This window comes from Bubalus bubalis, chromosome 4 (assembly GCF_019923935.1).
Source record: "Bubalus bubalis isolate 160015118507 breed Murrah chromosome 4, NDDB_SH_1, whole genome shotgun sequence".
In the NCBI taxonomy this organism is placed as follows: Eukaryota; Metazoa; Chordata; class Mammalia; order Artiodactyla; family Bovidae; genus Bubalus; species Bubalus bubalis.
The window spans coordinates 38,009,183-38,081,271 of NC_059160.1; the positions used below are offsets into that span (position 1 = coordinate 38,009,183).

A 72,089-nucleotide genomic window follows, 5' to 3' on the forward strand; every position below is an offset into this window, starting at 1 on the left:
AAGATGTTTTGAAGCTTAATTAAAAAGCAGTTTGAAAACATGTCCCTTGTGCTTTGCCCTGGTAAATGTGCATGTATCAGGAACTTACACAGAGATGTGAATGTTTTCATCCTGATGCTGTGTAGCTCTAGTTGGGAACTGTGTCCATTAATCTTCTGACAACACAGCAGTGGGCCTCTTTGTGCACGACTGGGCCCTGTGGGTAACTTCTGTGCAGTGTATTCATGGGACAAATACCTGATATTTTAAATTCTCCTCCCTCCCTCTGGGAGGTTGCTGCATACTCAACACAAACCCTTGCTTCTTGTACTTTCAAGGCTGGAAATTTTCCTATTAAGGCAGAAGCTGAAAAACAAAGCACACTCTGGTGAATAGTTGATAACTTGGAGCAGTTAGTCATTCTCTGAGCTTCTTGCTATTGAAATGAGAGAATGGCATGGCACAGGAACCTGAAATACTCAAAACTTTGATTTATCTCCTGCCTCCAGCAGACTTTTTTGCTTAACTCTGCTTTTTAGTCTATTCATCCTAAAACTGAAAGAACTTTTACATTCTGTTCAAGGAGTGTTTCTTGAGCACCTGCTGTGTGCTAAGGCAGTGTACTAATGTAGTACATCAGTGTATATTGACTAAGACAGGGTTCCTGTCCTCAAGAAGTTCACAAAATAATAGTGAAGTAACACTGGCAACTTTGAAGGAATAGTGCTTCTCTTAAAGGATTGACACATAATAATATAATTCACAGAAGTAATATTTTCAGCCTTTGGAATCTTCATAGCTACCAATGTTTAATACCTCCTGTGAGTTGTTCAGTTGAGTCCTTAAAAGGAATTTAGCACGTGGTCATGTTTTGCTAACTGTATAATAGAATCTTTGATAGTAGTCTTACTCTTAACACCTTCTGGGTTATTAAATAAAAGGAAGTGGCCAACATTTGTGCTTGGAATGTCTTTTAACCTTTGTTTAAGGAAGAAATGATGGGTCTACTGGGAATATTTCCTGGGAACACTTAGATCTCTCAATAAAAGTGCATGCCACAGAAGATGAACCCTCCGAATTTCGACATATTTCTCTGTCCACAGCTGGTTCTGTTTTCCCATGGACTTTGTGGCCAATGGGAAAAATAGCAGTTAAACTGTAAGGTACTCTAGAATCAAGCTCTAAATTATCCTAAAGTTAATGCCCTGTGGTGGTCTAAGTATTTCAGAATTTCTTACAAAAGGCATTAGCTTTGTTCTTTAAGCACTTTGGGCATCTTTTTAAACTGTATTTCAGAACTTCCTTAAATGACTTGACTATGAGATAAAACTAAAGTAATAATTAACTTTGTGCTTCTGGTTGGGTCCACTATACATGGTATATTAAAGAACTTTTTGAATTTTAAAAAGATTCCTTCACTTTGTCCTTGTATGGTAGTTATAGAAAGTTAAATAGCTACTTTGCTCAATAGGTGCTAAGGTTAGGTAATGGGAAGTTAAAATTAAACTCTTAACCATCAAGGTATGTGATTATGCTTTCTCCTAAGAAAAGCTTCAATTTCTCTATATTTTACAGATTGATGCTGCCTCCATTCCCAACTAATTTTTGTAACAAGAAAGGGAGATACCAATAATGATTTTATAATGTTTTCAGAACCAATAATGTCCACACTGATTTGGGTTCATCCCTTAATATAGTTCTGCACCTGTTTTACAACAATGACTAAGAAAACAGAGAGGAAAGGAATAAGGTCTTCACACATAAGTTCCACTCTTGTCTTTTGTAATTGGACTCCCCAGTGTCCATAAATGTGTCACACATAAGTTCCACTCTTGTCTTTTGTAATTGGACTCCCCAGTGTCCATAAATGTGTATTAGGAGTCTAATTAAATATCAAATTTCTGTCTGAATAAAATTTTAGGAAGGCAGTAGCAAGTTAGTAAATTCGGTTTCATTTTTTAATTTCTGAATACTTAGTCCAACTAGCCTTCATTTAAAACATTACTTAGGTCAAGCGTGAACCATGTTCACTTAGACTATAATTTGCTAAGACTTTATTTACATTCAAACACTTATTATCCTAAATTATATATTTCAGTTTTTCTTTCATAGGAAATAACAATATCAAAAAATGACTTTTTTCCACCAAAGGAATTTTTTTGCTTCTTTCATCATCCAATTCCACCACTTATGCTGTGATTTTACTCCTTATCACTGCCTGAAGACCGAAGATATGACTGAAGGTAATAAATGCATTAATAATATTTTGGTCAGAACTGATAACTATCGATTCTGCCTGTATTTTTCAGGAATAGACTATTTGTGAAGAAAAGCTTAAATATGATTTGAATCTGATGTTTCCCTGCTGTAATGTCCAGGTATTTACCAAATTAGTGTTTAAAAAACACTTTTCATGTGAATAACATAAGGATTTGGTGCAGTCTTAAGATTTAGAGTTTCAGCTGGTGGTCAGTTGTCGCGGTTGGTGGGCAGTAACTGAGCCAAGATGCTACGGAATCTTCTGGCTCTCCATCAGATTGCTAAGAGGACCATAAGTACTGCTTCACGCAGGCAGTTTGAAAATAAGGTTCCAGAGAAACAAAAGCTGTTTCAGGAGGATAATGGAATTCCAGTGCATCTGAAGGGTGGGATAGCTGATGCCCTCCTGTATAGAGCCACCATGATTCTCACAGTTGGTGGAACGGCATGTGCCATGTATGAACTGGCTGTGGCTTCATTTCCCAAGAAGCAGGATTGACTTGAATTTATCCTCCCAGCAATCAGTTGGTTCAATTCCATTCGGCTCTCTGTGGGCCAGTAATCTGATACATAACCGGGTTCTTTGGGGATCAATATTTATTGACTTGTATTAGCTGCCACCAATAAAGCAGTCTTTACCATGAAAAAAAAAATTATTAGAGTTTCAGACAGAATTTTGAAAATGTTTAATTATATCTGGTTTTAAGACTTTCCAAGCTAGTTGCTTTAGACAGGTTTAGTGTATTGGTCTTAACATCTGCATATTCCTTACAAATATCCAACAAATTCATGATTGAAGATAAGCACAGACTCTCTTGTTTGCTTACTAACATGTGTTCAGCATTCTTCTTTTAATTTTCAAATAATTTTTAAAGATTTATTTTGAATGTGGACCATTTTTAAACTCTTTGTTGAATTTGTTACAATACTGCTTCTGTTTTATGTTTTGGTATTTTGGCCACGAGGAATGTGGGACTTTAGCTCACCAGTCAGGTATCGAACATGCATCCCTTGCATTGGAAGGCAAAGTCTTAACCACTGGACTACCAGGGAAGTCCTTGGTTCAACATTCTTACCCAAAATAGTAAGATGGGTCCTGTTTTGAAGGCTGTGAGCCTCAAGTGAAATTATGAATAAGTTCAGTGTTAGAATATTCCTCCCAGAAACATTATCCTACTCATATCCAGCTCAGACTAATCTCTCCCTATGTGGTTTCCCCCTGTTTTTAAAAGTTATTAGAATTTTGGATTATCTCAGTTTCTTGAATACAGCATTTTAGTTATCTCATGTACATGTATGTATTCTCTACCCACTGGAGAGAGTGTCTTTGGGGCATTTAGAACTTTCTGGGTATCCCCCAAACATCTAACAGATTCTTAACGTGATACTGAGCCTAAACAAATGACTTCCTATAGGCCTTCTGTTTTGCTGTGTTGTTTCTTCACTGATTAGTTCTCAGATGCAAAGAAAAAGATTCTATGGAAAGAATGTATTTGTGTTTTCATTTGAAAATAGAAGTAGAAACAACCAAGATGATATGCAAAATGGAAAGGGGATTGCATGTGGTATTACATATGTGCTGTTTGCAACCATGGTCCCTGGAAGTGGGATGTCCCAGGAAAGACATCTTCACCAGTGAAGGCTCTTTGAATTGCCACGTATCTATCTCCCAAACCTGAGTCTCTCTTCATTTACTGGTAGAAAGGTTAACCCAGGTAGAATTCTCAAGCAGCTCTTACTATTGACCAATAAGGGCAAGCTCTCTCAAATTAAACCTTACATTGGGTAAAATTACCCCTGGCCTTAAAGTTCTTGACTTCCTCTCTCCCTGTTTTTCAGCTCTGGCTAACTCTCTGGACTAAGTTTCTTTAATTTTTTTCTCCTGACTTTTCTCTGCCCTCTCCACTCTTCACTTTGAATTGGATGTACTTCATAAAATGATGCCTAGATAACTCAGCCATTCCACTGAATTGAACTTAAATATTGGACAAAATAATTAAAACCACATTTTAAGTGGTTTTAAACTAAAAGCTAATGTGAAAATGTTGGAATTTGTACCAATATAGACATATTAAACTTAAGACCATATTCAAATACAGTTAAAAATTACATCATGTTCCTTCTACTAGAAATCTTAAAGGATATATATACATATATATATAATTCACCTTCTGAGTCATGATGTAATTTAGATTATATTTTATTAGACATTCTTTACAAATTTAAAATACTGCTATTTTTACATGCACAGAGGAAAATCAGTTTGGATAATTATATTTAGGCATTCATTAAGATCAACCACAAAATAAAGACACTTTATTGTGTCATTTATCAACATACTTGATATGTATATCTAAAGTGCATTATGTTACAAAAAATATAGAAATTCAGCAGCACCAAGATACATTTACAAAATAAATACATCAGTTGACAAAATAAATTATGGTAAATGTGATAATAATAATTGGATTAGCCTTGGCAAAAAAAAAAATATTCACAATAACCAATGTGCAGTTTCATAGAGCAATGGGGGAGACAGTTTTATTCCAATGCATTTACAATATTTACAGACAATAAATATTTCTAATACTTTCCACATGTTCATTATTACAGAATCCTGCAATACGTCTTCTGAAGGTCTCTGCTGAAAAATTCAATACCTCCTGCAAAGAGAAAGAAGCAAAAAAAAAAAAAGAGGAGAAAACAGGTTAATTTTCCTTGTAAATGAAGAGACATAAAATAAAGATGTAAATTAAGGACCATAGAAACACAATGAAAACTGATTCAGGGGACTTCTTGTAAATATCTTTCCAAAAGGTGCCTGTGGGATCTACCCAACTCTCCAGAACCCTCTGCCAAAGGCAGGCTCTTTAATCTGATCTAATGATCAATGTAATACAGAAAGGAATATGGGTCTGCATTTCTAATTATACTCTGTCAGGAAAAGGAGACCCTTTGAGAATTTTCCAAAGCTGCTAACTGGCAAGTTTGGGAAGAGGAGGGATACATCTGAGAATTCAGAATAAGGCCAGGTTGTGTTATCCATCATTAAATACACCTTGCTTAGAAGTTTATTCCCCAGGGATGCCCGACAGAGGTGATGCAAAGGTTGCTTATTCTTTTCAGGTTCTCATTTGGCCAATCTCTTACTCAGATTAATGGGCTGTTGTGAGGGTTGAGTGTGTGATTTGGGGTAAATGTTAGAAGGATGAGTAATTAAAGTATGTTTGGCTGATGATTTGAGGATGAGGATATCGGTCCTTCTTCAGCTGTTCTTAAATACTAATGAATAAAATTATTTTTGGATTTTTGTTTTTGAAGCCAAAACTAAGATAGAATTGCTGCTAGTTTTTTGACTGGATCTTACGTTAGAAATTGGGAAAGCCTATTTTAAATTAGAGAATAGGAATCTATTAATTCAAAAGTACAAAATAGCAATATTTCACATCACTGTGTTTGTTTTATTACCCAGAATAAGTTTCCACTTGGGACTGACATGTTTTCTAACCCTTCTAAGCACTATAATGACAGTATTTTCAGATGTGTGTGCTTAGTTGTTCAGTTGTGTGCACTTCTTTGTGACCCCATGGACTGTAGCTTGCCAGGCTCCTCTGTCCATGGAATTCTCCAGGCAAGAACACTGGAGTGGAGAAGCCATCTCCTTCTCCAGGGGATCTTCCTGACCCAGGGATTGAACCCGGGTCTCCTACATTGCTGGCGGATTGTTTACTGTCTAAGGCACCAAGGAAGCCCATTTTAAGACTAGTGGCTTTTTCTCTGCTTCTCTCTCTGCTTTTTTCTTCTCTGTGTGTGGTCTATTTCAGGGAATACCTACTGGTGTCAAAGAAACCAACTATGGAACAACTAGGAACAACAGCTACGGAATGGAAGCAGTTGGCTGCATCACTGCATTAACAGCCAAAATTTTACATGTCAGACCTGCATGATTGTGTGACCCACCCACAAGCAAACTCTTGACAATTTAGGAATTGTATGTGCAGCTTGAAGAATGAAAAGCAAGTTTAGCATTTAGAGTGTTTTAACGTCTTAAGGAATTGACCTCTTCAAGAATTTTGTTTGGAATGAGAAAACAGTAACAGAGGAAAAAAATAGTTTACTATTAAAGTTTTTAAATGGTGGGCAGATATGGATGGATGTTATGAATAAAGTCTGAAAGGCAACTGTCAAACTCAATCATTTGGGTATTGTACTGATTGTAAAATGTTTTGGTACTAAATGGCATCTAGTGAATTGTATTTAAGAGTAACACAAGCAAGGAGGGAATGAATAGCCTCTTGAACAATTTATTCCTCAGAAAGAAAGAAAAAGGAAATACATTAAAGGACTAAGGAAAAGATCTTTTAATTATATTTCACCCTGCCGGCCAGTTTGTTTGTTATCCTTCCTTCTGATTTCCCTTGGACAAAGGCATGTAGTGGGATAGTCAGGTAAAATATATACCATGACCTAAAAGTGTATGTATAAGCGTATTACTCATATGAGCATGACAACACTTTAGAGCTCTTCTGAGTGCTTAAAAGCTTTCATTTTTTTTACATCAGTGTTTACCAAGGTAAATTATATGAGTCCCACTCTATCTGGACATCTCACGTGCAACATCAAAAATTCTAAAATATAATTTCCAAAATTTAAACCTGTATATTTGCCACTGAATGGTTCATGTAAGAGGATCCATACAGTGTAGGCTCAATAGTTTCTCTTAAGAAATACCACCACGATTACATATTGTAATAAAGTTCATGGTTGCCGTATCATTAGATCTCTGAGCTCATCGCATTAATGCAAGGAGACTGAAGAGAGGATGTTAATAAAAGGTGAGTTGCTTATAAAACTTTAAAATGGTTATTCTGAAAAGATTCTATTTGGACGACAAAATTTGCATGGTCCCACATGTTCTCATCAGTACACTCCTGAATTTCCCCACTCTTGCCTACACCTCTGTTGGACTGTGGTGAGAGAATGCCAACATTGGCTGCCAAACATAAAGTGCCTTCCACGAACATCTCTCAGAACCAGGGAACAGAAAGGAGAGGCAGAAGTATTCTATTTCTTTCAGTCATAGGTGTGGATTTGATTGGGCACTGCCTAGTTTTTAGTAAATCTACTTTAACTTAGAGACAGTTTGGGGATATGAACTGACAAGGGCTGACTTTCAATTCTCCAGATACTTAAGCGCATTGCAAATTTTAAATGAATAAAATTAATTAAAACATATTTCTACTTCTGTTTATGTATATATACAAAATGGATAAAAGTAGATTTTGGCAATAAAGCCCTTGAATTAGTTATAAATATGTACAATTAGGATCATATCTAAAAATACACTGAATGTGTGCATTAAGCCAAGATTTATAGTTTGTTATCCCTTATATATCCATTAGGTATTTGCAGAATAGATCACTCACTGGGCTAAAGACTCTTCTAGTGCCACTGTCCATTGATTACTAAAGCTGCACTACTTGGCCGATGTCATTATCATTTTATATGCTTTTGAAGGATGGGTTTTGGCAATTTAACTCATATCCCCTTTGAAACATCACGCTGTTATCCAGTCTTTACCAGTCAGAGGAAAGGACTGGAGAAGGGACAGGGGACTCCTTAAATAGCAAGATCGTTAGCTGCATAGAATGCATCCTTGTGTTGTTTCCCCCTTTCTTTTAAACCCCACAGAGGGCTGTACTGGAAAGTAAAAAACGAAAAGATCCCATCAGCAGAAATGCAGAGGTAAAGAGCAGCACCAGCACAGTGCTGGCCTAAGTGTCAAGAAAGGAAGTGAAGCCAGTTCTGAGTGTGGCGCTCAGACACTCCCCGTTGCCAGGTCTGCTCAGCTGCTTTTCCTGTGGAAGGCTTTGGTTTTCAAATCGTATTCTAAACCGAGATGAATACTTACCCCCTTTTTGCCTCACAGAAACACACATACTTAGATAGAGAGATGGATGAATGGATGATAGAGCCAGAATGAAATCTCAAAGCACGTAAACAATAATGAGCTGCGATTTACTGAGCATTTACTCTATGACAGGCATTTAACCCATGTAATCTCATTTAATCTTCACCTGACCCATTGAGGTTGGCACAAGTACCATCTTCATTTTACAGAAGAGGAAATCTGTCTTGAAAGACTAAGGTTGTGAATGTCAATAAATTCAGACCCAAGACTTGAACTTAAGGGTTTCTGGCTCCAAAGTTTGTGAATGTGAACAGCTGCGAGCTAAGGATAAACAAGCCTCATAGATGTGGTTTTATTATTCCTACTACAAAACCCTATAGAAAGTATCTCAACTTGTCAGTGGACAAATAGGTACCTGAGAAAAACTTATGTCCTTCCCAATCTTTACTTAGAAATTTTCAGAAATCATAATTTTTGTTTCATGAACTGGTAGAAAACAGAGTTAAATTCAATTAAGTAAATTCAAAGTCTGTGTGTAAAAATTTAAATTTAATCACATGAAAATAAATTTAATTTTTAATTAAATAAGTTTATTTGTTCATGGTAGGATATTTTTCTGTAGTGTTTGTAGATCATATCAAAGCCTTTCTTTTTTTTTCCCCCCCTTGAAGGGAAAAAAAAAGAAAGAAAAAAAGAAAAATAATCATAAAGTTCGACTTAGTATAAGAGTGGGGTAAATAAATACAGTTCTCTAACAAATGGTTAAAGTGCACAAGCTTCTAAAGCTTGAGGAAAAAGATAAAAGTTGTTAGTAGAGTATTAAAGGATTGGTATTGGGGTTTGCTGGTGGAGAAAGAAGCAAGTGATTAAACCCCTTGTGTGTTGAGGGGCTTAGAGGACATTGCCTTAAGGCAGGCAATATTCTGAGCCATCTTGGTTTTGTAAGCTTTTTAAAGCGCGTGATGGACCGAGGCACAGATAGGAGATTCTAGGTCTGTGCAAGTCAGGGTAGAATGGAGTCTCCACACTGTACTTGGGACACCGAGGAGGGGCTAGGGGCCGGGAAGCTGGTTACCGTGAGTTGAGCTCCAGCGATGTTGCGGAGATGTCAGATAGGTAGTCCTCTTCCAGCCCAGTCCCAGCCACGCCCGAGGTCAGCCAGGCCGACCGAGTTCGCCGTTTCTTCTTTTCCTGCTCCTTGCGTTTTCCAGGCTTGCTTTTCTTTTTCTTGCCAGGCGTCTTCAGTGGCTGCTCTTTGTATGTCTCCACCTTGTTAGTTTCCTGAGTCAGGTATTTGCCCTCATCATCAGACCCAAATCGGACGGGGTGGTTCTTGGTGTTGGGAGCAGGCTTGGAATTGGGGGACACCTCCGAGGTAGCTCTGATTTCGGCTGTGTGAATTTCCGCGATCAGATGGTGGAGGAAGAACCGACGCCTTAAGTCTTGGATGGACTTCCCCTTGTCATGGAGGAGCTGGTGCTCAGACACAGCCCTTTTGCTGTAAAGAGAAAAGAGCAGGAGAGGAAGAAGACAGTGACAGTTTAATATCTGACCGAGACCACAAAGACGTGGGGAAGGCCTTTGAATGGTCTAGTTGGTCCCACAAGCCAAGCTAGAGGGCTGCAAGCTGGCTGAGCAGGGAAGGGAGAGATGGGAAGAGAAGAGCCCGCCTTTAGGAGGCTTCAGCCTAAGTCCCAGCTGTGCTGCTCCCCAGGTCAGTCACCTTGCTGCGAACATGAACATTCTTGGGCCCCTGCGGCCCCATCTTTTTAAAAAGATCAGATTCTACAATGTCTATACTCTCTTCTCAATTTAAAATATTAAGCATCATTGTTTCAAAAATATGGACAGAAACCACTGAGCTTCTTTTCATGGTTTTTGGAGCTGTGTTGCTATGCTATGGTTTTTCCAGTGGTCATGTATGGATGTGAGAGTTGGACTGTGAAGAAGGCTGAGTACCGAAGAATTGATGTTTTTGAACTGTGGTGTTGGAGAAGACTCTTGAGAGTCCCTTGGACTGCAAGGAGATCCAACTCGTCCATTCTGAAGATCAGCCCTGGGATTTCTTTGGAAGGAATGATGCTAAAGCTGAAACTCTAGTACTTTGGCCACCTCATGCAAAGAGTTGACTCATTGGAAAAGACTCTGATGCTGGGAGGGATTGGGGGCAGGAGGAGAAGGGGACGACAGAGGATGAGATGGCTGGATGGCATCACCGACTCGATGGATGTGAGTCTGAGTGAACTCCGGGAGTTGGTGATGGACAGGGAGGCCTGGCGTGCTGCGATTCATGGGGTCGCAAAGAGTCGGACACGACTGAGCAACTGAACTGAACTGGGGAAATAAAGTGTCCTAGTCTGGGAAACAAAAAGGTGGCTGATTTCCCCGAAGTACTCATTCCAGGCATACGTGTGCATGAGCGAGTGTGCATACATGTGCACGAGCAGGCATACATGCACACACACTGATCCCCACTTAAGAAAATAATAATAATATTGAATCTCAAAGAACAGCAAGCTCTACTAGTAAAAGCAAACAAAGTCTGAAGGATGAAGTGAGCTGTGAAGTCTGTCTAGGAAACCACCTGACTAACACACTAAATTTGGACATGATTGATATTAGACTATAGGCTACCAAGAACCTATATATGAAGGCCAACCGTCAGAGCATGCATATTTTTCTGTAAAGTAGTGGGTGGTCTCTTTAAAATGGCTGTCTTTGTGTGTTTAAGTGAGATCATTCTATTTCCTCTGTGCATCATTTTTCTTTTTAATTTAGAATTTCAAATGTATTATCCTTAGGGCTTAATTAAGAAATTCCCTTTTCTATTTGTTCTTTGTCCTAGAAATATCTCTGGGCAAAAATATGAAGTGGTTTTTCTATTAAACAACACTCTAATGAAAATAGAGTGAAAAGAATAATTTTCTATCAGTCTTTTTAGATGACACCCTGACTCTTGCTTAAACGTCCATTCATGTATTCTTTTATTATTCTGTATGTATTAACCAAATTTAAGGATTACATACATGAAGCAGTCATATTATATCTGCTACAACCACACTTTATATAACTTGAATTTCTACCATTGAAATAGCCCTCCAAAGTGGCTCATTTTCAAAAGTTTCTGAAGGCATTTCACAGGGCTGGATCCTGTGTATTTTCCCTCCCCAACACAATGATAGATTTATCTGGTCTCTTATTACTTTCATTGATACAACTTATTTAACTCTTCAGAGAAATATGAGAATAAACAAAACTCTTCATTTTACATATGGGGAAAGTGAAGTTCAGAGATTAAAGGCTTCACACTTGCTACTTCCCTGGTGGCTCAGATGGTAAAGCATCTGTCTACAATGCGGGAGACCTGGGTTCGATCCCTGGGTCGGGAAGATTCCCTGGAGAAGGGAAATGGCAACCCACTCCAGTACTCTTGCCTAGGAAATCCCATGGACGGAGCCTGGTGTCCATGGGATTGCAAAGAATCAGACACGACTGAGCGACCTCACTTCACTTCACATGATAACAGGCAGAACCAGGGCACTCCAAAGATGATGTCTTCTGATTCTAAAACCAAGATTGTTTTCCAACTTCCCCAACCCTTTCTCTTACTGACGTGTATATTGAGGAAACTAGAAGGGAAGGGCATAGAATAAAGAGTCTGTGTTAGGAACCATGGCAATGGGCAAATAGACAGCAATTTATACACTTCCTAGAAGACTGAGCTTGTTGTCTTAAGTACATTTTCATCACCAAAATAAAGAACCAGGATTTCTAGAGTCTGGATTATCACTGAGGGAACAACAGACTGTCTAGTTATATTGTCAATCCAAGAAGAGGAAACCACGGAAGCTGTCATTATTTCTCAGACGTTATAGCCAGAATACCAGCTCTCTTTCAGCATTTTAGTTGTATGCACTGACTTTAAGCCATGTAGCTTGTGCAAAAAAGACATGACTTAATGGAAAGGAATTTAACAGGAACCTGGTTTAAATGAGGCATGAAGGAGTCTCTCTTCCTTTTGGAAGGTGCCACATGTGACCAGATTAAAATTCACTTACTTTGTGGCAATAGTTAGTATCCTGGAAACTTTTAGTGACCTACATGGAGGCTTTGCTACAATAGATTTATATAGTCTAATAATGGTTTTAAAGAACAGGACCAATACACTTACATGTTTCATAAGTATTACACTTTCATAAGTATCTCTTAGCAAAATGTCAAGTTAAAAAGAAGTTCTTACACGTGATCATTTTTACTATCTGGAGCTTTTATTACATTCTCAATTCCTGGCAGATAGCCACTCATCTGTATTGCTCTCCAAATGTATAACACAGCCCATTCTAGCTTACCTTGAAGCCAGACTTTTAATAGTTGGTCTGTTCTAATCAATTCTCCGTTGCTCATGCCTCCTCTGACTGGCACATATGCCTGTCATCCTGGCTAGCCTGTCGTGTGAGTCACAGTGCCTTCCTAGCTCGGGCACTTCACTTTCCCAGGATGGTTCTCATGGGAAATGGAGTGAGCATTCTATCCTTCTGTTTTACAAAAAGCCTACAATATGGTACAACTTTGTCTAGTTTAAAATAGTACATCTCTTGCTGAGGTACAAAGCTTCATTCTGCCTTTGGTGGGTAATTATTAATATAGTAGAAAATACAGATTTTCTTAAATGCCAAATCTGAAATGCTGTAGCATAATTTACTTACTAGTTCAAAGACTTCTGCATTCAAAATATTGTGAAGAATAACTTTCTGGTTGAGCAACTACATTAGAGGATCAGGAATAGCATAGTATCTATACTGTCAACAAGGAATCAGGTCCATGGAGTGTTCTATTTATTTTCCAAATAAGACATTAACTGAGCCAAAAGTAAATGACTAGCATGTACAAACTAGATGTACACAGGTGGTGGGCAATTCCTTCCAAGAGGGAGGCTTTCACTTTAGATAATTCTGAAGTACTTAAGTTGTAAATATGGCGTCAATAATAGTCTGTTACTTTGTATATCTGTACACATTATATAGCACAGTGGTCCACATGGTATTTATTACATCCCCAACATGGAAAAACAAGTGTCCTGCGTTCACAGTTTCCTTTGATTATTATTTTAAAAAATGAAAAAATGTGAAGGAAATGCTTAACCTCTAAATTCAGTCAAAATATAGCTTTTCTGTCTTTAAAAATCACTCTCTAGGGAGTTTTTGGGGAAGAAGATTAAATTTCTAAGGAGCTCTCAAGGAACACAGGGAATAGCTGGAGTGACGGGAATTCCTTTTTTCAGCACAGGAAGAGGCAGCATGCTCATGCTGATGCTAGGCTCCTAAGAGGAAGGAGTCTGGGTTTGAGAAGAAAAGTTCTGTGGTCCATGGAAGAGTCAGGGTCAGGGTGTTAGAGTTAAGATGACTCATCAGAAGTCCCTTCCAACCCAAATGACTCAGTCAGAAGTTATGCTTTTCATTAAGTGGAAGAGACCCAGTCTGGCTCCTAAGCACATCAGTCAGTATGTTTTAGGTTTCTGAATCTGCTGGGGTTCTCTAACTAAAACACAGAGACTGTCACCTGCCAAAAGCCCTGTTCATCTGGACAAGAATGTCCATAGGTCTCCAACTAGTGGCTCAGATGGTAAAGAATCCACCTGCAATCCAGGAGAACCAGGTTTGATCACTGGGTTGGGAAGATCCCCTGGAGATCTTCAACCTGGCAACCTACTCCAGTATTCATGCCTAGGAAATCCCATGGACAGAGGAGCCCGGTGGACTATAGTCCATGGGATCGCAAAGAGTCGGACACGACTGAGGAACTAACACAGCCTCACTGAGTAAAGTCCTTTTAGACTCACAGGTCCAGAAGATTCACAACTTATATTGCCATGGCCTGGGAATTGTTACTGTTGTAGTAGTTTCCTCTCCTTTAAAAGTTAGCCCTTTTTTAGCAAACGTCTAAAGCAGTTTTCCTAATACTTGGTGTGAAAAGTAATTGGGGGGTAATATGATTTGATTATATGTTAAAAATTTCTTTTAAGATACTATGCTGATTTATTGTAATAGCAGACTAATGTTTTGTCTAGCACACAAAAACGTACTGTTACTTGGCAATAATGCAAAAATAAATGACTTGTTTTTTTTTTAAAGAACTCCATTTGGCTGTAATAATTTGATGAAACATGTTTATCTGCTGATGATTTCAGCCTCCATGAAAAACCATGGCTGTAATGTGATGATCTATTAGCCATTAACTATAAGAATGTTTTGTGGTAGTTTTATAACCATGTGCTGAGTGTGAGTGTTTAACTGCAATATTATATTTCACCCACAAACAAAACTATAACAGAGACTCTGGCTGCTAAGTGGTTTCTGATGTGTATTTTGCAAGGTGCAACAAGGAAAGAGTTAAAAATAGCCTCTAGAACTAACTTAGCACCATTTTAATGCCATAACTGTAGATTTAATCATGGTCGATTTACTGTTTCTCAAAAGAGAAAACAGGTATTTCTTAAGCAACTGTAAAGAAAAAAAAAATTGGCTCTGTTCCAAGACAGTATTTCTTGGCCAAATAAATACAGTATTTAAGAGTGCTTTTAAAATTTTAGGCTTCATTTATATTTATATATGGATTTTACATAACTGAATTAAATATGAGTCTCAAAATGAGCAAATAATCTGAAGACAATTTCCAGAAATACATCAGCAATATCTTGATTTGAAGAATACAATGCAGCTTTATCTTCAGTACAACGTTCTACACAATTTGCCTTAGGAGATTCATAATAGATTTTCATTTCGGTGCCAAGGTTCAGACATGTCTAAGATAATTTCATTTAAGGATTTTCTGCTTTAATAATAATAGACCAAGGGCACATATAAAAAGTTGCCTTTTGGTACACCCTTGGGAATTTACAAGGAAGCACCAGGAACCTGATTGTAAATATTAGATATTGCTATTTTTATTGTTACTGTAAAAGTTCCCCTTAATTCCTTCACCAGAGGCAAACTCGTCTCAGTTCTCAAACTTTCTGGTTTTCCCATCCTGGACACTGAGAGTACAGCTTAAAGATCACCCAAAGATGGTATTACATACATTCATAAACTGCTGGGCCCAACGGATTATGAAGCTAGTGTTACTTTCCCACTTTTCCAAATTTTCAGTCACACAACATGGTGCTATTTCTCTGGTGAGCTTTGATGTATGATTAAAGTCAAAATTATCCTTAAAGAATCACCAAATGAGAATGCCAAGATAACAGATTTTCCGTCTACAATGCAAATATTTGACTGCAGATTGAAGAGCTGTTAGCAATAATTCCAAGGGGGGGAAAAAGCTTCCACGCCTAATACTCATTTTGGAACCGAGCACTCTAGCGTTCTTAAACCGTATCAATACCGATGTTGGAGTTGTGCCATTGCAAAGTTGTTACTACTTCATTATATAATATGCCTACATTATGTAATGTGGTCCGTTTTATATGCTTAAAATTATGTCATTCATAATAAAATTAGATGTAAAGTTTTTGCTTTTCACACAAAACCTGCCACCCACATTCAGTGTGTACGTATACAAGTGCACACACACAGACGTATGCCGCCTGGATACCTCAGCTTCCTGCGAGTTCTTAAGCTTTTTGCAGTCCTCAGGGTTTCAGAATCTTCCCAGGTTCTGAAAATAACCCTTTTCTCTCAGTAGAAGAGATTTTGCTAGAGGGGAATCAGTAAATCGCACCCTCTCATGGAAACACATGAAAGTTGTCTTTTGCCTGTCTCCCGCTGAAGTTTTACCCTGTTCTCCCGCCGGCTTTGAGGACCCGGGCTCAGGTCCGGGCAGGTAGCGGATCTTGCCGCTCTATAAGCCGGGCGAAGAGCATCATGACCGCGGAGGGCCCTCGGCAGCGCCCCAGCCTGGTGACCTCTCCCTTTGGCCTCCCCAGCCCTCACCCGGCGCCCTGGGGAGGATCGGGCACTTACAGTCGGCGGCCGAGCTCCTCCACCGAGCGCCCGCAGGAGGGCACCGAGTAGCTCAGCAGGAACACCGCGACGCTCCATTGCTGAACTAGCCTCCACAGCATCGTATCCTCTCGCTCTGGGGACCTGCAACGGAGAGGAAAGGGGCCCAAAGTGTCAGTCTGGCACCTCCATCTCCCCGCACAACCCCGCTGCCCCCCTTCAGCCTGCTCTTAGAGAGCTTCTTCCACTTCAAGGGCATCTCCCAAGTTGCAAAGAAAAAAAAAAAAAAAAACACACACACACACAAAAAAAACTTTCACTGGAGTCTCCCGGCACTTACTTATTTAGGAATCAGCTACTCCAACTGTGTTTTTTCCACACCACACAGGCAAAAAAGGGACCGAAAAAAGGGGAAGAAAAGAAAAAATCAGAGGCGCCTCCTCCGAAATAATAACCGCAATGAAATGGTTTTATATACGTATCAATGATGAGCAACGTGTTTACACGTCTCCCATAGCAATGTCTAATTAATCTGGCCGGCAGTATCCGGGGTTCGGGGAGCAGGGCTAACTCCTTTCTAAAAAACAGAAGGAAGTTTCCCGCTCCGAAGTCCGCTTCTTTGCGAACTAGGCCGGCTTGTTCCAGAGCCACTTGTAGCGAGACCCGCATATATATATACCTAGCTGTCTGTCTACCTCCTCTGGTGGGCTGGTTGCTTCCGGAAAGTTGACTCCACACACCCTGAGAACAAGTTTTAAGTGCGTGTGTCGTCTATCAGGAGGGCCAGGTGGCGGCGAGGGCGGGTTACCAGCGGCGCAGAGGGGCGGCGGCGGCCCCGCTTCACGGCCGGGGAGGCATGCTGGCCGGGCGGTGCAGGTTGGAAGCGAGTTGAAAGCCGAGCTGGGCAATGTTCACACGCTCTCAGGGAAACCTGCCGGAGAAGTGAGCAAGTCGCAAAGAGGTGGCGCCCTAGGAACGCGCGCGGGCCGAGAGAGGGCGCGGGCGCGCGGGGGGCGGGGGCGGCGACCCGAGCGGGCCCAGCTGGGCCCGAGCGAGCCGAGGGGAGCCCAGAGCTGGGAACGTCCCGCCGGCGGCCCGGAGCCCCTCTCCTACCCCAGCCCCGCCGCCCCCGGCGCTGCCCCGAGCTCGGCCGAGCCCCACCCCGGAGCGCTGGCCCCGCCGCGCTGTCCCGGGACCGGGGGCGAATCCGCACGTTCCCGCCCGGTCCCTCCGGCCCGGGACTCCTCGGCGGATCAGCCAGCGCAAGTCCTGAGGGCGTGCGGACCTCCCGGGGGCAGCCACGACCCCCGGCGCGCAGCTGCAGCCGAGTCCCGCGGGACGCGCGGGCGCCCAGGCCGCCGGGGGCGGTCGGCAAGGAAGAGGCCGAGGAGCCGGGGCGGAGAGCCGGGGCGCCCGGCATCCTCGGCGGGGAGGTCGCGGGCCTCGGGCCAGTGCCTTACAGGAGCCCTAAGCCCGCCTGGGGGGCTCGGGAAGAGCGGTGGGAACCCTCCTCCCCCGTCCTTTCCTGGAAGAAGCTGAGTGGGGAGCCTTGGCTAAGGATGGGGGAATCCTTCGCTTAGAATGGTAAAAATGGTTTCAGACTTCAGGTCGAGATGGCATTTATAAGTGTCTCAGTACAGCTGAGGACTTCTGGAGCCCGTCCAAGCAAGCCCGCTCACAGGATGGAGACCCCGTTTTGAATTGCGGAGGGGGACCGACACTCCTGCGGAGCGCACACGAGCGTCAGGAGTAGAACCCACCCTTTCCCTGCCGATAACCTACTGTCCCCCGCACCCCCCTCCCGCGTCCCCTGTTACATATTCTAGTATGTCTATCCGTGTCGCTTCAGCCCGCAGAAGCAGCGGGACTATTGCTCTAAGCCGCTATGCCTCGGAAAAGCGAAGGGAAAGCAGGGGGTTCTTCCTTAAACTGTTGGGCGGGGAAGAAGGACTGCTCTGAATTACCGGGCAGTATCATCTAGGGAGGGCTTGCAGCGGATGTGAACGCCCGCCCAACGGACTCAGTTCTATCTTTCGGAAATGAACCCGAGTGGTTGGGAACCATTCAAGAGATGTTTGTCTTCGAGACAGACAATCCCACTGGTAGGTTTTAATACTCTGTAGAAGGCTAGTGTGACTTAGAGATGTGAGATGATTTGAGCCTGACCTTTATCAAGCCTGGCTTTCTGGCTGATGCTCCACAAATTTCACCAAGTTTGGGTGAAATAGCGCCCTCTCACTGACCCTCTTTAATCTCTGCTCCGTTTCCCCACCATCAGCTGCCAGCTAACTAGCTTTATCAAACATTTGCTACTTAAGTTGGGTGGGTGTCACCCCTTCTCAGAAGCTGCTATCTCCCTCATTTGATTGCTTTAAGCTTCACACTTAAAAAAAAAAAAAAAAAACAACTTGGCTTCCTCCAGCTTAAAAAAAAAAAACTGGGAATTTCCACAACTTCCCTTGAACGTTTAAGAATTTCTAAATGTTAGACCTGTTTGCAAGGCATGAAAAGATGAAGTATCAGCACTCAGAAATGTTAATCTTTGAACATCTAACACTTTCTGATTTATAATAAATTCTTTCAAAAAGGACGCAGAAGCCTTAATGTAATCGTTAGATCTGAAGGGGGGGGAATCTGTAAAAAAGTAAATCACAAATGAGCTATTTAATACTTGCAAGTTGTTTAACATTAAAATGATAATATTTGCTTCCACAATAAAAAACCCAGAGGTGCTTAGCCAAGTTTCAAACTATCCAGGCTTTAAAAAGTCAACCCTCTCCCAATAAAAGGTTAAAACAAAAATCAGATTGAAAATATTAAATCACTTATGCTGTAAATAAATTCATTATATTCTCATAACATTATAAATTAAAGACTGGCTTCAATAGACTGCTTTGATTTATGTTGCTTTTTCTACTAATTAAACAAAATTGACCTCCCTCCCTCTCCCCCCACCCCCAACACTTTTCTGGTGTTAATGGCAAAACATCTATCAAATATTTTTAGAATTTCCTCTCCTCTACAAAAAAAGAAAATATAGACACAGGAAAAATAAATAGTCTTTATATACTTGAAATACCAAAGCTTTCCTCATAATTTATTACTTTACCTTTTCCTTGATTTACAGTCTTCTCTGCTTCTCTGGCCAAGGAGATCTTTGCAGCAGTCTCTTCCAGAAATAATTTTTTTGTTTTGTTCTTCAAAAAAGTAAAATTAAGTCTTAAATGAATTAAAAATTTCCTGTAAGGAGACTTCTGTTCTCACTCAAGGCAATTATTAGAAAGCAGGTCCGTCTTCTAAAGCAGCCCTGTGTATCACTCAGAGTTGAGATTCTCTTCAAATATACCCTCAATATATACCTTTCTGAGAAGGATATTTTTCTGACATCATAATCTAGTTCCCAATATAATTGAATAACCTTTATGGTAATGCTGAAGACACATGACTGAAATGAGATGACTCCACACTACTGGCTGTTTTTTTTTTTTTTTTTTTTTTTTTTTTTAAGGCTTAGGAATAGAAGATGTGCCAACAGAGCCTGAATGTTTGCTTAGGCCTTGTATCACATAAATGCACCTTAGCAAAGGAGGATTTGAAGTCCAGACTTTAATCTGAAGCCTTGCCATGTGAAGACAGTTTAGCTTGTGAGACCTACACCTACATGAATGCCTAGCCCATGAGCAAGCCCCAGACTTCCATCTTCCCATCTCCAATGGCAACATAATATCCCAATTTTAAAAAGAGATGTTCTAAATTTCTAGGTGTTCTTTTCTCTTAAATTCATGTTTACATAACCAGTTGATGTCTATCTCTAGAGATATCTTCTCTTGCAATTTAGGGGGAAAAAACCTCTAGCATTTATGTTTAGCTTCCTTATCTTTCTTCCATTTTTCCTCCCAGGTTCAAACAAGCAAACAAATAAACATTCAAATGAAAAAAAGGTAGCTTAAACTCTTTAAAAGTGCACCTGGGCTCAGAAATTCCCTTCTTATCACTAATAAACATGCAAATGTAACATTTGCCAATTTCCAAGTTATATCTCTCAAATCCTATGAAACTGAACAACACAATGCATCCTTTCTTTTCTCTCTTTGTTTGCATAAAGAAGTTTGCATAATTAGCTCAAGTAAAATTATCATTTGATCACACTAGAGCATGGTTCAAATCACTTTGAACTATGGCCTGGATTAGGATTTGAGATCTGACCTCTAGGTAGCAAGAACCTAGAGGAAAGTTTAAAGTAATGCCTTTAAATCCCCAAAAGGGGCAGGAAAGGGTGTGTTTTATTACTAAATCTCCTTATAGATGAGGATAGGACTCAAACTAGGCTGTCTTTATAAGAACAGGACTGGCTGATGGCAGGGAGAGGGCTGCCTCAGAGAGAAGTGCCTAGACACCATCAAGCTGATGGGTTTCTCTTAGTGGCAAAGTGGGTCTCACACCTTCCTGGTCTTTCCCTACTTTTTGGGCAATGTTCAGCTTTCCCCAGACAGGACCAGAAAGCTCAAGGGTAAGGCAGTTTTCCCAGAGGGCGCAAGCCAATGTGAGATGAGCAGGTCTGTAAGAAAGGGGTTCTCTGACAAGTTCTCCAAGGTCAAGTACTGGTGCAACCTCCCAAACCCATGACCATCAAAACATGAATGAGAAAGAGTCTTCCAGCTAGGGATGGAGACTGTGTGGGAGAGAGAAAGAGAGAGAGACGGGGAGAGAGAAAATGGTTGTGTAGTGCGAGAGTCCTGCTCTCTTGGACTGATGCTCACTAAATGCCCCTGGCTGGGCCCAGCTCTGTCTCCCAGAAGCAGGCAGCTCTGGACTTGGACACCACAAGGAGAGTTCCGAGTCCCACCTGGCTCAGGTGACAACCTCTCCATCTGAAACTGATCTCGGGCCTGCCACACAGTCTTCCTGGCCCGGACCCAGCTCCTCTGTGAGCAAAGTCATCTTTTCTTACCATCTGAGCCCTGCTGTCTGGAGTCGCCGGGACTTCGGAAGCAGTTCACATTCCTAACACCGCCCCCTGCCCCTGCATACTGGGCCAGCTCTCAGGCTCTCCCCAAGGCAGCACCGAATGGTGCTGGGCATTTCCGCACGGGCAGAAATGGTATCTGGCCTCCGACCCTTCGAGGGGGTGCTGTGCTTATTTCGCTTGAGCTCGTGATTACGTCTTTGTACACTCCCTCCTCTTACTGGGATTCCTGTCAGAAATAAGGCAGACTTGAAACCTGCGCGCTTCCTCTCCCGGGTTTTTAGGCCTGATTGTTGTGCTCTGGGTGCAGGAAGGGGAAACCTATGTCGCCTTGTGGTTGGAGTCTCGGGTCTTGGAAGAAGAGTTTCACGACAGGACGATTTTTATCAGCCCCCACCTGCCACTGCAGACTTAGGTCACCCTTGCGTATACGGTACCCAGGGACCGTAGACCTGATGGAAAGTTTAGAGGCCTGGGAGCCCCCCGGCGGGTGTAGCTACGTTCGATGGGTTTTCAGGCGTCTCTCCCTCAGCATCTGGACTTCGATGGCCGCACAGAATCCTTCTGTCCGCGGCGGTAGCACCCAGGCCTTCGCGCTCCCACCCCTCTGGGTTGACTGCGTGGCTTCGCACGCGTTATAGAGACGGTCCCTCCTCCCAGACGGGCCCTGCTTCCTGCCGCCGGGGAAAAAAGAAAGCGTCGGGAACAGTGTGTCCCGAGCACAGGGTCGGAGGCACCAGCGAAACGCCCCCTAGCAGGCTGTCCCCTCCCTTCTCCCTCCTGGGCAATCAATGACTCAAACTTGACATCAGACCCTGGCGGACAGTGGCAGTAAGTTCCCAGTGGGGGTGGGGGGACAAAGGGTGGGGCGGCTATACTCCACCCCCGGCCCGTCCGCGTCCAAGGCCAGTCCCCAGAGGGGTGTGCAGGCTCGACCCCTCCTTCTGGAGCCCCCGGGACTCGCTGTCCTCGGGCCCGCCTCCCTAGCGTCCGTCCGGCTCCGCGCGCCCGGAGCCGGGGAGCCCGTCTGCTTTATTTCATTTAACATGATCGGCAAAGCCAAGGCGGGGAGAGGGACGGCGCGGGCCCGGGGGAGGAAACGAAGGGACGTGGAACAAAGTTCTCTGCCAAGTTTCTCCGTCGGATTCTTAGTATCCGGTGGCACCTTAAAAGGCCTGATGTGAGGGCAAAGAGACAGGTTATTGATTCTTGAAGCCCACTCTGTCTATATATAGTTGATCGGTGGTCGCAGTTGGCGATCGCGGGGAGTGTAGACCGTGAAACACATGGCATCTCTCCAGCATGTAGAAAGCAACCTCTCCAGTGGCTCCCGCGGAGCTCGCGAGCGGCTCCGCGCAGGCCAAGGGAAGCCAGTGAGCTGTCCATGGTGGTTAAGGCGCCTTGACGTGCGTCCTGGGCGGTCCCGGCGAGGCGCAGACCCCCGCGCCGGGGGCCTCCACTTCTCCGGCCCCAGCCTGCCGGCCACCCAGCCGGTGTGAGCCGGGCACCGGCTGCACGTGTTCGTTTGCACCGCTCTGGGACGCAAACGGGGCAGAATTCCAGAGATAGGCGGAAAATAAACTCTCGAGTTCAAATTGTGGGTTTCCTTTTAGCTCCTTCCTGAAGATGTCTTTCCTCCTCAGCCGACACTTCTTGGGCTTAAAGAAATGTCGGTGCAGCCAGCAGTTTACCTCCGTTCCCTACACTAAGGTTCTGTTCTTAAAAGAGCGAGAAGTAGTCACTGGTCTTATGATGCTTCTCATATTTGTTAAAAGAATCTAGGAACTGGCCATCGCTCTTGGATCCGTGTGGTATCTCTAGGGTGACGCACGACCCTTCTATTGAGTAGGGAAAGTTCTGGGGTTGTCAGGCGTCTCAGAGATCTTGGTCAATTCCTTTCCAAGGGGTGGTTGGGGTCTTTTGTAAAATACTGTTGCTCAGAGGAGCGACTTCTTTATTATTTATCAGTGCCGAGTAGTGTCTGATGGCCACTCGTTGGGAAGGAGGAAACCAATTTTTTTTTTGCCATATTGTAGGTCTCTTCTCTGTGAAGTACAGTTCTGCCTGGTTCTTATGACATGATCTTAAGAAGAAATGTTTATGAAGTTAAACTCTTATACATGTTAAGACAGAGCATGTTTTGCCTTTATAATTATCACCACATTTTACCTTTTTGTCTTTTAATTTTTCTTGGCAATTTCGGCACTACTTATCTCTATTAGCGATCTCATCTCCATTGAGTAACAAACTTCTTTAAATACTACCAAAGAAACTAAAAATATTACTGTAAACATTTATAACTCTTATTTGAGAGTTGTGCCTTTATTTATGAGGACATTTAACTAACAAGCAGAACGTAACAGAATCTTTTATGTCTCTGAACAAGACATCAGGTAGGAACACATCATTGCTTGCTGCTTTTACCCTTCTTTCTTATTGTGGTGTGATGCTTAAAAAAAAAAAAAAAGAATGTGTGTACTTATTAATAACTCTGAGAATGCCTTGTGCAAAACAGAAAGTATTATGAGTCAATAATTTTTCATAACTTTTCTTCTCTCAGTTTCTGCATTTGTATAATAATTAGTGAAGGAAAATGGAATATTTCCACATATCAATAAAATTGATATTAACATTTTACCATCTTTTTTCTATTTATAAAAATTAACAAAATAAGGCTTGAATGTGTACCCTATTCTTTGAAAAGTGTGAAATAAACTGGACTAATAATATTTTATTATTGTTGTTTTGCAATTTAGAAGTTCAGTTTTGTTCTATGAATCCTTTGCTAGCTAGTCTTCTTCCATATATCTCTTTACTCTTCTTTCTATGAAAGAAGAAAAAAATAGATTGATATAAATAGACTTCATTCTATTCTTTATCTGCTCTTATAATTTAGAAAGTTCCCGCCCCCACCTCCCCAACACACACTGGTAATTTAGCATTTTCCTTTGTCCAGTGTTGATACCAATGGAGACTTTCCCCTTTAAAGTTCAGCCAATTTCCTTCAGTTTCCTGAATTTTTTTAAAAATTAGCTTTCTCCAACAGCTTACTAGATTTTAAAGATCTCATTCTTTTATCTGTTTATTAGAGAGGGTATTAATCCTTCCCATCAGCAGCTCTGTTAAAACTGCCAGACATTTTTATGCTCCCAAGAGGAAAGCATTTAATTAGTATAATTGTCTATCAGCTAAAAAAGGAAAATAAAGTCTATCGATCTCTTGTTTGTGTTCTGCTTATCTTCCCAATGTGCTTAGCACTGCTGTGAGCCCAGAGAAGGTCTTCAGAAGGTATCTGTGGAATCGAATTGGATTGCATTTCTCTCTACCTGCACTTTTGAGAAATGAAAGTATGTTTTTAATTATTTTAGATCTACTTCTTCAAATTCATATATGAAGCTCATTTATCAGCAGCTGAAAACCTTATGTAAGGCATATTCTTTTAAAACTCATAGTGGATCAGGGATGAGGGCATCCCGTCTGTTGTGCTGTGCTTAGTCGCCCAGTCATGTCCAGCTCTTTGTAACCATATGGACTGCAACCTGCCAGGCTCTCATGTCCATGGGATTCTCCAGGCAAGAATACTAGAGTAGGTTGCCATGCCCTTCTCCAGGGGATCTTCCCAACCTGGGGATCGAACCCAGGTCTCCCACATTACAGGTGAATTCTTTATAGTCTGAGCCATCAGGGAAGCCCATCCTGTCTGTTGGACAGTCTTAAAAGTCTGTCTTTCCTTAATGCTTGGTGCATGGCATTGCTTTCCTGAAGATATTTCTCTCTTCATTTCATCTGTGCTTCACTTCCCAAAGACTGGTAAATGTGGGGGAAAATGTGGATTCATGATGCACCAAAATACATTGAAATCAATTATTGTGTGGAAGTACTTGTTAAGAAAATTTACTGACCTTAGCAGAATTTTGTTGCACTTTGCTCCTTTACTTCTTATTCTGCTAATTCTGCTAAGTCGTTAATTGTACATAGAACTGCCAAGGCACTTTTAATGGTTAAAAAAAGGAAGCTGTTCTTTGTGGCAAGGATAATTTTTTTTTTTCTTTTGTCCTGTAAACACAGGTCACATTCTTTGTAAAGCTGTATTTTAAATGGCAAAAATGTACATGTCTTTAGCAGCTAAAATTGCCCTTTAAAAGGTCTAGCATGTCCTTAAATGAAGCAGCAACTCAAGTGTGGTTGATATGATTCCCAAAACCCCTCGTGTTAAAAGGGATTCATTGTTGAGGTACACCAGGATGTACTTTTAGGTCTATAATACACAGTCTGGGCACCACGACCACAGAGTTCCCTCATCTCATTCCAATCCCGGTGTGGTGAAACCAAAGAGATTCCAGATCAAGGAGAGTCTGAGGATTTGTGGGGAAAGGGCTGTGTCAGTACAGTGAGTACGAATCTTTAAGATCTTCCCCAGACTTTTAAACAGTTGAGAAGGTAGCTTGTTTGCTAAGTAAGGCAAAGTGTCTCCAGGTCTATCGCTGGAGCTGCTGACATAATTAATGATTTCATTCAGAGCCTGAAAGAAGGTACTTGTATTCCCTCTGGCATGAGCAGGCCAAGTTCATGTCCAAACTCTAATATTTTGGGTTGATTTTAGCTAACAAGACTGTTGGTCCTCTTGTTACACACCCAGAACTCGAAAGCCAAATATTATATTAGGCTATGATACTTCCTAGCCTTGAGGAGGTTGACATATCCTAAATATATAAACAGTCACTATTATCTAAAGATGAATTACATTCTGGTTAGAGATTCATTATTTCTAGGTCAAACTGGGAAAACTAAAAACCATAGAACAACCCACCAGCACCACCAAACACACAGCAAACTACTTTAAAAATCAACATTTTCCACTAAGCCTTATATGCAAAAATTTTCTTGCTCCATTTTGTACTATGAGGTTAATTAATGGCAATCCTTGAAAATTAATTATGGTACTGAAAAATACTTTAATAACATTTCAGCTAAAAATAAACTAGAGGCAGTGTAGTGCCCTGGATTCATGATTGCTTACATCTGGTTTCTATTTCTGTGAGTTTCATTTGGTTCTCAGAGAGTTCATTCACAGTCATCACGGGTTTAGTTTCCTGTTCTCCAATGGGAGAACTTGTCTTGATGACCCATCTATTTTTCATCTGAATGCTACACTTCTTTATATTAGGAAACATGGAAAAGAAGAATGAAAAATGCATCAGGTCTAATTTAAGCAAACTAAAATCTGGACAGCATATTTTAACACCTGACTTATCCTGAATCCAGTGGCAAATAACAATGAGGAAATCATTCCCTTTTAGACCCTTGCAGAATCAGGTAGGGAAGAAAAGAGAAAAGAGAAGGAAGGAAAAGAGAAGATGGAAGGAAATAGGAGAAAGAATGAAGCTAAAGGAAAGGAAAGGCTTCTTTGTCAATAAGAACACCCATTCCCGGCCCATTAAATTCCCATTGCCCATAAGATATGGTAATGCCTTTGTCTTTCTTTCCATGTTAACTTTCAGAACTTTTTCAAAGAAAAGAATGAGGTGTATTGTGTGCTGGTTAAAAACAATCTCTTGGACTCCTTAGTGTGTCCAATCTCTTGGACACACTTAGGGTGGGAATAGCAAGATACCATAGGGACTTTATTCCCTGCTGATCTGGATTTGGGTAGACTGCTTTGACTTTAGTTTATAAGCTATCCTATCCAATATCTTTTTTCACCATCTAAAACTTCCCAGTGTTTCTCCTCTGTGTAAGTAAAAAGCACCTCCTTTTTGAGATGGCTGGTTTATCTAAAAATCCTGTCTAGTTTATATTCCAAAGTTTAATGAAGCCTATTCTTTTCACCTCACCATAGGATTATCCTAAGTTTCTTTCCTGCTGATATCTCAGAACATAGGTCTCCAAAATATCCTAGATGCTATCTACCTTCAATAACAGTAATTACAAGTATTGTTGAACTCTTCTACCCTATGACTGTGAAGACTTCAAACAGCATCATTTCATTCACAACAGACTGTTGCATTGTCTTTCCTGACTGGGGTAAATAATTACTAGAACTGAGATTTGAATTTGGTTTTGTCTGACACTATGGGCCTCTCTAGTATGATACAGGATCTGACTTGCATGTCTTATATCCCCTGATCTATAAAGGTTGATTTGGCTGATGTGACTGACTAAGGCAACTGTTACCTTCTCTCACCCATTTATGTGGGTTCCTGAAAGCTATGCACTTAATTGAAGAGGTTGAGAAGGACCATTTTTCCATCAAAGGCTTTGAGACTCTGAGCATCTTCACTTGAAAGCAAACTGTAGGATGCTGTAACTCAACAGGCCAAAATGAAAAGATGAGCATTCTTTCTCCCCTGATTACATGATCTTATTATACACTATAGAAATAGCTCAAGAATCAGTCTTATCTGATGGTCTCATATCAACATGTATTGAGGTTCTGCATTATGCTAAGTTCTATTCTTAGAATGTTAAAGAAAGCCACACACACAGCATTGCTGCTCTGATGTCCATAGAAGTGCCTTATTCAAGATAATTTCTTTCCCTTTCTTTTCAGCCTCATGTTGGGACCTGTCCATTTCAACTTCTGTTGAGGGACATAATATACATATATTTTAAAGTCATGTGAAAAATATGTATGTATTTTTTTTGGAAATTGCTATGAAATATACTTTAATTTAAGCTATTTATCACCTATTATGTCTGAGCTGTGTATTTTTTTTGGAAGCCACACATTATGACTACATTTCTTCCCTTATTGCTTAAATTTTCTCTCTTTTTGTTGAAAGTTACTTTAAATCTTTTTTTTTTTTTTTTGGAAAAGTAGTAGAAAACAAAATCTAGTAATCTTTTACAAGGTTGAGATGTAGTGTCAGGGCTATTTTCAGAGAACATGAAGTCTGTTCACTTGTTCATTCAGCCATTCAACAAATATTTCTTGAATGTCTACTAGGCCAGGTGCCTGTAGGTCCTGGGGTTACACTGATAACATGGAATTTTCAATCTCGTCAGAACTGTGAATCTCTTCTTGTTTGCTAAACATTTGATATTTTTATTATAAATCTTTGAATTTTGACAAAGGAAATGTTTTACTCCCATTGTTTATTGTCTGTCTGCTTCCGCTGGGATAAATGCAAACTCTGTGAAATCCAGGATCTTTGTCTGTTTCTGTTGTACCTCCAGAACCTAGACCAGGGCTTGCACATGGTAGGCAGTCAATAAATATGTCAAAGAATGAAAGGATAAATGGAGATTCAATGGTGAAAATACTTTCCCTTTAAATACACATCCTGGTATACAACATGTAGGCATATTTCTTTGATAAGACAGATTTCTACCCTGAGTTGGAAATTTTCTTCACAATTGCCACACACTTCTTAGTATCTTACATCAATAAACTAAAGGATTACTGATAAATGGTAGTAATGTCAGTTTAAACACAATAATCTTTTAAAATATCCTATGTAATAATAAGTTAGACTTGCCCAGAAATGAATTAGTTTTATCACCAAAGGTGGTCCTATTTTCATTCCTGTGTACATTCATTTTGCCCTCCAAACTATAATACAATTAGAATAGTCTCCATTATCAGATCATGCAGCCAAAATGGAGAATGTTATTTCACCACACCCCAGTAAGGATTCCTGCTAATGGGAAAAGACTCGCTACTCTTCTTTAGGTGCTTCCATCATAGCTGAATCATTAACCAACAAAAGCCTTAAGGATGTTGAATTTGTCTTTTTTTCCTACAGCAAGTAAATACATTTTATTGTCATGGCAGCTGAGCTGGGCAGAATAGAATCATACCTGAGTCAGTTCCTTTCATACCTCCTTTCAAGGGCTACCGCATCCAATTGTATCATAATGTCTATGAATGCGTTTTTCAGTTGTTTTAAAAAACCACATTTTCTCCTCAAATAACCTGTTGTGGCTATGGTTTAAGTGCTACATTTTCCTTACAATAGCTCTGAGCAGTAGCCTTCCACTTTACCATGGAGTTTTGAGCTTAATATATTTGCTACATTAATTCAGTAGAATGAAGAATTATGTTAAAAAGCTAAAGTAAATCTGATCTACAAATCCTATCTCTTATAACCATACCTCTCACTGGAGTTTCAGACATCTGTAAATGCCTCAAACCTTATTGTTGAGTTCTTTTTCAGCCCCGTCAAGAAAGGCTATTGCATAGTCCGATCGGTTAAAACCTAAAATGCAAGCAACATTGCCTGTTATAAACACCTCATTGGATAGGACTTGAAAATCATAGTTGCTGTCTTGCTCAGTCTTCATAGATCTTGGGCTAGAGTTCTTGACAGGGACAGTGTTTGAATGGGGCCTATCTCAAGCTCTAATAGAAGCTGTAGAAAGAGTAAAAGTTGGCAACATTTTCGGCAGAGAACCAAGGGTAGTGGAAACTATTTTTCATATTACAAACTGGAGATTATAGAGCAGCATGACCTTAAGTGTTGCTTTTAAGAGACATCAGACCACCCTATGTTTAATAAGTTGTCCTATTCTTGATTTAAAGGATCAAGCTCAAATAATCTGAACATCATTGAAATATAAATATTTGAAAATCAGGGGGAAAGTTGAATGCTATGGCAATTTCAGGGGGCAAAAGTTCCTTGGTGTCACAGCCAGCCTTCAGCATGCTGTACTTTCCAAGTCTCCCTGGGAATATTGCTCATTCATTAGGTTCTCCTAAATGCTCCTCAAAGAAACATCATTGCTATCTAACATTAAATCTAAGGGAAATAGACAGGAAGGCAAAGCCACAGGCTCCACTTAAAGGAAGGAGCTCCTCAACTGCAATCTGTTGGCTTTTAATTTTTGCTACTTGTGTTCAGGCAATGAGGGCTATATTCATATATATTTTGTCATGATTGTATATTGGCAGCGTGGGTGGTGGAAAAAGTGACTCAAAGCCTTAGAATTTAGCCCTGGCTCTTCCTTTCACCAGCTAGTTTTGTAAACTTAAAAAAGGCACAGAACCTCTCAGAGTTAGTTTATTCACCTCTGAAATGTGGATAGCCTTGGCACATACTTCATAAAGCTGTCATAATGATTAAATGAAATAATGCAGGTAAAGTTAAATCCTCATTGAGATATTTAATTAAATACATATATTACATTTGACCATTATTCTACATAGAAATACATAGATCTTAATCTAAATTATTCCCTCCTCAGGCATTCAGATGAGTATTTGATAATACATTGGGACAATTAGACAGTGAAAATGACTTTAAGATTGAGAATTTTTGTTTGGCTTTTTACTCTTTCAATATTTTCCTTCCTTTACCTAATAAATATTAGCATTGTGTAAATCAGTTCAGGAAATACCAGTCTCCTTGATTCCCAGCATGAATACCATACTGAATATCTTTTAAATAAAGGGTAGCTAATTGATTTGTAACAGGAGCTGGTCTTTTTCAACAGTTGCTGTTATCTGAGGATTTTTGTTAGGACAGCTATTTCAGCTGCAGTGTAATCCCCATGGCATCCCATGAATCAGCAATGTTCAGTTTTGGGGAGTCAGTTTGACCCTTTGGGTAACCATGGTATCTAAGGACTGCTCAGACATAACAACAAACCTTGAGGTTGGGGTTAGAATAGAGAGATAAGAATTGGAAGTCAAGGAATAGAAACCAAAGGGCAGAAATCAGTGTATTCAGCAAATACACCGTTCTACAAGAAAAGGACTTTGCCAACAAAGGTCACCAAGTCAAAGCTATGGTTTTTCCAGTAGTCATGTATGGATATGAGAGTTGGACTATTAAAAAAACTGAGCGCCAAAGAATTGATGCTTTTGAACTGTGGTGTTGGAGAAGACTCTTGAGAGTCTCTTGGACTGCAAGAAGATCCTACCAGTCCATCTTAAAGGAAATCAGTCCTGAATATTCATTGGAAGGACTGATGCTGAAGCTGAAACTCCCAACACTTTGGCCACCTAATGTGAAAAGCTGACTCATTTGAAAAGACCCTGATGCTGGGAAAGATTGAAGGCGGGAGGAGAAGGGGACGACAGAGGATGAGATGGTTGGATGGCATCACCAACTCAATGGACATGAGTTTGAGTAGGCTCTGGGAGTTGGTAATGGACAAGGAAGCCTGGCACGCTGTGGTTCATGGGGTCACAAAGTGTCAGATATGACTGAGTGACTGAACTGAACTGAACAAGAAAAGGGGGAAAACCCAAACCTTTTATTTTTTTTAATATAAATTTATTTATTTTAAATGAGGGAACCGGATGGTAAGGAGAAAAAGGGAAAACTCTCAAATGGTGTAGAGAATTTTGTTTGAACTTAAATCTGTCTGAACTTATTGAAGTTTTGATATTCCCTCCTCAGGGATTTTTCAACCACTAGTTTTAGTAAGAAAGATCCAGCTGATGGGCAAAGCTGAAAGGAAATGAATTGGAAAGATCTGATCAAAGTCTAAATTTCTCCAGATAGTTCTTTGCCTTATTTAGGATCTATAAATTTTTTTCCCCACCTAAGCCCATTCCATAATCAGGAAGAGCATTAGAATTCCAGCTTGAAAGTCCCTGCTTCTGGGTCATATTTGTGGTCATGGGGAAGAAAGCATCTTAAAGCCAAATTATCCTGCTAATGCACACAGGATGGATGTGGACCACACCTATCTTAGAGCCTTAACTCTAAGCTCTCATAAAGGTTTATGTTAATCTTGGAAAGAATTAATGAGATTAACAATTCAATTCATCATTTATTTATTGAATTGAGTTTCTACCATATGAGGCTAACTCCATAGGAGATATAAATATGAAAAAGACACCATCTATTCCATTGAAGAGTTTATAGACTTGTATATGTAGGGATTAGGCCTACATGAAATCATTAAGCCCTCCATTTTTACTTCTTTTCTATCAGAGGAATAACTTGAATAAAAACAATTCAATCATATGCAGTATCATTTCTCCAGTAAGAAAGAAAGGACATACAAAAACCTCCACCTCCTTCTGAGGGTGCCAGGCTTCTGATGGACCAGAAAAAAAGCCCAGTGTACTATAGCACAATAAAGCTTAAGAGGATCACAGAGTCCTGTGCACAAATCTTCTTTCATCAATAATGATTACACTAACGTGCCAAGTCACTTCAGGCATGTCAGATTCTTTATGACCTTATGGACTGCAGCCCACCAGGCTCCTCTGTCCATGGGATTGTCCAAGCAAGAATACTGAAGGGGATTGTCATGCCCTCCTCCAGGGGATCTTCCCAATCCAGGGATTAAACTCATGTCCCTTATGTCTCTTGCATTGGCAGGTGGGTTCTTTACCTCTAGTGCCACATTTCTAAGAAAAATTAATATCTTGGAGAGACTACTGATTTGGTAGATACCATTGGTTACCTAATGTCTTTTCTCACACACCCTTCCTCTTTCCTATTAGGGCCCTGATTTTGTTCAGGCTTTTTACCCTCTCTGTGTGACCACATACTTTAGAGTAGGTGGGCCCTAAGGATATGTCCTGGTGGGTCTAAACCAGTCATGGTGGGTCTATCCCTTTGCCAGTAATTGTTTAGTTATAAGCATGTGATCCAGTTCTGTTTAATAAAGACTAGAGTAGAAGAACATTGGGGAGTTCTGGGGAAAGTTTTCTTTGCGTCTAAGAGAAGCAGGGAGAGTCACCTCTACCTTCTATAGACACAGTTGCATCCGAATATGTACCTAGATCTGTGTCAATGCTTTTATTTTCAGTCTGAGGATGAAGCTAACTCACTTAGGAAGACAGACCCAGGAGGGTCTTTGAGGAGCACAGTCAAGATCATTTATGTGACACCTAGAGTTCTTTGTGTAGGAGAGAACTTTGTGTAGGAGAGATAATAAATGTTAAAATAACTGAGAAATTTCTAACAAATATAGTTACCATTTGAAGGAATCAGAGCTTTCACTAAGTGGTTTGAGAGAAATATAGTCTGGAAGAATTATTTTCATCGTTGTCCATACTCGAAGCCCATCTTTTACATCATGAGACTGAGCAGAGTTCATCTAGTTGGAAGCCCAGTATACACCTTGACATGGAGAACTCAGAAAGCAACCAAATACCAGATTTTATCCTATGGAAATATTGACACTTTCCTGAAGGATTTTTTTGGTCTGGGAAACTTGAGAGGCATGAGAGACATGAAAACGTAAGTTTCAAGGTGCCTTCCTTAGTGTATCACCAGGAAAGAAAGTCCTCAGTTTCATACTTTTTGTTTGAAAGTCCAAATCAGCTAAAATTACATCTTTTTTCCTCTCTCTGAGACTACTTATTTCAACCTCTCAGTAAATTAATTTGAATGTGTGTCATAGTCTTATGTGTTAGGCTGGTGGAAACTGTAGAACAGGTGGCCAGGGATAGAAGTATTTGCTTTATTTTATGTTTTTGTTTTGTTTTGTTTTTTTGGTACTATGAACCAGTTTTTTATTTGATGGACTAAAACAGTGTCCTTGATTGGACACTGACAAATAACCTTGGAATCACCGGTGGAGCCTGAACATGCTTCACTTTTTCTAAGACAGTTTTTTTCCCCTAGCATATTTATATCTCTGAAATTATACTGAATTTCACAATTGCTGTTAACCAAGTGTTAGTCATGATGCAGCCTGTCATTGCCTGTTCACACACATCAACACCCTTACAGTTGGCTTTAGTGAATGAGAAGAAATTCCTAGAGACAATAGTGGAGCACTCGCTTAAGAAATGCTACATCATGAACAGTCCAGATGGCAGAAGGGATGACATTGTGTGCCAAGACGTGGACATGGTTGACTGTGAGTCTGAAAGTTATTCAGGAAGTCATTCTTAAAATATATTGGTTCAGTTACTGACTTTCCAGTAACTTAACTAATGTATTTTATGAAAATCTATATCTATATATCTTCATGTCTAACACATTTTTAAATACAAAATAAAAACCATAAGTTATAATAACACATTGCATCCCAGCTTTATTGGCAGTATTAAAAATTGCTTTAGAAGCATGTGAAACAATGATAAATTTTTAGTGGATAACATCTCAGATTCAATGAAAGATGGTTACTGGACAGTCAGATTGCGCTGTCACTGAAGAACCACATGCTTCTTCTACTTCATTTGTCTGAAGATTTCTTCCTCTGAGCACAGTCTCCTCTCTTGTTGCTCTTTTTTGAATCAATGCAACAAGTGGGTATTCTTGATTGGTTACACTCAGTCACATGGCTTTTTCCTAACTATAAAGGAATCTGGGTACGTGATCTCTAATTTCTCAGTTGGGAAGATGAGACTCAGGACATGAGAATATCCCAGATTGTAGAAGAGTAGTCATGCCTCAATAAAGAAATGGCATTTGAGATGGACATCAATGGTTAAGTGCTGTTTGTAATGAGTAGAGAAGAGTAGGGAAGATGTTCTTAGCAGAACAACTAGTGTGGAAGCCGGAAGGTATTGCCTATGTTTGGGGGAAAGGTATTGCATATTTGCAGAGATAATAGGAAAGGTACACAAGAGCTAGATAGTGGAAGATCTTGAGTTTCAGGCTTAGGAGTTTTGTGTATTTTGGGGGCCTTATGGAACTGTTAGCATGGGAAGTGGAAGATACACATCTTTGGTCTTAATAACCCATGGACTCCAGCGTACTCCCAGAAGGACAAGATTTATTCAAGGATTTGTTGTTGTTCAGTCACTAAGTCGTGTGTGACTCACTGTGACCCCATGGACAACAGCATGCCAGCCTTTCCTGCCCATCACTATCTCTTGGAGTTTGCTTAAGTTCATGTCCATTGAGTGCCACTCAATCATCTCATCCTCTGTCACCCCTTCTACCCTCAATTTTTCCCAGCATCAGGGTCTTTTCCATGAGTTGGCTCTGTGCATCAGGTAGGCAAAGTATTGGAGCTTCAGCATCAGTCCTTCCATTGAACAGGCTTGATTTCCTTTAGGATTGACTACTTTGACCTCCTTGCTATTCAATGGACTCTCAAGAGTCTTTTCCAGACGACAATTCAAAAGCTTCAATTCTTTGGCACTCAGCCTTATTTATGGTCCAACTCTCACATCTGTACATGACTACCAGAAAAACCATTGATTCAAGGATACCTCTATGTATTACAAGTGATCTGTGTTCAAATTTAGTTTGGGTAACTTTCTTTACAAAATGTTCAGATTATATTATTATTTTCTAAAACAGTCATTATGGGATGTAGTATGGATATGGGTTCTGTCCTTTATGTATTTCCCTATTTTTTTGTCCTCCCTTTAGCAAGAGATTTTGAAATGGTTTGAGGTTGGAAGAAAGGTTGGAAGACACATGCTCCAGCAAGCCAGTCTTCAATATTGAATGAGCGTTGACATAACATTTTCCTCCTTTTTTCTTTGTGTTTTTTTTTTCTCCTCTTGGACTTCAAAGCATGGTTCTTATTTCATGTTATGAAAACTTTGAGGTTCCATTGTAATGGGAAATGAATATAAGTAAAGGGCTATATTCAAACTTGAAAGAGCTGAATCCAGCCATCACAAGAAGAACTGCCTCAATTATTCTCATTACCAACTTAGCTCTCTATGAAGAATGCACTGGAAGAGGTAGTGAATCACCAGGGTTTTGTTATCAGTCAATCAAATGGTTGATGCCTCTGTAGCTATTTGTGATCTTTCTATTAATGCTTTCAAAAACAAGCCACTATGCATAAAATTTATTATGTACATTATCTTCTTTTTAAAAATACACCGTTAATGGCAACTACCAACTCTGAGACTATCACATGGAAACCTGACATGATAGGCAATCTCTATGCCATGCAGAATCTTTTTGTTTTTTAGTTTTGCTGCTAATTGCAACAGCTGCTGCTATTTGCAAATGGAACTTTAGCTTCATGATCTGTCCAATTCTTTTGCTTCAAGGCTTGCTCATTGTATCACTTAGCTTTTGCTATAGACAAACCACCTAAAATCTAGTGGCTCAAAACAACCACCATTTATTGTTACTTGTGAGTGACAAGTCATTTGGGTGCTTCTGCAGATCTGAGGCAGACAGGTGAGCAGCTAAGCTCACTAATATCTGTGTTCCCCTGATGACTTGGCTAGGAACTCTGTGAGTGAAAATGACCTCATTGAACTATCTGGTGGTTGTCTCACTATTAGTGAGAAAAATGGGGTGATTCAATCACAAACCTCTCACTGTCTAGCAATCTGAAAGCTGTTAGGTTTGTGAAGGCTCAAGTGAAAAACTATTAGGCTGTAACTTCCTCCACATTCTATCAATCACAATAAGTCATAAGGCCAGCCCACATTCAAGGGGCAGGGAAATACACTTCATTGCTTGACTGAAGAACTACAAAGTATGGTGGGTATTTTTGTAATCTATCACAATCACTTTCAAGATAGAGTGGCTGGGTGGTACATCTTCCTTTATAGTATTCTGGTTACAAAAATCTACACTATGAAAACTTGTTTTCCTTCTATTTACTTTGCTTATTACTTATCTCTGGTTATAGATCAAAAACTTTGCTCTCTTTCCTTCTTCTTAAAGACTCAAGTAAATATACCCTGACCCAACCAGTGCAGGTAGGGCAAAGAGCACTAAGTCTTTGCTTTCATTTTGATGTATCAACAGGCAATGGGAGAGATCATGCAAGTAAAGTCTCTGGTACAATTTTAGAAAGTGTACCCTGCATAAGGTTACCTAGTTGAGATGGAATGGGCACTCAACTCAGCAGATCAGCATCCCAGCTGTTTTTCCCCACAGAGGAAGGCTCGTCTTTCTCTAATTCATTCAAATGTACCATATACGCCAGTGGCATCCTAATTAAAAGCTTTCTGAGTCCTACTTTCATCAACTGAAAATTTAGCAAGGGGGGGGGGCTTTCAATTCAATACCCTTTTATGACAAAAACTTTCAATAAGTTAGATGTGGAAGGAATTTATCTCAATATAATAATGGCCACTTATGAATAGTCCACCACCATTAATAACATCATACTCAATGGTGAAAAGCTGAAACCTTTTCCTCTAAGATCAGGAATGAGGCAAGTGTGTCTATTGTCACCACTTTTTTTTTTTTTAAACATAGTACTAGAAGTCCTGGCTAGGACAAGTAGGCAAGAAAAAGAAATAAAACTCATCTAAATTGGAAAGGAAGAAGTAAAATAATCTTTGCTTGAAGATGATATGATCTCAGAGGTATAAAACCCTAAAAACGTCACAAACAAAATTATTAGACCTACTAAATGAATTCAGTAAAATTGCTGGATAGGAAATAAACCTGCAAAAATAATTTCTCTGTACTAAGAACAAACTATCTGAAGAGGAAATTAAGGAAACAATCCCATAGCATCAAAAAGAATAAAATATTTAGGAATAAAAAAAACTTAAACCAAGGAGGTGAAAGGCTTATATACTGAAAAGTACAAAACATTGATAAAGAAGACACAAATAAGTAGAAAGATATTATGTACTCATCAACTGAAAGACAGTATTGTTAAAATGTCCACACCACCCAAAGTGATCTATAGATTCAATCCTTTATTAAAATCAAAATTATATTTTCCACAGAAATGAAAAATAAATCATATAGAAGTATGAAAGATCCTGAGTAGCCAAAGCAGTCTTGAGAAAGAAGTACAAAGCTGGAGATACAACACTTTCTGATTTTAAATTTTATTACACGTCTTCAGTAATTATAACAGTGTGGCATTGGCTTAATGATAGACAAATAGACCAATGAAACAGAACAGAGATCCTAGAAATAAGCCAAGCAAATATAGCCAACTGATCTCTGACAAAGATCCCAAGATTACACAGTAGGGAAAGGGTAATCTCTTCAACAAATGGTGATGGAAAACTGGATATCCACATGCACAAAATGAAGCTGGATCCTTGTCTTAGGGCATACAAAAAAATTAACTCAAAATGAATTAAAGATTTAAATAAAGACTGGAAACTATAAAGCTCCTAGATGAAAACATAAAGAAAGAGCTTCATGTTATAGGTCTTGGTAGCAAATTTTGGGATATGACACCAAAAGTAGAGGCAACAAAAGCAAAAATAGACAAGTGAGATTACATTAAATTAAAAGTATCAGCACAACAGGAAACAATGGAGTAAAAAAGGAATCTATAGAATGAAAGGAAATATTAGCAAATGCAATATCCGATAAGGGGTTAGTATTCAAAATATACAAGGAACACCTAAATTCAACATATAAATAAATAAATGAGTAGTTTAATAAATATTCATTAAAAGTGAGTAAAGGACTTGAGCAGACATTTCTCCAAAGAATATATACAAATGGCCAACAGATATATGACAAGATGTTAAAGATAACTAATCATCAGGGAAACGGAAATCAAAACCACAATGAGATATCACCTCACACCTATTGGGATGGTTATTATAAAAAATATATATATAACAAGTGTTGGCGAAGATGTGAGAAATTGAAAGTTTTGTATACTGTTAATGAAAATGTAAAATAGAGTGCAGCCAGTATGGAAAACAGTATGGAGTTCCCTTAAAAAGATAAAAAATAGAATTATCATATAAAGCAACAATCCTACTTCTGGGCATATACCCAAAATAATTGAAATTAGTATCTTGAAGAAATAACTGCATTCTGATGTTCATTGCAGTCTTATTCATAATAGCCAAGACTTGGAAACAACCTAAATTTCCATCTACAGGAGAATGGATAAAGAAAACATGGTATGTACATAAAATGGAATATTATTCAGGCTTAAAAAAAGAAGTAAATCCTGCCACATGCAACAATATGGATGAACCTAGAGGACATTATGCTAAGTGAAATAAGCCAGTTATAGAAAGACAAATACTGCATGATTCTGTTCATGCTACTGCTACTGCTAAGTCACTTCAGTCGTGTCCGACTCTGTGCGACCCCATAGACAGCAGCCCACCAGGCTTCCCCGTCCCCGGGATTCTCCAGGCAAGAACACTGGAGTGGGTTGCCATTTCCTTCTCCAATGCATGAAAGTGAAAAGTGAAAGTGAAGTCGCTTAGTCGTGTCCGACTCTAGTGAACCCATGGACTGCAGCCTTCCAGGCTCCTCCGTCCATGGGATTTTCTAGGCAAAAGTACTGGAGTGGGGTGCCATTGCCTTCTCTGGATTCTGTTCATACAAGGTATCTAAAACAGTCAAACTCAAAGAAACAGGAAGTACAGTGGCGGTTGCCAGGGCCAGGGGTCAGGGGTGGTGGGGAGTTGCAGTCAAAGGTATTTAGTTTCAGTGATGCAAGATGAATAACCCAGAGGTCTGTCGTTCAGCTTCATGCTTGTAGTTAACACTACTGTGTTGTGCGCTTAAATATTTGTCAAGAGTGTGTCAAAACACAAATATTAAGTGTTCTTACTCTAATAAAAAACAAAAACAAAAACTCCTTCAACCATTGTCATAAGATTGTTCTGGAGATTCAGTGATATAATTCCTATGGAATCTCTAAAAACTATCAAGTGCAGTAAAAGTAGTTGGTTGCTATTCTTATGGATATTTTGAAAGTAAAAGTCACTCAGTTGTGTCTGACTTTTTGTAAACCCATGGACTATACAATTCATGGAATTCTCTAGGCCAGAATACTGGAGTGGGTAGCCTTTCCATTCTCCAAGGGATCTTTTCAACCCAGGGATTGAACCCAGGTCTCCCGCATTGCAGGTGGATTCTTTACCATCTGAGCCACAAGGAAAGCCCATCAATATTTTAATTAATTAAAATCTATATTTTAATAACATTTAATATTGATGGATGACCTATATTTTAGAATCTTCTAGTGATAACTGTGCCTTTGTCATTTAGAGGATCACTCATCATGATCAATGAAACTATCCAGGAAGACAGTATAAAGTGTTTATTGTCATTATCCAACCAAAAAGCTATTTGCTAAGCTTCTATTATTATTTAGCAATATTGTAGGCACTTCAGGAAATAAGACAGACATCATTCTTGTTTTTTAAGCAGTTTAATAATCAGTTAGGAAAATGACGCTATCACATACAAGGCAGTTAGTAAGGAATGAAATAGTACCGAATCGAGTAATAATTGATTACTTGAGCCCAGTTGAAGTTCAGACAAGAGAAAGATACTGGAGTTATGAGAGCTCTGTGGCATCTTCTGGCCAAATATTAGACCTCAGAGTTAGGAGAGAGACAATTGCAATTGTTATGGCTGCTCTTTTGGCACCATCCTGCTTTTTATGGTCTCTAAAACCATGAGGGCCTTCTTGATTCACTCATCAATCATTAGACAGTATGTGGTTTAAAAGCAGAGCTCCTTCTCTAGCCTGGAAAGAAATTTTGGCTCGCATGTCAGGTTCTCTTGATCAGGCTTGTGTATGACCTTAGCCCTTTTTAGATTACAGAAAGTTTTTGTAGAATCTTCACAGCCAGCATCATTTCTGACAGGAGGATATCTCTGATCTTGATGGTAATCATCAGAAATTTACATGTATTATTATGCTTTCAGAGGATGTGCAGTTACTAAGTAGATTCTTTGGGAGATACACATCAATCAGCAGGCAAATTAATTGGTATTCTCATTTCATATGTTTCTTTCTTTTTCGTTCAACAGTTCCATAATGCATTGCTTCTCAAAGTGTGGTCTGTGGGCTACCTACACAAGAATCCACTGGATGTGTGGTAATTAAAAATTCAGGTTTCTGAAACCCAGGCCTACTGAATCAGAATCTTTGGGGAGAACCCAAGAATCCACATTGGTGTGAGCTTTCCAGATGATCTTTTGCACATCGATGTTTAACAGTCATGCCTTAATGCTCATTGAACATATAAACATCCCAATGTCGTGTCCACTTCCTAACTCTACACCCCAATCAAATCAGATCTCTGATGCAGGGACATAGGTATTAACATTTTTAAACCTTCGAGACAGTTCCGATGTGCAGCCACAACTGAAGACCACTGGCTTACAGCAGTGCTTTTCAAGCTTTAATGTGTATATGAGTCACCTGGGGGTTTTATTAAAATGTGATTCTGATTTAGGAAGTCTGGAGAAAGGCCTTAAATTCTGCATTTCTAATAAGTTCCCAGATGATGTAGATGCTGCTGGTACATGGGCCTAATTGGAGTACCTAGGGATTAGAGAAAAGTACATTTAATTGTTTAATTGCCCCATTCTTCATTGGCACAATCTTCTGCATGAATTATATTTGATCAAACTTAATTCCATATAAACTGATTTATGGCACAGTGAAATCTCTGTTCCAAAGAATCGTTTTTCCAGCTTCCCATAAAAAGAGTATTTCTTCCAGACTTCATATATGGGCCAATAAACCCTGCATCTCTACTTTTGACCTCTTTTCTCACCTCCCCCTCTAAACTGGCTTTCTTTATATTCTTCACATAAACCAGCTCATTCCTACTCAAGGCCTTTGTCTTGTGATTTCCAGGCAAGCACTTCTCCTAGTTAATAGCAAGGCTGGCCCTATCTGTCCTTTCAGGATTAAATTTCAATGTCATTTCTTTAGTGGGAATGTCCCTGACTGTCTTCCTCCATCCCACTCCAAATATATATTCGCTATTACAGCTCATGTTTTGTTTTCTTTATACAACTTACTACCTGAAATTCCTGTTAATTTATTCCTTTCCTTTTAAATTTGTCCATCTCCCTTTTCTATCCCCACCTCAATGGAGGCCGCATGGAGATTCAGGTCTGGTCTACCTTGTTAACAACTAGCCCAGCGCCTGGAACAATGCTTGATATCTGGTGATTGATCAATAAATGTTTTTGAAGGAATGAATGATAGTCTGTGACGTCATCTGTTGTGTGTCTGTCTATAGTACCAATCCCTAGTTCCCAGCCTCTGAATATCTGTTTCAGTAGCTCTTGAATGGGCTCCAAAGACCCTAGGTTGGGAAACAAAGTTCTAAAGAGTGTGTTCCTTTCTTGATTGACTAAATGTTCTTGGACAATAGCTGTGGATATTCAAATTCCTGACTTCTTTTAGAAAAGGAATGTATCATAAAAATAGGATGTATTTCTCTTGCCTTATGAGCTAGTGTAGATATTATACAAGCACTACATCAGACCACACCTCTGATCTACTGAAGCAATATTTCTGGGTATTGGTTCTAGTGATTTTTTTTCTTAAAACATCTCCGGGTAATTCTGCTAAGTATTCAGTTTTGTGCAGCACTGGAGTGTGAGGGCTTCCCAGTTGGCACTAGTGGTAAAGAACCCTCCTGCCAATGCAGGAGACATAAGAGACGTAAGATCCCCTGGAGGAGGGCATGACAACCCACTCCAGTATTCTTCCCTGGAGAATCCTATGGACAGAGGAGCCTGGTGAACTCCTGGTGGGCTACAATCCATAGGATCACAGAGAGTCAGGCACAACTGAAGGGACTTAGCACGCACGTAAGCAAGGAGTGTGAGGGACTCATTATTAGAACTGATGGGACATGAAGCAAGCATTGATGTTAATTCTCCAAAGGCACATACATAAAGCCTCTGAATAACACGCTGTATCTGATAGAAATGCTTTCGGGGCAAGCAACGACAAAAAATCTGATTAACAGTAGATTAAACAATGGATGCTTTTTTCCTCTTTCATAACAAGAAATCTGAAATTAGGTGTTTACTGGCATTGGTTCAGTCATTCTGCTCAAGGATTCAGATTGTTTCCATCTTTATCACCCACCATCCTCATATGCTTGCCTTCTTCCTCATATTTGTAACTTTGCATAAAGCCCAAACAGCTTCAGGAGTCACGTTCATGTTCAAGGTAAGAAAGAAAGAGAAGGCTCTCCCAGGAGCCTCCTCAGAAGGCATCTTATCTTTCCTTGGCCAGAACATGGCATTCTACTCTAGCTGCAAAGAAGGCTGGGGATGTGAGTAGCAAGCTTTCCAAACCATAGTGGGAGGGAGGTGAGCAGTGAGAAGGGGATGGAGAATGGTATTTAAGGAGCCAGGGAATAGCATTTGCCCCATATGCCTGTTGTGGAAACACAACTCAGCCCAAGATGATGTCTAAAGGGAGACTTCTAGCCTTTCCTGCTCTATTCAATCCATGCTTTCCTAGGATTACCTTTTTCTTTGCCTAGAGAATTTTCACCAAGTGACTGATTTTCACTTCCAAAGTCTCTTTAAAAAATTGAGATATAATTGACATATATATTATATTAGTTTCAGGTGTACAGCATCATGATTTGCTATTTGTGCATGCTAAGTCACTTCAGTCATGTCTGACCTATGGACTATGTGACGCTATGGACTGTAGCCTGCCAGGCACCTCTGTCCATTGGATTCTCCAGGCAAGAATACTAGAGAGGTTGCCATGCCCTCCTCCAGGAGATCTTCCCAATCCAGGGGTTAAACCCATGTCTTTTATGTCTCCTACATTAGCATGTGGGTTCTTTACCACTAGTGCCACCTGGGAAGCCCTTGCTATTTGTATACATTGAGAAATGACTACCACTATTAGTCTAGCTAATATCCTTGTCATTTCATAGAATTACAAATCTTTTCTTGTGATGAGAATTTTTTTGATCTACTCTCTCAGCAACTTTCAAATATACAGTACAGTATTATTAACTATGTGGGTTTCCCTGGTGGCTCAGTGGTAAAGAACCCACTTGTTAATGTAGGAAATGTGAGTTCGATCTCTGAGTCAGGAAGATCCCCTGGATAAGGAAATGGCAACTCACTCCAGTACTCTTGTCGGGAAAATCCCATGGACAGAGGAGCCTCGCAGGCTACAGAACATGGGATTGCAAAGAGTCGAACACAACTTAGTGACTAAAACAACAACAATTATTAACTATAGTCACCATGCTGTACGTTACATCCCCAGGACTTATTTATTTTATAACTGGAAGCTTGTACCTTTTGACTCCCTTCACCCATTTTACTCACCCCCCATCTGCTGCCTCTATCAATGACCAATCTGTTCTCTGTATCTATGAGTTTGGACATTCTGCTTGTTTGCTTTCTTTAGTTTCCACATATAAATAAATCATGCAGTATTTGTCTTTATCTGTCTGACTTATTTCACTTAGCATAATGTCCTCTGATTTCAACCATGTGGGTGCAAATGGCAAGATTTCCTGCTTTTTATGGCTGAATAATACTCCATTACATCTGTCTATCTTATATCTGTATCTACATAGATATGTCACATTTTCTCTATCCATTCATCTGTCTTTACCCATTCCCCTATTTATGAATACTTAGGTTGCTTCCAAGCTTCTTGGATGTTATAGATAATGCTGCAGTGAACATGGTGTTGCATATATCTTTTTAAGTTAGTGTTTTTGTTTCCTTCAAGTAAATGCCCAGAAATGGAAGTGCTGGATCACATTTTAATTCTATTTTTAATTGTTTTGAGGAAATACCATACCATTTTCCACAGTGCACAAGGGTTCTCTTTTCTCCACATCCTTGACAGCACTTGATATTTCTAGTCTTTTTGATACCTTCCATTCTAACAGGTGATATCTCATTGTGGTTTTGATTTGCACTTCCCTGATGATTACCAAATGCTTGGTTTACTCCTGGTGATAACAGAAACAATTTATATGTTCCAGGCATTATCTATAAGCACTTTATATATATTAACTATTTAATCTTCATGAAGAACTTATGTAGTAGATCCCATTATTATCCCCAGTTAACAAATGAGGAAACTGGGTTACAGAGAAGTTAATTAATTTGCCCAAGGACACTCAGCTAGTGAATAGCAAAGTGGGATTCAAACCCAGGCAATTTGGTTCTAGAGTCCATGTTCTTAACCATAATACTATACTGTATACCCTTTCACAGGTACTTAGGTTAAGGTCCACTGACTAAAGAATATAACTTAGTCAAACAAAGCTAGGCTTCCTTAGTTGTTGCAGAAAGGGAAACACACATCAGGGGAATGATGAGGAACCTGAAAGGGAAAACCAAGTAAGAGTATTTAAAGGGCCTGGGGAACAGGAGTTATTTATTCGTAAGTCTTAGCAGGGATAGCTTAAGAACTTGTAAGCTAGATTAGTTCCTAGAACACTCAGTGGTCTTTAGGACACAGGAGTTGATGTGCAATTACTATTAGAATAATTGTATCTGAAGGAGCTGGAGTCAAGAGAGTTTGAGTTTACTTAATCTTCATGTGACCTCATCTGTTTTGTGAGCTGCACAGTTTTGCAAGTGGTGACTTATATTTCCATCCTTAGTACCCTCTTCATGAGCTAGCTGCCAGCAGGGTGATTTTGCATCTATCAGTCTCCCCTTCTGGTCATTTTTCAGTCTAAGTGGAAGGATGCTTGCATGCTCAGTCACTTCAGTTGTGTCCAACTCTTTGCAGCCTCATGGACTGTAGCCTGCCAGGCTCCTCTGTCCATGGGATTTTCCTGGCAAGAATACTTGAGTGCATTGCCATGCCCTCCTCCAGGGATCTTCCTGACCAAGAGATGGAAATCACATCTCTTGCATCTCCTATATTGCAGGTAGGTTCTTTACCACTGAGCCACTGGGGAAGTGCCAAGTGGAAGGACAGATCACTGTCTTTTAGGGAAATGATGAATCCAGATTCATATGTGTGTGTGAGTTGCACAGTCATGTCTGACTCTGTGACCCAATGGACTGAAGCCCACCAGGCTCCTCTGTCCAAGGAATTCTCCAGGCAAGTATAAGGGGGTGGATAGCCATTCCCTTCTCCAGGAGATCTTCCTGACCTAGGGATCCAACCCAGGTTTCCTGAACTGCAGGCAGATTCTTACCATCTAAGCCACCAGGGAAGCCCTGGGAGGGGCAGGGCTTCATACCCACTGTTCAATTGGTTGCGATAGTGTTTGCAACCTCAAGTGACAGGCCTTCTGATTCTTTTTGCTGGATGATTATTTGTGGAATCTTCTGGAGTGAAAGTGGCTCTGGAGTTATTCACTTTGGGTGCAATATAGAAACAGGAAATTTTGTTCCTGTCTCAATATGAGACAGGAAATTACTTAAGTGAAACTTCATTCTCATGAACCTTAAGCTACTTAAATCTTTTGTTAACCATGTGGCTTTTTCCTTTGACTTAATGTAAGTAGTTTATCTTTCCCCATTTCTGGAGGATGGATCTTACTTGTAATAATTACTGGGAGCCAGGATATCAGGAGTACCATGATTAAAGGGTAAGAGTGTCTATTAATAATGTAGATTCTTGAACCAGCACAGAAGGAAGAAATTAACCAAGAGTATAAAGAAAAAAACTTACAAAGATGTATAGCAATCAATGGCTTTGGGCATCTGGGGTCTTAGGCATAAGCCATCTACTTAAATTGTCTTTTTCTTTTGGGCCAAAACAGCCCTATAAATGTTGACTCACTCATAGATGCATGTCTAAAGTGATGAGGACGATGGTATCCGTGAATTTATTCTCTCCATTATCAGTGGTTCTTTACTGAGATTCTTTAGATATTTTTCCCCCCAGAAAACTCATTTCCTTAGTATATCAGAGTACTCTTAAAGATACATATTTTGGCCAAGAGAGGGGAGCGCCATCGCAAGTACCAAGAAAAGGCTACGTTCATGTTCTGTGTACTTAAGGTCAGCACTACACCAGTGCAAACGTATTTGAATACACAGCATAAAAGGGCAATCCATCATTAATTTCTCTGAAAACACACTTGCACCTGCACACTTCCTGGAGGTTCTTTTTTTTTCTTTAGGGGGAGTGTCTTGAAGTACAGGGACTCTCAAGCACCTGGAGGCCAACAACTGCAGATGTCTGCCTGAAGGGAAAGATTTGATCAGGTTGATGAAACCAGCGTGGTATGTCCTAGCAAAACAATGATCTACAGATTACAAAGCTTTAAGTGGTTTTAATTCTGAAGATATGAAATCTATGCCTGCAAAAAGGGTGGGAGATTCTGCAACAAAAGTCTGGAATGATTCCCAAATGTGCAGAATCAAGAACTAGAATTTTTGTTGATGTTAAGGGTTTCATTTCACAAAGATTAATTCTATATCTTTTGAATATAGGAAGTGGTTGTCTTAAATACGGCCTAAGTAGAAAAGAAAGGAAAGTTCTCTATTGCCTTATATTTAGCATCTGTTTTTGTTAATGGTCCAATGCAGGACTCTCTGAACTTTTCCCAGAATTTAAACTAAGTATTAGTTTTTAAAATAAAAAATATATAAATGTTTACTTAAAAAAAATCTCTAATGTCTTTTTGGCTACCTAAAATATATCAAAGACCAATATTTGGAACAAGAGCAATTAAGTAAATTTTCTTTGATTAATAAATTATCTTCCATTTAAAACAAAAGAGGAAAGATAAACTGTTTGCTTAAAGTTCAATCAGCCAAGATGTGTGTTTAATAAGCTGTTGGATTTGCCTATACCTGGCTATTCTCTAATTCACATAAAGGCCCGGGCTATTGCTTACAAATCTATTTTGTGAAATTACTAGAGTTACACTGCTCCAAGTGAGATTCTTTATGATATGTATAAAAATTAAGCATTTTGCCTGCTTAGTCACACCACGTAATTGCAAAGGTTCTTAAGTCTAGGTCGACCTGAGCAAGTTTGTTCTTGATTTATATACTACTTTCAAAAATATGTCAAGGTGTTTATTTCTTTGTGCAGAGGAGCAGTGGGGCAAAATAAGTTGTGACTGGTGATTGCACACTCACGTGGAACTTTAGGACCCACTCTGGATTTTGATTGCACCAATTTGAACAATTTAACTCTTGTGATCACTTACTGTTTACTGATATCCTCTTCTCAACTTCATTCTAAATAATTTCCTGCCTTTCTTGAGCCTAAGAGCCAGGAGACCAAAACCTTCCACACCTCTAACCAGATGAATGCAGGCAATTATGTGGAAATGCCCCTTTAAACATAGGTTTGAGTGCACCAGGCATAATTCTCAGAGTTACCTGGATCCAAGGGTTAAACTCAAGAAGCTCTTGACTCATGCTATAAATTTTTCAGAACTATTTACTGGGGGAAAAAAATCCAAACTCCTGATTTTTCCCATTGTTTAAAACTGTATATTTGGAAGCTGTCATACTGCTCATGGGGCTTCCTTGAGCTCAGTGGTAAAGAATTTGCCTGCAATGCAGGAGATGACACAAAAGATGTGAGTATGATTCCTGGGTCGGGAAGATCCCCTGAAGGAGGGCATGGCAACCCACTCCAGTATTCACGCTTAAAAAATCCCATGGACAGAGGAGCCTGGCGGGCTAGAGTTCATGGGGTTGCAAAGAGTCAGATATGACTGAAGCAACTTAGCACGCACACATACCACTCATGGTAGTAGTGCGATACAATACAGGACGGATGGATGATTATTCATGTTATTTACCTTCAGGAATACTAAGAGGCATCTCACATTGGAAAAGTAAAAAAATATATTTTGCTAATTTTTAAACATTATTTCAGATAGATTCATTCTATTTCTGTCAATAGTACTTTCAATTAACTCGAGAAGATTAATACATATCTCCCCAACCAATGCATCAACATATTCAAAATGGACCCTATTTTTTTTTAAGAACTTGGTGTATCTTCCCAGATTCATCTAGGAACTGATAAAATGGTCTATCAACAAATGCAAAGATGCAAATTGAGATGATTAAATAACACTTCCAAGCTCTCTTTTATCCTCTTGTTGAATTGATCAGCTGTTGTTTCTCTATGGGGTAGAGTGGAGTTGACATTTGCTTCTTCAATGTGTCTTGTGTTGAGAAGAAGCCAGTTTTGGGTGGAGGTTGTAGGGGGAGAATGAGCTAGCTGATTGAATCACTTTTAGACTGGTTATGAGAGAACACACATGCCACTCAACTCCCCAGAGTGAGTAGAGGACTCAGTTTATACATGGCTCACCCTTACTCATGACCCTTTTATATCAACTCTGAATGTACCACTAAGAAAATCCAAGAATTAACTGCATATAAACAATTAAACCTGCAAATGAACTGAGTATTCTCTAGGAAGAGACAAAGCTTTTTTTCCCGAACACTTGATTGCTAAGGAACCAGAAAGAGAATAGTCTTGAATAGAAGATTAGAGAAATTGTGTTTTAACTAGGATTTGGACACAGTATCTTTTAAAGTTTCAAGTATGAACAATGATTAAACCAAATTAATTTGCTATGGAATTAACTTCTTCCAAAGTCATAGGAAGTATTGTCATATAGTGATAAAAATCTAACTCCCTCCCCCACACTGCCAGCCTCTTGTCTCTTGCCATTTCAATCCATCCTCCACTTTTCTGTCACAGTTCTCTTTTCTAAACTTCCAGCATAATCCATGCTATTTTTTCAGCCTAAATGTCTTCTCTGGATCCCCATTCCCTAGGAAAATAAAGTCCAATGCCTTATCTAGGCACTAGAGGTCTTTGATAATCTGGTCCCAGTCAAAGTTTCTATACTCCTCTCTTTTGACCCAGCTTGTCCTAAGCCACACTAAGTTTTTCACTGTTTCCTGACCATGCTGACTCTCCTGTGTGGTTCTCTGTACCTGGAATGCCCTTTCCTCACTAGGATCTACATGCCCCAGAGAGCAACTGAGCTCTTCCCATTCTACTTTCAAGGAAGAAACAATGTCCAGACTCTGAACTTATCATATGGCATTTTTCGTAGTTAGTTACATACTTATGACTCTGTCCTACCAAGTTGTGAATTCCATGATGGAAGAGACAATGCATTACCCATCTTTACTCTCTGTGCATCTTGTGTAAATAGGGTGCACAATGCAACTTCAATAATTATTGAATTGCAGAGTAGTTGTTGAACAGCAAATATGGGTAGAATATGCTGCAGATGTGTGATAAGTTTTAAAATATTGACTTATTTATTTTTGGTTCCAATTACTTATTCTGCTAGAGCAGTACTGTCCAGTATAAATATAAAGTAAGCTACAGATGCAAGCCACATATATGATTTGAAATTTTCTAGTAGCCATATTAAAAAATAAAAAGAAAGGTAAAATTATTTTTCATAGTATTTTTATTTACCAAATATGTCTAAATATTATAATTATTTCAACATAGTATTAGCATAAAAATGATTAATGGGATAGTTTACATTTTTTTAAGAAGTCTTGGAAATTGAGGATGTATTTTTCACATCTCAGTTTGGACTAGCCACATCCAAGTGCTCAGTAGCCTCATGTGGCTTGTAGCTACCATATTGGACAACACAGCTCTAGATATTTCTACTGCTTCCATTCAGGAATTTGCTGGGGGCTTTATAATAACTGCTACAAAGGAGGCATGAAAAACCAGAAAGCCAGGAAGAAGAACTTCATATCTTGGCTTTTGACTTTAAAGAAAGCTGAGTGCAGAAGAATTGATGCTTTTGAAATGTGGTGTTGGAGAAGACTCTTGAGAGTCTCTTGGACTGTGAGCAGATCAAACCAGTTCATCCTAAAGCAAATCAGTCCTGAATATTCATTGGAAAGACTGATGCTGAGCTGAAACTCCAATACTTTGGCCACCTGATGCGAAGAACTGACTCATTAGAAAAGACCCTGATGCTGGGAAAGATTGAAGGCAGGAGGAGAAGAGGATAACAGAGGCTGAGATAGTTGGATGGCATCACTGACTCAATGGACGTAAGTTTGAGTAAGCTCTGAGAGTTGGTGATAGATAGGGAAACCTGGTGTGTTGTAGTCCATGGGGTTGCAAAGAGTTAGACACCACTGAGCAACTGAACTGAACTGAGGTTTTTGTGGGGAAAGAATAGCTTCATGCAGAGGAAGTGAAATAGATTCAAGAGAAAGGTTATGACATAAAAAGAAGGCATTGTTTGGTCTTCTTCCACAAGTATACATAGGAACAAAGAATCTGTAGGTCAAGAAGTGGGACAAAATTTAAGGTGAAGTAGAAAATGAACAGGCTTCCCAAGTGGCACTAGTGGTAAAGAACCTACCTGCCAATGTAGGAGACATAAGAGACATGGGTTCAATCCATGCATCAGGGAGACCCCCTGGAGGAAGGTATGGCAACCCACTCCAGAATTCTTGCCTGGAGAATCCCATGGACAGAGGAGCCTGGCAGGCTACAGTCCATGGGGTGTGCCCTCAAAAATTCAGACACAACTGAAGCGATAAAACACACATGTACAGAAAATGAACAGACAGCATGCGTTCTTGAGAAAAAAGACCCATACCTCTTCTTCTCTCTCAGGTTCTGAGTAAGAGGACAACAGAAATTCAAGTTGATTTGAGGATTTGAGAGCAGTGGAGTCCTGGGTCCCTTTCTCCAAGAAGGGCTTAGGGAGATGGCAAGTAGAATGGCTGCTCTATAGTGTGTCCAGGCTCATGGACTTGAGATGGTCTCATAGAATTCCCATGTGCTCTAGAGATTTATGGCTTCCCCAATGACTTAGCAGGTAAAGAATCTGTCTGCAATGCAAGAGATGCAGATTTGATCCCTGGGTCAGGAAGATCCCCTGGAAGAGGAAATGGCAACCCACTCCAGTATTCTTGCCTGGAAAATCCCATGGACAGAAGAGCCTAGTGGGCTACAGCCCAAAGGGTTGCAAAGAGTTGGACATGACTGAGCACACACAGACACACACACCTAGAGAGCTGTACAGTTAGCCCCCCGCACCCAAGAATAGCTCTGAAACAATGACCTCCTATTAATAGTCCCACTGGGCTTATTGGAGCTCACTCTTCTGTAAGAGAAGCTGAAGGATCCCATGCCCTAGAAGGAGAGAAGGATGAATATCAGCAAAGAGACATGGGCAGGAAGATATAAACAGATAGAGACAGATGGATTAAACACACAGACATGGAGGAGTCCTGTCGATAGGAAGGGAGAACAGCTGAGCTGTGACCTATGTGGATGTGGAGTCAAAGATCAGATAGAAACAGCAGAGCTGAACAGATGTCACCATGCATAGGTGATGACTCTGATAAAAAGACACCTATCTCAGGGTTGGGTACCTCATACAACTTCCTGGAAATTAGACACACCTCCAGGGAGAGAAGGACAGGCTTAAACTGACTGGGTTTTAGTTTCTCCTACTTGAAGCATCAAGGCTTATAACTAAAATGAAGTTCAGTCATGAAAACTATAGGAAGTTGTCTTACACAGCTGATTTTGTGCACTGAGATTCATGACCACCATTCAGAGGATATTCTGGATTCCTGGTCATGTATTTTCAACAGTATTTTGGATATAGATTCCTCTCACCCTTAAATATTTTTATGCAGGAAAGGCTTAAAATCATAAAAAGAACCTCAATGTTTTCAATCACACATTATAATTAACTATAGTTAGCTAAGTGTCTAGGAGATTCAGAGCATCCAAAAATTGGAAGACTGAGGTATATGTGTACAGTCAATGAAGGAAGAAACTGAAATATAGACAATGCTGAGAAATACAGGCTTGGTGAAATTAATCATTATCTCTAGTGCTCTAGAGAAGTGCTCGTCATGAAGAGTATCATCTTTCTACAGGGCTGCAGTGTACCTTGTTGCTTTTTATAGTTTTACAGAAATTGTTGGAAGGAGAAAGGAGAAAATTCTAAACTGTATGAAAATTGAGAATTAATTCTGTCATAGGTTTCTCATAAAGAAGGAACTAAAGATCCTTAAGGGGCTTCCCAGGTGGCTCAGTGGTAAAAAGAAAAAAAAAAAAAACATCCGCCTGCCAATGCAGGAGACCTGGGTTGGATCCCTGGGTTGGGAAGATCCCCTGGAGAAGGGAATGGCAACCCACTTCAGCATTCTTGCCTGGGAAATCCTATGGACAGAGGAGCCTGGGGGCGGGGGCTATAGTCCATGGGGTTGCAAAGAATCAGACAAGTGGACTGATGGACTAACACTTTCACTTTCATTATAGGTGGTTGGAGGTTGTGAGGCTGGGAAGGCATGCAGGCAAACCAACTCTATATTATGGATAGAATATATTTAGGAACCAAGATTTGATGTAGTGAAACATAAACTCTAAAATTATTTAAATGTTAGCCCCCAAAAGACTTCTGTAAGTCAAATACTTTTGACATCGTCTCCTCTTCCAAACTGAGAGAGAGAACTAATGAAAAGCTCACCAGTTGCAGAATAAAGATTTTTAACCCACCACTTCTGAAAAAGGCCTTGATTCTAATCATCCTGGAAGTTCACCTGACCCAACTGGTCAAGAGGAAATAGAGATACAAAACTTTCCAACAAGTTCAGAAAAGTAGAAAAGGATTATCCAGGAAGTGATAAATTGAGCACATTCAGAGAAAACCTACTCCAAATAACGTGGCCCATCTGAGAGTTAAATATATTGAAAAAACTTAAAGAGCTAGAAAAAGAGAGACTAAAATAACAAGAAAAGAGTCATCCTTAAATAATGGGGGTGCACATTGCCTCACAGTCTTGCTTTCTCCCTGTCCCATCCCCCATCAGTAGGGCCTTGTGAAGGACTATTTTTTCCCCTTTAGATGCGATAAAGGAGAAAACACAACTGTTCATTTGCAGGATGGCCTGAGGAATGCAGACTAAAGGACAGACAGTCTCCTTACTTTTCCATTTAAGACATCTAGTGTAGTGATGGCTGTTGAGATTGGGATTGCAAATGCTCTTTGCCAGCTCTTGTTTTCTGAAAAGTAAAACAGTAACTTCCATTCTCTAAGAAGTTTCTTAAAAGCTAGCAGAAGGAAGTTTGGGAACTATAACCTATGAAAGCAGAGAACTTTCCTGAATATGTTCATTCTGTACCCATGTCAACATCTTTTCCTTTGGATCCAATTGATTTTTACATTATTTGTAGCAGCAGTCCTATTAGCAGAGGTGGTATAGTATTAATAGTATGTAAGCAATAAATACTGAATATTTATTGAGATCTTATTATGTGTCAGGCACTGTAACAAGCATTTAACCTAGAGTGATTTAATTTTCATTATAACTCATTGTTGTTGTTATTATTATTATTATTCCCATTTTAGGGATGAAGATACTGAGGCTTAGGAAGGTTAAATCACTTTGTCAAGATCACATAAATAGCAAGTGGCAGACCTAGGAGTTTAATAAATAGCATGTGGCAGAGCCTTGAACCTGTTTTTGTCTTTTATCTTAAAATGCGACACTGAATGCCCACCAACCCAAGAACAGGATGCATAATTCGCAGGGCCTGTTGCAAAGTAAAACAAAAGAGGTACCCTTAGTTGAAAAATATAAGAAAGTCAAGATGGTGCCACAAGGCATTAAACCAAACTCGGGTCTAGTGTGACAACACAGATCACGGGACCATGAAGCTGGTCCTGACTGTGTATAACTTCTGGGGATACAAATATGAATAATATCCAGTTTACGTCCTTAAAGACAGGAGAACAGACAGGCAACCAGGAAATTCCTATTACTTTTCAGGTATGATAAGGCCACAGAAGTCAGAGACAAAGTAACCACAGCCATCCTGGGGCTGCAGGAAACAATAGTAATTATTATTTATAGTAAATACAGTAGGAAAATGACTTTTCTTAGTTTTCTTTTCTTTCGCACTTTTTATTTCCTTCCCTGGTTGAGAAACCTGATACGAGACACTGAGAGATGGAGATAAAGCAAAGCCTTAATACTGACAGGAGAAGTGGCTTCAGATGTGTGGCTTGCTCCCACAGCCTTCTGACTGAAGCATCTTACTCAGTGGTCCCTGTAGAACTACTGGGAGCCCTGCAGGCTGCCCAGGTAGGAGGCCTGCTCCCCTCAGCCCGTGGAGCATGAACTTTGTGAATGGTCAACCTTAACAGAAATGTTCAAGGTCTTCTCCAAAGGAGCAGGAAGGTGAGTGAGCAGCCAAGATTTGTCAGGAGTGGTGTCGAATGAGGTCCCTCTATCTGGAATCACAAGGAGGCCAAAATGAGTCTCTCTCCCAGTGGGTCTTATACCTTCTGTTTTAGGATAGTTTGTTGTTCAGTCGCTAAGTCGTGTCTGACTCTGAGACCCCATGGCCTGCAGCATGCCAGGCTTCCCTATCTTTCACTATCTCCCGGAGTTTGCTCAAACTCATGTCCATTGTTGGTGATGCTGTACTACCATCTCATCCTGTCGCCCCCTTCTCCTTTTGTCCTCAATCTTTCCCAGCATCAGGGTCTTTTCCAATAATCTGAGTGCTAAGTCTTAATACTCTTGCATTTTGTAGGCCTATCAGGATGGTACAAGTCTTACTAAATCCCTTGATCTTTCTTAAAACTCTATTATATAATAATTTTTGAGGAATGGGAAAAGAGTCTGTAATCAGAATATTATTCTTCCAATTTTTTTCAGTCCTCAGAAAGTAGGGAAAACCTTTCTTCTCTTTAGATAGTGAGAAGCTTCTGGTTTATCCTTCTAAAGGCAAAAGGTTCCATTTTGAATGCTCTGGTTTAAATTAAAGAATAACAAGTTTGAGTGAATAGAGCTTGTTTGAGTGAAGTAGAAGGATGAAGACACTAAAGTCTTTGTTAAAAGTGTTTATTACTCAAATAATTAGGAAATTGGGAAACAAGGAAATGTTTTAAAATATTGGACTCCATAGTGGGCTTTCTTTTCCCCCTCTTTTTAAGTGAATGTTATGAAAATGTTTCATTCTTGTTTACTGATAGTGTGAGAAAATTCCAGGAACAGTTTCCCTGGTGTGTGTGTGTGTGTGTGTGTGTGTCTGTGTGTGTAGAACAGTGCTTCTCAAAGTATGATTCTTGATTCTTAGGTCAACTGCACCAGAATCACTAGGGAAACTGATTAGAAATGTGTGTTCCATCTGGAACCAGTATGTTTCCATATTCTACCATACTGAATCTGTAGAAAGCTACATCTATTCCGTCCTCCTTAAGTGAATCTTTTTCAAATTGAAGTTTCAGAGGCCCTGAAATCCATTTAAAATGACCCCCTCTCTGAAAATATTAATTAATTTATGGTGGATGTAAAGTAGGTCTAGAGGTGAACCTGAATGAAGATTCACTCTCAGCTGGGTGAGGCCTTGGGCAGAGGGAGAAAAACAGACTTAAACAGGGGAAAGGAAGGATATTTCAATGTGGAGTGAATGAAGGCAATGGAGAAAGCTACTAGGGATGGGAGGGGATGGAAGATAAGTGTTTCCTTTGTGGTTGGGGCAGGAGGTGGAAGTGAGAAGCATATGAATCATTGATCTTTCCCGAAATTTTCTGTTCCTAACTTAAGAGTGGAAAACACTTACTCTCATGAGCCTGCAGAAGCAGAAGATATCAAGAAGAGGTGCAAGAATACACAGAAAGAAAGTGAAACTGAAGTTGCTCAGTCATGTCTGACTCTTTGTGACCCCATGGACGGCTGCCTACCAGGCTCCGAGATCCATGGGATTTTCCAGGCAAGAATACTGGAGTGGGCTGCCATTTCCTTCTCCAGGGGATCTTCTCAACCCAGGGATTGAACCTGTGTCTTCTGCATTGCAGACAGACGCCTTACCGTCTGAGCCAAGAAGAGGTTTAATAATACACAGAAGAACTGTACAAAAAGATCTTCATGACCCAGAAAATCACTATGGTGTGATCACTCACCTAGAGCTAGACATCCTGGGATGTGAAGTCAAGTGGGCTTTAGAAAGCATCGCTACAAACGAAGCTAGTGGAGGTGATGGAATTCCAGTTGAGCTCTTTCAAATCCTGAAAGATGATGCTGTGAAAGTGCTGCACTCAATATGTCAACAAATTTGGAAAACTCAGCAGTGGCCACAGGACTGGAAAAGGTCAGTTTTCATTCCAATCCCAAAGAAAGGCAATGCCAAAGAATGCTCAAACTACCGTACAATTGCACTCATCTCACATGCTAGTAAAGTAATGCTCAAAATTCTCCAAGCCAGGCTTCAGCAATACATGAACCATGAACTTCCAGATGTTCAAGCTGGTTTTAGAAAAGGCAGAGGAACAGAGATCAAATTGCCAACATCCGCTGGATCATTGAAAAAGCTAGAGGGTTCCAGAAAAACATCTATTTCTGCTTTATTGACTATGCCAAAGCCTTTGACTATGTGGATCACAATAAACTGTGGAAAATTCTGAAAGAGATGGGAATACCAGACCACCTGACCTGCCTCTTGAGAAACCTGTATGCAGGTCAGGAAGCAACAGTTAGAACTGGACATAGAACAACAGACTGGTTCCAAATAGGGAAAGGAGTACATCAAGGCTGTATACTGTCACCCTGCTTATTTAACTTATATGCAGAGTACATCATGAGAAATGCTGGGCTGGAGGAAAACACAAGCTGGAATCAAGATTGCCAGGAGAAATATCAATCATCTCAGATATGCAGATGACACCACCCTTATGACAGAAAGTGAAGAGGAACTCAAAAGCCTCTTGATGAAAGTGAAAGAGGAGAGTGAAAAAGTTGGCTTAAAGCTCAACATTCAGAAAACGAAGATCATGGCATCTGGTCCCATTACTTCCTGGCAAATAGATGGGGAAACAGTGGCTGACTTTATTTTTGGGGGGCTCCAAAATCAGTGCAGATGGTGATTGCAGCATGAAATTAAAAGACGCTTACTCTTTGGAAGGAAAGTTATGACCAACCTAGATAGCATATTCAAAAGCAGAGACATTACTTTGCCAACAAAGGTCTGTCTAGTCAAGGCTACGGTTTGTCCAGTGGTCATGTATAGATGTGAGAGTTGGACTGTGAAGAAAGCTGAGTGCCGAAGAATTGATGCTTTTGAAGTGTGGTGTTGGGGAAGACTCTTGAGAGTTCCTTGGACTGCAAGGAGATCCAACCAGTCCATCCTAAGGAGATCAGTCCTGGGTGTTCATTGGAAGGACTGATGTTGAAGCTGAAACTCCAATATTTTGACCACCTGATGCAAAAAGCTGACTCATTTGAAAAGACCCTGATGCTGGGAAAGATTGAGGGCAGGAGGAGAAGCAGACGACAGAGGATGAGAGGGTTGGATGGCCTCACCAATTCAATGGACATGAGTTTGGATGGACTCCGGGAGTTGGTGATGGACAGGGAGGCCTGGCGTGCTGCGGTTCACGGGGTCACAAAGAGTTGGACACGACTGAGAGACTGAACTGAACTGAACATGAGCCTGCATAATAATCACTCTCTTGTTCCTCCTTAGATGGTATTTTGAGAAAGAAATGATGGATGTAGATGATATCTACAAAGGAAGGTATGATAATGAAGACATTGACTAATTCCACTGGAGAGAAAGAGGCCAGGTTTCACAATATCCATGACATGTTGACCATAAAGTCTCCTATGTCTGCATGGCCAAGGGAAGTGAATGAATACATCTATCAGCCTTCTTTGACACCATCATTTGAGTTTTTCAAAAGTCTAATTTGGAGATATACTTTTACTATCAATCTGTACCCAATTTCAACTCCCCTAACAAGTCTTTACTCACTTCCCTGTCACCCCTCCTCCTTTTTCCCGGACCCATGAGCACCTGCGTTGAGGCCCTTCCCTTGGGAAAGCAGATCTGAGTCTGAGGCCTATTCTGGCCTTTGCTCAAAGATGATCTGTAAATTACCAAGCTGAACGTTGGTAAAATAAACCCATAAACCTATTTTAGAAACACAGTTTAGGGAATTTCCTGGCAGTTCAGTGGTTAGGACTTAACACTTTCCCTGCCAACGGCCTGGGTTCAATCTCCTGTTGGGGAACTAAGATCCTGCAAGCCATGCAGCATGGCTAAATAAATAAAATAGAAACTTTATTTACAAAAAAACAGTTTAAAATATATTTACAGAATTCTCTGACTATTCCCATGTCAAATATTTTACAGCACTTTTCCTACTTAAGTTTATATCATTACAAAGAGAAGAGGCATGTCTACAATGAGGACTGTTTTTATTTATTATTTTTTTAATCTTATCTTTAAATACAACACATTATTAAATTTCTACAGACTAAGGTGTTGTCTGATTTGTTTTCACAGTATATCATGAGTCCAGAACTGAGCTTGGGCTTCCCTGATGGCTCAATGGGTAAAGAATGCAGGAGACATGGGACTGAGCTCCAGCCACAAGACTTGTGAACCGTCTCAGAGTCCTGCCCAGGTGCAGAAAAGAGGGAGGGCACTGACAGCCCACCTGGGGTGGAGATGATCTGCCCAGCTATCATCTGACTTACTCCGCATCCCTCACTTTTCCCAAACTACTTCCTTTCTTCCTCTTTCCCTTCTTTGTGGCCATGAAATATATTTCCTCTGTACTCCCAGGGGTGTAAGAAGAGAGTAGGTTGAGGGTATGCTGTTTGATCCTGGGGTGGCTCAGGAAATCCTAAAAGAAATATAATATTTAGATCCATTTAAGACTTTCCTACTATTGGCTCCATCCTGGGTCCTTTGAGACCACTGTAAATATTTACTTCTTTCTCCCAAGGCCTTCCTCACTGGAATCCTCTTTTGCCTGGCTACACCTAGAAATGTGTATACTTGGAGTGGAGGATAGTGGAAGGTAGTGGGAAAAGATCAGAGGTCAGAGAGATATGGGTAGCACATCTTTGCATAAAGATGTTTATTAGGATGCGATCCTAGCAGGTGAATCATCCTGTGGGCTGGGCTGCTGTGGTCAGTGGCAATTCTGGCCTTAGGCAGAAATGTAGAGCAGGAGACACTGGCTGAAGCATCCCCTATGCATAGCCCTGGCTACCCAGAGTTCTCTGTATTCTGTTGTGTCTTTTCTCTTCTGATAGATATACCAAAGTGTTTCCCCCATAGTTCAGTTGGTAAAGAATCTGCCTGCGATGCCAGAGACCCTAGTTCAATTCCTGAGTCAGGAAGATCCAGCTGGAAAAAGGTTAGGCTACCTACTCCAGTATTCTTGGGCTTCCCTTGTGGCTCAGCTGGGAAAGAATCCACCTGCAACGTGGGAAACCTGGGTTCTATTCCTGGGTTGGGAAAATCCCCTGGAGAAGGGAAAGGCTACCCACTCCAGTATTGTGGCCTGGAGAATTCCATGGACTGTATAGCCCATGGGGCCACAAAGAGCTGGACACGACTGAGCAACTTTCACTTTTCAGATATACCAAGGAAACAACATACTGACCCACCCAGTGACGTTTGCTTTGGATTCTGTGGTCTCTGTGTTTTCCCAGGTTGAATGTTTCTCCTGGATGCCAGTGAGCCTCTCTCATATTCTCCTATAATTTGCAGGGCATATATCACCTACCTAAGCATATACCTAAGCAATTGCTTAGAAAATATTTGTTCACTGAGGACAAAGTCTTTTCTGAAATCAAAGAATAAAATATCTCATGGTGAAATTTCAATTACTAGGACATGAAGATGCAAGATATTTGGGGGAAAGAGAAACTTCATAGTTCCAGCCACCTATGTGGTGTTCTTATAGGGTGTGAAGCACTAGAAGCTTCTCAGAACTTCTTTTCAGGTATCTATTGACACTGCGATGGCCCATACCTCCTTATCGCAACAGTATCAGCAAATAAAAAACTTAAAGATTGGGTGAAAAATGGGGGTGGGGGAGAAGGAGACTTCAATTCTTCTGAAGATAGCTAGAGTGAAGTGAAGTTGCTCAGTCATGTCCGACTCTTTGCGACCCCATGGACTGTAGCCTACCAGACTCCTCCATCCATGGGATTTTCCAGGCAAGAGTACTGGAGTGGGTGGCCATTTCCTTCTCCAGGGGATCTTCCCGACCCAGGGATTGAACCCAGGTCTCCCGCATTGCAGGCAGACGCTTTACTGTCTGAGCCACCAGGGAAGTCTCTGAAGATATCTAAATGTGTTTCTAAATATTTAAAAACACCTCTTCCTGCCATAAAAGGATTAACAGCTTGGTTGGGATCCAAAGATTTATGAATATTTTTGTCCCTGTCCATCAGAGCCCCTGAAAAGGAACAGAGGAATGAGGTCTATTTAACAATAGTGCACACTCTAATGTATGTATGCATGCTGCATGCTAAGTCGCCTCAGTCGTGTTTTGACTCTTTGTGACCCCATGGACTGTAGCCCACCAGGCTTCTCTGTCCATGGGATTCTCCAGGGAAGAATACTGAAGTGGGTTGCCATTTCCTACTCCAAGGGATTTTCCCGACCCAGAGACTGAACCCACATCTCTTATGTCTCCTGCTTTGGCAGGCGGGTTCTTTACCACTAGTGCCACTGTTTAATAACTTATATTAATACTTCTTGGAAAAACTGTGACTTTTATAATTATATCAGACTCTAAATTATTAGTTGAAATGTCATAGTTTCTTAATCCTAATTAGTATAATTATTAAACAATTTTTCCATTGTTGAAGGATTATTTACATTGCCAGCTAAAATTACTACTTTCATTTGCATCACAAAACTCTTAAGTGAGTTGGTAAAATGTGAAAACATCACAAAACTTCCCTTGAGATGCACTGGATACATGTTGGAATAATTTTTATTCCTCTGGGTAAACAATAGAGAACTTGGCTGTTCTATTAATTCTTACCTCAGCAAATTTTTTTTGGACAACGATAAATCTCTGGTGGCTCAGTGGTAAAGAACCCACATGCCAGAGCAGGAGACTTGGGATTGATCCCTGGGTTGGGAAGATCCCCTGAAGAGGGAAATGGCTACCCACTCCAGTATTCTTGCCTGGAGAATCCCATGGACAGAGGAGCCTTTTGGGCTGCAACCTATGGGATTGCAAAAGAGTCAGACACAACTTAGTGACTTAACAACAACAACAACAAAAATTGCCATAACAGAAATAACTTTTCTTGTTTTATAAGGGGCAGTTTCTAGTTTGGAATTCATTCCAGTGTTATTTCTGCTTAAATGGATAGGAAATAGAGTGAGAGGTCTTTGGAAATACCATTATAGTAGCTAAATAAAACAGTGATAATTATTTTCTCAAAAATTTGTGCTGTTGCATTTTCACTGCTAATGAAAAAGCTGAGTGAGTGGGTGAAGTTGCTCAGTCATGTCCGACTCTTTGCGACCCCGTGAACTGTAGCCCACCAGGCTCCTCCATCCATGGGATTCTCCAGGCAAGAATACTGGAGTGGGTTGCCATTTCCTTCTCCAGAGGATCTTTCTGACCCAGGGATTGAACCCAGGTCTCCCGCATTGCAGGCAGATGCTTTAACCTCTGAGCCACCAGGGAAGCTAGCATGGGTTAATAAATTTTCCTCATTCATATATATATATATATATATATATATATATGTGTGTGTGTGTATATATATATATATATTTTCTTATAAGTGTGCAATATTAATTAAAATTGGAGAACTTTAAATTTTAGTTATTTTTATTTATACATTATATATAGCATATACTATATTTCATTATATAGTTCATATAATTATATGCTAATTATATATATATTACATATATAGTTTTCTTGTAGGTATGCAATGTTAATTAAAAATTATAATTATATGCTAATTATATATATTACATATATAGTTTTCTTGTAGGTATGCAATGTTAATTAAAAATTATTAAAATACTTTTTCATGGTTTATAGGTTAAGTTTCAATTACAAGAAGTTCCTTATTTTGATTTGTAGTTCCTCTTGTAACTGGAACATATTTCAACTAGGAAAACACAGTAGGTCAAGTTAGTTAAATAAGAACGAACAATACCTAATTCAAAGGCTTGAGGCCAATTTATCCCATTGTACCTCTCATCCCTATCATTCTTGGCTGAGATCCAACTATCGAACTTTTGATCATTTATCTCCTAAATGCATAGCTTGATATGGCACTGTGGTGCTTCTCCTTGATCTATTCTCTTTTTTTCCCCATTATGTCTTCTGGAAACCCATTTCAGAATGTACCAAGGTTAATAAATCTAATTTTTTTCTTTTAGTGGTACATTCTGTTCTGTGGGGTGAATGCCCTGATAAGCCCACTCAGAGGTTGGGGCCTCTTAGATCCGGGGGTAGATGGATGCTTCAAGAGAACAGACTCAGAGTTCCATTGCACTGGATAAAAAATAGGGTGGGTAGATATAAGGGACATGAAAGTGTCTCCAGGAAGAGACAAGACTCAGCAGCTGGTGACTTAATGACAAACTTAGAAATGAGGATCTTTGGGAGAAAATGTTATGTGCTGAGTGATGCATCTGCTCATACTCAATCCCAAATTCTTAAGTATATTTTGTATGTTGAGCTGGTGCTCCATGAAGTAGTTTTTCTTTGTGGGGAGAAGGTGAAGAAGTGCATCATCTTACATCAAGTCTGACATGAGGTACAAAGTAAATCTGTCCTTGATCTAAAGTGTCTCTGTATGTCTCTCCTTTCAACACCAGAAATTTCTAGAAAGAATGGCCTACTGCCTATCTCCACTTCCTCAACTCTAGTGTACGTGATACACTTTCCCTGCTCAAGGTAAGCCTTGCCTGTGGCTTAAGCTACTACTAATAGCTGATTCTCAAGGTTGTTTTCCAATCTAATCTGCTCCCAGAAATTCAGGGTTAAGTACCCTTTTCTACATGGATGTTCTATAGGCCTGAACTTCATCTTGAAACTTCCAAGTCTTCATCAAAGTGAACACTTCAAATCTGAACTCCCCATATTCTTCCCCTTTGTCCTAAATCTACTCCTTCTCAGGCTTTTTGCAGCCTACTGTTACTAGGACCCATCAAGCTAGATATCACACTACACTCCCTCTTCAACCATCCTATTCAGTCGTAAAACCCTGCTGAATTTATCTTTAATGCCTTGATTGAACCCTTTTAAAATTTCTCCGTTAGAAAACTTACATGAAGCTTACAACTCCTTTTTTAGGGGATAGCTTTTGTGTTTGTATTCATCATCAGTCTGTGAATTTCTGGATGACTAAGACTGTTTTATCTTTTTCTTTGCTTATCTCTTTCTGTAGATTCTAGCTCTTAACAAACTGGATCACTTATCTATTGCTACCTTACAAATCACCCCAAAATGCAGAGACTCCAAAGAGCTGCTGTTTATTTGCTCATGATTCTGTGGGTCAGCAGCAAGTGCAGGGCTCATCTGTGATGTCTGGTTTCTGCACTACGGGGTGCTGATTGAGCTCATTCATGCATTTGTGGTCAGTTGGCACATCAGCTGGGGACTGGCTGGTCTTTGGCTTCATGTACGCTTCTGGCAGTTGACAGAGGCTGTTGGCTGTGGTATCTTGGTTCTCTGCCACATGACTTCTCATCTCTGAGATGACTTCTTATCATTCAGGCTTCTTCGTACAGCAGTCTCAGGGCAGCCACAGTTGGAGAGAAGAAGCTGCAAGGCTTCTTGAGGTCTAGACTCTGAAATTGTATCATATCACCTCTGCCACATTTTTTGTAAAGTCAAAGCAATGGCAAGGTCAGGCCAGATTCAATGGGTGAAGAAATGAACTACCTCCTGCTGGGAGGAACAGCAGAGTCATGCTGCACAGGAGCAGACACGTGAGTAGGAGTGATTCACTGGGACCACACATTGCTTCGGGTACAGAGTTAAGCTTCACAAATGCCTGTAGAATAAATCAAATGGATGGCTAGGTGGGTGGACAGACGAGGGTGGTTGAAAGACAGTATGGCCTGGCAGCTAGAACATCGGATTAGGAATCTTAGTTTTGCTGCTGCTTATTACTAATATTTGGGCAAGATACTTTATCTCTCTTATATCCATGTTTCTTCACCTGTAAAATAAAGGTAAAAGACTAGATGTAGTCTAAGGTCTTTGTTGAAATAACATTTATTATTCCGTAGCTATTAGTCATTTTATTATGCCACAGGTAGCAATAATTCCTTGCCGTTTACTTTCTCAAAGGACTTGATTCATCCATGGGTGCTGCACTGGGCTAAGGAAAAATCATGTTGGTTTTCATTTCATGGGAATATCCTAAAGATGTTTCTACTGTTAGTCAGCCAGCTAGAAGCTAGAACATGCCTGTAATAAGCATTCTCTCAGTTTTATTCATTTATTTTTTGTGTTAGTACTTCCTTTGAAATGACTATCAAGACTTTCTATTTAACATTATTAAAATGTAATCCCTGTCCTAAAATGCAGTATTGGATGTATGGGCTTCCTCTTCATTCATCCCCCTTAATGGAGGCAGTTGGGAAAATATTGCTGGATACTTAGAAAAGATTAGGTTTGCTTAGGATTGTACTTACTTTGCAAAATATATTCTTTCAACTCTTTTCAACTTAGACTCTGTTTGGTATAAATCAAATAAAACATGTCAACTTGTGAGTTTGCAAAGGCTTAATTGCCAGGTATCAAGTAAGTTATTTCCTTTGCACACTGAAAATAATATTTAATCTTTCAAGCCCCTGGAAGATCTTCAAATTACACAGTAGGACAGAGTTGAATTACATAAGTATTGTTTGAGTTTTACTTTTTCAGCTCCTTATTTGATATGAAACAGCGTAACATGTTATTGATTCCTTCAATTTTCTGTTCAATATCAATTCACACCAATGGTGGTAAAATGAATGGGGAAGGTAGAAGGCAGTGCTGATAAAAATCCTAGGGGTTCAAGTTCATTGTATCTGCGGCTGTCCATTCAGATAATTAATCTTTAGATATCTTACTTGGCCGAGTCTCTGCCTATATGTTTTCAGACTGGTTTTATTTATTTATTTTAAGTTAATTTTTATTGAAAGTTTAGTTGCTTTATAATGTTGTATTAGTTTCTTCTGTACAGCAAAATGAATCAGCTAAAGATATATGTATATCCTCTCACTTTTGGACTTCCCATTCAGGTATAGAGAATTAAGTAGTCTTCCTTGTGCTATGCAGTATGGTCTCTTTCAGTCAGTTCAGCCGCTCAGTCTGTCCGACTCTTTGTGATGCCAGGGACTGCAGCATGCTAGGCTTCCCTGTCTATCAGCAACTCCAGGAGCTTGCTCAAACTCATGTCCATTGAATTGGTGATAACATCCAACCATCTCATCCTCTGTCATCCCCTTCTCCTCCTGCCTTCAATCTTTCCCAGCATCAGGGTTTTTTCTAATGAGTCAGCTCTTCACAACATGTGGCCAAAGTATTGGAGTTTCAACTACAGCACCAGTCCTTCCAATGAATATTCAGGACTGATTTCCTTAAGGACTGACCGGTTTGATCTCCTTGCAGTCCAAGGACACTCAAGAGTCTTTTCCAACACCACAGTTCAAAAGCACCAATTCTTTGTTTCTCAGCTTTCTTTATAGTCCAACTCTCACATCCATACATGACTACTGGAAAAACCATAGCTTTGACTAGAGGACCTTTGTCAGCAAATAATGTCTCTGCTTTTTAGTATACTGCCTAGGTTTCATAGCTTTCATTCCAAGGAGCAAGCATCTTTTAATTTCATGGGTACAGTCACCATCTGCAGTGATTTTTGGAGCCCCCAAAATAAAGTATGTCACTGTTTCAATTGTTTTCCCATCTATTTGCCATAAACTGATGGGAGTGATCATAACAAACACCCACTTCCAACAACACAAGAGAAGACTCTACACATGGACATCACCAGATGGTCAACACCAAAATCAAATTGACTATATTCTTTGCAGCCAAAGATGGAGAAGCTCTATACAGTCAGCAAAAACAAGACCAGGAGCTGACTGTGGCTCAGATCATGAACTCCTTATTGCCAAATTCAGACTTAAATTGAAGAAAGTAGGGAAAACCACTAGACCATACAGGTATGACCTAAATCAAATCCCTTATGATTATACAGTGGAAGTGAGAAATAGATTTAAGGGCCTAGATCTGATAGAGTGCCTGATGAACTATGGAATGAGGTTTGTGACACTGTACAGGAGACAGGGATCAAGACCATCCCCGTGGAAAAGAAATGCAAAAAAGCAAAATGGCTGTCTGGGGAGGCCTTACAAATAGCTGTGAAAAGAAGAGAAGTGAAAGGCAAAGGAGAAAAGGAAAGATATAAGCATGTGAATGCAGAGTTCCAAAGAATAGCAAGAAGAGATAAGAAAGCCTTCTTCAGTGATTAATATAAAGAAATAGAGGAAAACAACAGAATGGAAAAGACTAGAGATCTCTTCAAGAAAATTAGAGATACCAAAGGAACATTTCATGCAAAGATGGGCTCGATAAAGGACAGAAATGGTATGGACCTAACAGAAGCAGAAGATATTAAGAAGAGGTGGCGAGAATACACAGAAGAACTGTACAAAAAAGATCTTCACAACCCAGATAATCACGATGGTGTGATCACTGACCTAGAGCCAGACATCCTGGAATGTGAAGTCAAGTGGGCCTGAGAAAGCATAACTACGAACAAAGCTAGTGGAGGTGATGGAATTCCAGTTGAGCTCTTTCAAATCCTGAAAGATGATGCTGTGAAAGTGCTGCACTCAATATGCCAGCAAATTTGGAAAACTCAGCAGTGGCCACAGGACTGGAAAAGGTCAGTTTTCATTCCAATCCCAAAGAAAGGCAATGCCAAAGAATGCTCAAACTACCGCACAATTGCACTCATCTCACACGCTAGTAAAGTAATGCTCAAAATTCTCCAAGCCAGGCTTCAGCAATATGTGAACCATGAACTTCCTGATGTTCAAGCTGGTTTTAGAAAAGACAGAGGAACCAGAGATCAAATTGCCAACATCTGCTGGATCATAGAAAAAGCAAGAGAGTTCCAGAAAAACATCTATTTCTGCTTTATTGACTATGCCAAAGCTTTTGACTGTGTGGATCACAATAAACTGTGGAAAATTCTGAAAGAGATGGGAATACCAGACCACCTGATCTGCCTCTTGAGAAATCTATATGCAGGTCAGGAAGCAACAGTTAGAACTGGACATGGAACAACAGACTGGTTCCAAATTGGAAAAGGAGTACGTCAAGGCTGTATATTGTCACCCTGCTTATTTAACTTATATGCAGAGTACATCATGAGAAACGCTGGACTGGAAGAAACACAAGCTGGAATCAAGATTGCCGGGAGAAATATCAATCACCTCAGATATGCAGATGACACCACCCTTATGGCAGAAAGTGAAGAGGAACTCAAAAGCCTCTTGATGAAAGTGAAAGAGGAGAGTGAAAAAGTTGGCTTAAAGCTCAACATTCAGAAAACGAAGATCATGGCATCTGGTCCCATCACTTCATGGGAAATAGATGGGGAGACAGTGGAAACGGTGTCAGACTATTTTTGGGGGCTCCAAAATCAGTGCAGATGGTGACTGCAGCCATGAAATTAAAAGACGCTTACTCCTTGGAAGGAAAGTTATGACCAACCTAGATAGCATATTCAAAAGCAGAGACATTACTTTGCCATCAAAGGTTCGTCTAGTCAAGGCTATGGATGTGAGAGTTGGACTGTGAAGAAGGCTGAGTGCCTAAGAATTGATGCTTTTGAACTGTGGTGTTGGAGAAGACTCTTGAGAGTCCCTTGGACTGCAAGGAGATCCAACCAGCCCATTCTGAAGGAGATGAGCCCTGGGATTTCTTTGGAAGGAATGATGCTGAAGCTGAAACTCCAGTATTTTGGCCACCTCATGCGAAGAGTTGACTCACTGGAAAAGACTCTGATGCTGGGAGGGATTGGGGGCAGGAGGAGAAGGGGACAACAGAGAATGAGATGGCTGGATGGCATAACTGACTCGATGGACTTGAGTCTGGGTGAACTCCGGGAGTTGGTGATGGACAGGGAGGCCTGGTGTGCTGTGATTCATGGGGTCGCAAAGAGTCGGACACGACTGAGCGACTGAACTGAACTGATGGGACCTGATGCCATGATCTTAGTTTTCTGAATGTTGAGTTTTAAGCCAGATTTTTCACTCTCCTCTTTCACTTTCCACAAGAGGCTCTTTGGTTCTTTGCTTTCTGCCATAAGGGTGGTGTCATCTGAGTATCTGAGGTTATTGATATTTCTCCCAGCAATCTTGATTCCAGCTTATGTTTCACCCAGCCTGGTATTTCACATGATGTATAAGTTAAATAAGCAGAGTGACAATATACAGCCTTGATGTACTTCTTTCCCAATTTGGAACCAGTCTGCTGCTCCATGTACAATTCTAACTGTTGCTTCTTGACCTGCATACAGATTTCTCAAGTGGCAGGTCAAGTGGTCTGGTATTCCCATCTCTTTCAGAATTTTCCACAGTTTATTGTGATCTACACAGTTGAAGGCTTTGGAGTAGTCAATAAAGCAGAAATAGATGTTTTTCTGGACCTCTCTTCCTTTCTCCATCATCTGGTGGATGTTGGCAATTTGATCTGTGGTTCCCTTGCCTTTTCTAAATTCAGCTTGAACATTTGGAAGTTCACCATTCATGTACTGTTGAAGCCTGGCTTGGAGAATTTTGAGTATTATTTTACTAGCGTGTGAGATGAGTGCAATTGTGTGGTAGTTTGAGCATTCTTTGGCATTACCTTTTCTGGGGATTGGAATGAAAGCTGACCTTTTCCAGTCCTGTGGCCACTGCTGAGTTTTCCAGATTTGCTGGCATATTGAGTGCAGCACTTTCACATCATCATCTTTCAGGATTTGAAAGAGCTCAACTGGAATTCCATCACCTCCACTAGCTTTGTTTGTAGTGATGCTTTCTCAGGCCCACTTGACTTCACATTCCAGGATGTCTGGCTCTAGGTGAGTGATCACACCATCGTGATTATCTGCATTGTGAAGATCTTTTTTGTATAGTTCTTCTGTATAGTCTTTCCACCTCTTCTTAATATCTTCTGCTTCTGTTAGGTCCATACCATTTCTGTCCTTTATTGTGCCCATCTTTGCATGAAATGTTCCCTTGGTATCTCTAATTTTCTTAAAGAGATCTCTAGTCTTTCCCATTCTATTGTTTTCCTCTATTTCTTTGCACTGATCACTGAGGAAGGCTTTCTTATCTCTCCTTGCTATTCTTTGGAACTCTGTATTCAGATGCTTATATCTTTCCTTTTCTCCTTTGTCTTTCACTTCTCTTCTTTTCACAGCTATTTGTAAGGCCTCCTCAGACAACCATTTTGCCTTTTTGCATTTCTTTTTCTTGGGGATGGTCTTGATCACTTCCTCCTGTACAATGTCAAGAACCTCTGTCCATGGTTCTTCAGGTACTCTGTCTATCAGATCTAATCCCTTGAATCTATTTGTCACTTCCACTATATAATCATAAGGGATTTGATTAAGTCAAACCTGAATGGTCTAGTGGCTTTCCCTACTTTCTTCAATTTAAGTCTGAATTTGGCAACAAAGAGTTCATGATCTGAGCCGCAGTTAGCTCCCGGTCTTGTTTTTGCTGACTGTATAGAGCTTCTCCATCTTTGGCTGCAAAGAATATAATCAATCTGATTTTGCTATTTACCATCTGGTGATGATGGCAACCCACTCCAGTACTCTTGCCTGGAAAATCCCATGGATGGAGGAGCCTGGTAGGCTGCAGTCCATGGGGTCGCTAAGAGTCGGACATGACTGAGAGACTTCACTTTCACTTTTCACTTTCCGGCACTGGAGAAGGAAATGGCAACCTACTCCAGTGTTCTTGTCTGGAGAATCCCAGGGACAGCGGAGCCTGGTGGGCTGCCATCTATGGGGTCGCCCAGAGTCAGATACAACTGAAGCAACTTAGCAGCAGCAGCAGCAGCAGCAGCAGCTGTCCATGTGTAGAGTCTTCTCTTGTGTTGTTGGAAGAGGGTGTTTACTATGACCAGTGCATTCTCTCTGCAAAACTCTGTTAGCCTTTGCTCTGCTTCATTTTGTACTCCAAAATCAAATTTGCCTGTTACTCCAGGTATCTCTTGACTTCCTTCTTTTGCATTCCTGTTCCCTATAATGAAAAGGACATCTGTTTTGGGTGTTAGTTCTAGAAGGTCTTGTAGGTCTTCATAGAACCGTTCATCTTCAGCTTTACTGGTTGGAGCATAGACTTGGATTATTGTGATATTGAATGTTTGCCTTGGAAACAGACAGAGATCATTCTGTCATTTTTGAGATTGCACCCAAGTACTGCATTTCAGACTCTTCTGTTGACTATGAGGGCTACTCCATTTCTTCTTAGGGATTCTTGCTCACAGTAATAGATATAATGGTCATTTGAGTTAAATTTGCCTACTCCAGTCCATTTTAGTTCACTGATTCCTAAAATATCAATGTTCATTCTTGCTAGCTCCTCTTTGACCACTTCCAATTTACCTTAGATTCATGTCCATCACATCAATGATGCCATCCAACCATCTCATCCTCTGTTGTCCCCTTCTCCCACCTTCAATCTTTCCAAGCATCAGGGTCTTTTCCAATAAGTCAGTTCTTTGCATCAGGTGGCCAAAGTACTGGAGTTTCAGCTTCAGCACCAGTCCCTCCAATGAATATTCAGGACTGATTTTCTTTAGGATTGACTAGTTGGATCTCCTTGCAGTCCAAGGGACACTCAAGAGTCTTCTTCAATACCACAGTTCAAAAGCATCAATTCTTCAACACTCAGCTTTCTTCATAGTCCAACTCTCACATCCATACATGACTACCAGAAAAACCATAGCTTTGACTAGGCAGACCTTGTTGGCAAAGTAATGTCTCTGCTTTTTAGTATGCTGTTTATGTTGGTCATAGCTTTTCTTCCAAGGAGCAAGCATCTTTTAATTTCATGGCTGCAGTCACTATCTGCAGTGATTTTGGAACCGCAAAAAATAAAGTCTGTCACAGCCTTGAGGTACTCCTTTCCTGATTTGGAACCAGTCCATTGTTCCAAGTCCAGTTCTGTTCTAGCAAGTTCTAACCAGTTCTAGCAAGATGGTAGGAGGGGTGAAATCACATTTAGAATCAAACTCCATATCCACCAGAGATGCTCAGAGGGCTCAAACAAAACCTTGTGCACACCAGGAAACCCCACAGAGACTGAGCCAGACCTGCCTTTGAGTGTTTGAGTGTCTGCTGAGGAGGTACCAGTCAGTAGTGGCCTGCCACAAGGGCAGGGGCTCTGGGTACAGCAGACCTGGGTTTGGCATAAGCCCTCTTGGAAAATGTCACCGTTAACCCCACCAGGGAGCTGCCAGAACATACACAGGACTGGAGAAACAGACTCTTGGAGGGCACAAAGAAAACCTTGTGCACTCCAGGACCCAGAAGAAAGGAGCAGTGACCCCACAAGAGACTGACCAAGACTTGCCTGTGAGTGTCTGGGAGTCTCCAGCAGAGGCGTGGGTTGACAGTGGTCTACTATAGGGTCGGGGAGAGTGAGTGCACCAGTGTCTGCATGGACCTTTTGAAGTTGGTTGCTATTATCTTCATTTCCTCCACCATAGTTTGGTCTCAGGTTAACAACAGGGAGGGAACACAGC

The 72,089-nt window shown here is 40.3% G+C and overlaps 3 protein-coding genes across 10 annotated transcripts; 1 reads left to right on the top strand and 2 right to left on the bottom strand.

Moving 5' to 3' along the window:
• Positions 1 to 2,446: 2,446 nt before the first annotated feature.
• LOC102395196 (cytochrome c oxidase subunit 7A2, mitochondrial-like) lies at positions 2,447 to 2,891 on the top strand. Its single transcript, XM_044941288.1, has one exon. It carries the CDS (start codon positions 2,486 to 2,488, stop codon positions 2,735 to 2,737), a length of 252 nt encoding a protein of 83 aa, XP_044797223.1. The 5' UTR covers positions 2,447 to 2,485; the 3' UTR covers positions 2,738 to 2,891.
• Positions 2,892 to 4,420: 1,529 nt separating this feature from the next.
• On the bottom strand, positions 4,421 to 19,431 carry PTHLH (parathyroid hormone like hormone). 8 transcript variants are annotated; one of them, XM_006079531.4, is made up of 6 exons: positions 19,196 to 19,421; positions 16,782 to 17,017; positions 16,427 to 16,450; positions 16,108 to 16,230; positions 9,225 to 9,647; positions 4,421 to 4,901 (listed from the first exon to the last, which is right to left on the bottom strand). In XM_006079531.4, exons 4-6 carry the CDS (start codon positions 16,206 to 16,208, stop codon positions 4,892 to 4,894), a joined length of 534 nt encoding a protein of 177 aa, XP_006079593.1. In that variant the 5' UTR covers positions 16,209 to 16,230; positions 16,427 to 16,450; positions 16,782 to 17,017; positions 19,196 to 19,421; the 3' UTR covers positions 4,421 to 4,891.
• On the bottom strand, positions 16,841 to 17,506 carry LOC112584383 (collagen alpha-1(I) chain). Its single transcript, XM_025282495.1, has one exon. The coding sequence runs from the start codon at positions 17,504 to 17,506 to the stop codon at positions 16,841 to 16,843; it is 666 nt and encodes a 221-aa protein (XP_025138280.1).
• Positions 19,432 to 72,089: the final 52,658 nt, after the last annotated feature.

Coding starts and splice junctions, on each gene's coding strand:
- LOC102395196 (XM_044941288.1), top strand. CDS start 2,486: ATGCTACGGAATCTTCTGGCTCTCCATCAGATTGCTAAGAGGACCATA.
- PTHLH (XM_006079533.4), bottom strand. CDS start 16,208: ATGCTGTGGAGGCTAGTTCAGCAATGGAGCGTCGCGGTGTTCCTGCTG. Junction 9,648..16,107: donor GAGGAGCTCGGCCGCCGACT/GTAAGTGCCCGA, acceptor TTCTCTTTACAG/CAAAAGGGCTGTGTCTGAGC.
- LOC112584383 (XM_025282495.1), bottom strand. CDS start 17,506: ATGCCGGGCGCCCCGGCTCTCCGCCCCGGCTCCTCGGCCTCTTCCTTG.